We start from the raw sequence: 70,034 nt of genomic DNA on the forward strand, positions 1-70,034 counted from the left end.
TTATTCCCTCCCCTTCCTGTGCGGGCTAAACCAGAATAAATCTGCATTTTACCCCTCGGCCCGAGTTCAAAGACGAGAAACAGCTCAGCCCGGGGCTGAACCCGGTCCCCGCTGCGGGAAGAGGGAAGAGCACGGAGCACGGCACTGCCGGCTCTGCCAGCCACTGCTTCATCCCTCGCTGCATGCTCTGGGATGCACTTGGGCCCGCAGCACGTCCCCAGCATTTTACTGAGGGGTGGTTCCTTGCCCCTCCCGACAAACGCAGGCGCTTGGCAGCGCAGCCGCTCTTCCCGGCACCGCCGGCGCTAATTGCTCGGGTTCGTTAGCGAGCGACAGCCGCCCTCCCTCGGCCCCGCTCCCCGGGGCCTCCTCTGCTGCCTTTCCTGGAAGTGTTTCCTCCCCGGGCCCCTGCAGTTCCGCACCAATCCATAATTGATGCCAGGGTGGGATTTCTCGCCGCGCTGGTGGGACCGGCGCTGGGTTTGGGGCGGAACGCTGCACCACATCCTGTGTGATGCCACCCACGAGCTTCCCGCCGTGCTGGTTTTCGGGACGTGAGTGACACGGATGAGGCTCGTTCGGATGGAAACCTGCCCTCTGGGAGCTCGTTTTCAGGGATGAGCTTCCTCCCGAGGTGTGCGAGCGCCGTCCCAGCGCTGGAGCCTCCCTCCCCTTCCCAAATCCATCGGGACACGCGGCTGGCAGCCCCCGCTGTCCCCGGAAGGTGGCTTGGGACGGATTTTCAGCACTGCCAATCCCCTGGCTTGCTGGGAAGCCTAAAATCCCCGACCCAAACTCTATATTTAATGGCCCCAGCCCATCCAGTGGTTACATAATTCCCAGCTCCGGGCTCGGTGCAGCAACGGGCACTCGGAGTTTTTAAGCCCTCGGTTAATTGTCTCCCTCCTCCCCGGCAGTGCAGGAGAACAGACAGAGCCGGCACGAAATGAATCCCACAAAACCACAGCTGACAGGTTTAAAAATCTATTTTCCTGCAAGGAGCTACGGGAAGGACGGGTGATTAATGAAGACTATGAAGAAAAGGTTTTATCCAGCAGATTAATTTCAACGGGTGTTTAAATCCTTAGCGGGGTTGGACAAGATGCTCAGAGGAGAAGCTGGGGGGGCTCCCTGGGGCTGGCTGGGCACTCGCCCTTCCCAGCTCCATCGCCTTGCCTGGCTCCATCCCCGTGCCCGTCTCCCTGATCCTGCCTGGATCCATCGCCTTGCCCGGCTCAACCTCCCTGCCCGGCTCCGCTGCCCTTCCCAGCAGGGCACGGCAGTCCAAACCAGCCGTGCTCTGTATCCCAAGGCTCCAGGACTCCAGCATTCTATAACCTCCCCCCACAGCCAGTGCTCCAGGAGCAGGTGGATGGCTCTGGAAAACTGAAAACTACAGAAAATTGACATTGAAAGGAGCAATCACAGTGGCGGCGGCTGCAGCTCTTCCCATTTCCCATGGCAAACCTTCCCCCGGGACTGTGTACGCCTGACCCTAAACCTTCCCCATTTTCCAAGCCAATGCACTTGATGGGAACTCATCTCTGCACTCCCCACGGCTTCCCTGTGGATCCCCGGGGTGGGACACGGCCGCTTTCGGCTTGGCTGAATCCCTGAATCCATTTCACAGATTGGATTTGGGCTCTGCTTTCATTTGCTCCCATTCCTTCCAGCTCAGCAGACACCCTCACCTATGGAATACACACTGTTCTGTTATCCTCAGGAAGACAGGGATGTGTACACTGTGTTTCGTGTAAAACAAACCCATTTTGGGGAATGGCTCAGGAATCAATGCCTGAACTCGGCTTTTTAGGGGCGTTTGCTCCTCCTTTTCCATGATCAGTAAAAATCCCTCAGCCCGTGTTCCCACCCGATGTCCCACCAGGCTGGTGGGACTGTGGGAAGGGCTGGTGCTGGGCCAGGGCTGGTGTGGGAGGCACTGGGGGGAAGTGGGAGCATCCATGGAGGAATGATAAGGCTGTTCGGATGGAAGAGCTGGGAGAGACCCTGCTGCTGCTGCTCTGCCACAGGTGGATCCCACCTCAGGGAAGGGGTGGGGGATTTTCCACTCCCCCAAAGGAATTTCCCTCAGTCTCCCTGTGGAAAACAGACCTGTGCTGGACAAAGACCCCAGGAGGGGCAAGGAAACCCCTCTGGCACCCCGGGATCACCCCGGTCCCCATCCTGCTCCCTCCTGCCTCTGTCTCCTCCCATGGGGCTACCAGCAGCACCTTTGCTGTGTTTGCTCCTGGAATAAAGTGGAGTTTAACCCATTTTCTGCCTGAATCCATTGTTTTATAAAAAGCTAAATAAAGCCTTGCAAGTTGTGCAGATTCCAGCATCACTTCCGTGCTGGAAGCACTGGTTTCCTTTCACTGTGTTGAAAACTGTGAGTAGCTCTGCAGGAGTGAGTAAATGCCTGTTTAAGGTTATTTACATCAATAAATAAATATTTACCCCTTTTCAAGCGACTCGAGTCCTTTGCAAACAGGTTTCCAATTTACAAAAATCAATTAAAATCTGATATTAGAATGCACCAGCCCACAGTGATGTTCCTGGAGATGTCACTCAGCCTCCATTCCAAGCCCCACATCAGCATTCCAAAAGCTCTGCTGCTGAAAGAGCAGAAAGTTTCACCTTTTAATTTTTCATAGCGGATTAATTTTTAATTTTCAGACATCAGAGAGAGGGGGAAGTTCCCCAGGAGCCTCTCCTGCTTCAAAGCGCGCTCCAAGCAACCGCTGGATCGAGTGTCAATTTATCACACTGGAGGCTCTGATCCAGATTTTTCCTCTTTTTTTTTTGTTCAGACAAAAGTATTAACGCTGGTGAAGTTTTATAAAAGCTGGGAACAGCCTGGACAGAAGCAAAGCCTCTTTTCCTGCCTCCCCAGCTCCCTGGAAACCACGGTGAGCTCCCAGGTGGAGAAGCCAGAGAAGGGCCGTGGGCTGTTCCGTGTGGGACCCAACTCTGCAGCCGGATATTCCATTATCCTGAACTGAGGCTGCAGCACTGGAACCAAACAATTGCTCTGTGCGTGGAAACACACTCAGGGCAAATCCAGTGGGATTAATGGCCCTGAGCACACGTGGAAAATGGGAGGTGAATGGCTCCAGGTGTAACCTGGGCTTCCATGGGCTGTAATTCCTGTTACAGGAGATGGCAGAGAGCACCGAGTTCCCCCTTTGTGTCTCCCCCACCCCTGATGTTGTGGGACAGCAGCAGCACATCCCGGGTTGGGAATTCTCTGGGCTCTGCTCCGTGACCTTTGGTGCTTGGCTGTACCAAGGCTCCTTTGCCCAGACCCACCTTGAGGTGTCAGCTGTTAAAAATGACTCTGCCTCCCTCCCTCTCCTGCGCCGCCAGAGCATCCCGGCCTTGTCACAACACATCCTCCACTTAGAGCTTGGAAATATTTCCCTCCTGGCTCCTGAGTATTGATTTTCCAAGGCTCAGCTCTGCCCAGCAGCTAAAGGAGAGGAGAGGCTGCTCTGGGTGCTGCCTCTGCCCCATCCCTCTCTGGATCCCACCTGGCATCGCCTACCCAGCCTCCAGGGAATCGAGGCCGAACACATCCACACACTCCAAAAGGGAGAAAGTCCCACGGTTCCTGTGGGCTTTGTGTTTGGAGACTGACCAGGTCATTCCTGACCTGCTCCAGAGCATCCCATGGCCCAGGGGCTTCCTCTGCAGGCAAATGGCTGCCAGTCCCTAAAAACAGGAGATATCAGAGATTCCAGTCCCTAAAAACAGGGGATATCAGAGATTCTAGCCCACAGACAGCGCAATACGGTCAGTTTATTTACTGCAACTAATTCCTTTGGGGAATTCACCTCTGCTCTGGAGCCAGGCTGGGAGAGCTGGTGGTCTTCACTTGGAGAAGAGAATGCTCCAGGGAGACCTCAGAAACCCTTCCAGTGCCCAAAGGGGCTCCAGGAGAGCTGGAGATGGACTTGAGACAAGGCAGGGAACAAGATAATCCTTGATATCTTCCCAACCCAAACCATTCGAGGATTCTGCTCTCATTCCAAAGGAAAAGGGAGAAATTCATTAAAGAGTGACAGATTCCTGATGACTGGGCAAAGAATCAGCAGCAGGAAATCACTGACACCCATGAAAACCAACACATTTCAGTCCAGTTTTATTCCACAAGCATATTTACACCAGGAATTTTAATCCATAGAGGGCAGGGAGCAGATTTGTGGAGAAGCAGACACCCCGAACCATCACACGGTGACTTTGTGTCCCCCCCCTCTCATCCAGGTGTCCCATCGTGTCACTCGGGAGCTGCCATGGAAGCCACGGACACCTCTACACTTACAGGGACGAGGCCACACAGCGCCAAGGATACGCACGGAAAGCTCACACTGAACAGCGGGATCGGGAATAGCCACTGGGAAAGACCAACTTCCCAGCTGCTTGTGTTCAACATTCCTAATGGTCTGAGTCTCCTGCTTTTGAACTGAATTGTAACAGCACATAGATATGGAGCTTCTGGGCCGCAAATCCCACCTGGGCACTACACAAATAACCCAAATTGGAATAAAATACATTTATTGTCTCTCTAGGAGCCAGGTGAAAAATTAATTCCTTCATTTTTGGTCTCCAAGTACCATTTCTAGCTTAACAGGTAGTGCCAGCCTCAGGTCTGAGCTCTGCAGCCAAGGAAAAGCTGTACGAACAAGAGATATTGAAATCAAAGAGGATTTTAGAGATTTTTTTCTCTTTCCCATGAGCAGAAACCAGCAAGTTTCACACAAAATATTCCACAAAATCAGATATGTAAGAAGGAAACACAATCACAGAGAAGTGTCACACAGGAATATTCCTACTGAAGGAAATATTTCAGTACATCCAGCCAAAAATTCCTTTTTTCCATACTTTTGATCCTTTTTCCATTCAAAATGGCCCCCTTTGTCCTTTATTTAAATAAATACCTGCACTGGTGGCAAAAACCACCTTTCTATATAAATACTTCTTTTTTCCCAAATTTGCCATTTAATGGGATTTTTAAATTATTTATTTACACGTGGACTATCATTTTTCCTTCCGGCCTGGGCACAGCAGCGCTTCCAATCCCCTCAGAAACGGAGACTTCACCTCCCCTTGGGATCAGCACCCAGGCCATGCCCCCAGATTCCAGCCCCCCGCTCCCAGGCAGGTACCTGGCTCCAGGGGCGTCACCTGCCAGCATTCCATGGTCACCAGGAGAACGTCCATGTAAACACGAGCCTTTTTGGTAAACACTGAGATTCTGGGAGGCTCCAAAGGGAAAAGGGGTTGGATGACATCCAGCGTGGAGGGGCCGGGCTCAGCCGGGCTCCTGCCACTGCGGATCAGGACGAGGTGCTCCTGATCCCGCTCTGCCGGGCCACGCACGGAGCGGCTCCCTGGGCCTTCTTCCTCCTGGATGCAAGGAAAAGCTGTCAGTGCCACCAGCCGGCCAGTAAAGATGGGATAAGCCCCTCAGATCCCAGCTGAGCCCCTCAGAGCCTGGCAGGATCTCTCAGATCCCAGCTGAGCCCTCAGATCCTGGCAGGATCTCTCAGATCCCAGCTGAGCCCTCAGATCCTGGCAGGACTCCCTCAGATCCCGGCTGAGCCCCTCAGAGCCTGGCAGGACTCCCTCAGATCCCGGCTGAGCCCCTCAGAGCCTGGCAGGATCTCTCAGATCCCAGCTGAGCCCTCAGATCCTGGCAGGACTCCCTCAGATCCCGGCTGAGCCCCTCAGAGCCTGGCAGGATCTCTCAGATCCCAGCTGAGCCCTCAGATCCTGGCAGGACTCCCTCAGATCCCGGCTGAGCCCCTCAGAGCCTGGCAGGATCTCTCAGATCCCAGCTGAGCCCTCAGATCCTGGCAGGACTCCCTCAGATCCCGGCTGAGCCCCTCAGAGCCTGGCAGGACTGCCTCAGATTCCAGCTGAGCCCCTCAGAGCCTGGCAGGATCTCTCAGATCTCAGCAGGATTCCCTCAGAGCCTGGCAGGATCTCTCAGATCCTGGCTCAGCCCTCAGATCCTGGCAGGATTCCCTCAGAGTCTGGCTGAGCCCTCAGATCCCAGCAGGATTCCCTCGGAGCATGGCTGAGCCCTCAGATCCCAGCAGGATTCCCTCAGATCCTGGCTGAGCCCTCAGATCCCAGCAGGATTCCCTCAGAGCCCCTGGAAGCCAGGAGGAGCGCCCTAGCACCGCTCTGTGGGCTGCTCCCCCGCGTTGCCCACGGGGGAGGGGCAGAATTCCCGGGAATCCCTCAGGCCCTACCTAGACCATGAAGCGGTGCTCCTTGCCGTCGTGGGCCATGAGGATGACGTTGCGGTTGGAGGTCCAGATGAGCCGGGCCAGCCGGAGCGCGTTGTGGGAGCCGGGGGACGCCGGCTGCACCGGCGGCACCTGGTAGGTCTTGACGCAGCGCAGCTGAGGCGCGGAGTTGAGCATTCCAATGCTTCCCAGGAGAGAGGTGTTCATCTGCGGAGACACCCTGGCTGATCCCGGGGCTCCCGGAGGGTCAGCGCCGCGGCGCGCGCCCGGAGCTCCTCCCACATTCCCACATCCCAGAGACCACCGGGAGCGGGGGTCTTAAACTGCGAGCGGGGCCGGGCAGGAGCCCGCGCTGAAGGAGCAGGGGATGGTTTGGCGGGAAGGGACCGCAGAGCTCATCCAGTCCCGCCCATCCATCCCCACTTTCCACCAGGTTCTCCAAACTCTGTCTAACCTGGCCTTGGACACTTCCAGGGATCTGCTGGGTTCCACTGTTTGGAAAACAGGCCAAGCACTGCTGGTGCCAGCTCCAAATTCTGGAAACTGAGATTGCCCAACCCAACTCAGCGGGATACCACTCTCCATTTTCCCCCCCCACACGGCAATCCAGGATTTGTCCCCAGGAAACCTTGGCAAACCCCGGGATATTTTATTGCTGTTGCCATGTCCTGAATCCTGAGCAGTCCGACATCCCAGCCATCCCTTCTCCCGGCTCTCCTCGGCAGCGGAGCGGTGTCAGGGGTGTAAATCACGGCATCCGGAGCCAGGAGCATGCGAGCCCCGCTGACATTTTCACAATTTAAATCATCTTGAGTAATAACCCTTTTAGGATGACTAATGTCCCTGATTTTCCTGCATTAATAATTGTGCCAAACGGGACACGGAAGGGAAAAATCACCAGCGCACGAGGTCACATTTGAGAGCTACATGGAGGATTTTAACTCCTTATGTTTGGGTTGCAAAGGATTTTAAGGATCATCTCATTGCACACCACTGCCATGGGCAGGATCACCTTCCACTAGTCCAGGTAGCTCCAAGCCCAGTCCACCTGTGACCTTCTCTCCCTTGGGATTCTTTCCCCGCTGAAGCAATTTAATGCATGAAATGAAGGCATAAAATCCCAGCCCTGAGTTTGCTGATGACGTGGCGCAGAGGGAGGGCTGGGAACGCGGCCTCACCTGCCAGAAGCACAGGTGGCTGTCGGAGTTGGAATACGTGGCGAGGTACCGGCCGTCGGGGGCAAAAGCCACGGCAGTGATCGGTCCTTTATGGCCATGGATAGTCTGAGGAGAGGGGAGAGAACAGGAATGTGGGAGATCCATGACCTGGCAGCACGAAAAACCAGAGCACTCCACGGAAATGTCTCGCCAGGTGGGATTTAAGGACACGCCGTCACAGCTCCTCTGAAGTGTCCATAGCAGCTCAGCCAATGAAACTGAATTAAATCATCCCAGGAACACATTCCCTGCCAAATCCAGTTTTTAAACCAAAGGAACTTCTCAAGTCTACGAACAAAAATGAGTCTTTAATGGGAATTTTTAAAACATGGAAGGCTTGCACTCCCCACAGAGGTCCTCTCCCACAGCAGTACCCCAAAAAGGATCAAAAAGCCCAAGTCCATGTTAAATCCAAGACACTGCATGAGTTTCTCCTGGAAAATCTATTTCCTACTGGATCAGCATTAGCAAAACCCCATTATCAGTGCTCCTGTGCCCATCCCTGGGTTATTAAAAGCCCTGCTCAGTGTGGTGCACCTGGAATGAGCCTGATATATTAAGAACCATTAATATATTCATTTATTCCTTGTGGAAAAGGTGAGCGAACCCCAAACCTCCCTCTTTAATGGGATCCCCACAGTTAATTAGCTGATCCCACATTTAGCCCCATCCCACTCTTTAGCACTTAACAAGCATGGAATACTTGTCAATAAAATATGTTTTGATGAGACAAAGGTAGAAAATCAATAGGAGCAGTACACTTGTTGCTCTTTTTACTCCTGGAATATGTTCCAAGAAGCACAAATCCTTCAGGGAATCCAGCAGCTTTGTTATTTAAAGGAAGTGCTTCTCTAATTGATGCTAATCCCTTCCCGCCAGGATTTTTGTGGTGTTCAGCTTGTGTTTTCCACGAGGAAGTGAAGCAAACCCAGATCACTGCTGTTCATTCCAAATATTCCAAGTTACCCTGTGGAGCTGTTCAGCTCCGGAGCAGCTGTATGAACACATGGGGGACATTCTGGGAAAATTGGTGTGATACCAGTTTGGAAATGTCTTAATTCTGCCCGACGAGGATGGTGGGACCAAATGCAGCTGCTTCCAGCTTCCCTCTGCCCAGGTTTTTAATGCGAAGGGGATGCTCCTGGGAGCCTCCTGGACTTCTGCACCTGCCCCCCTGCACCACAGGATACACTCAAACTATTCCAACAACCTCAGTCCAAGTCCAGTATTTGGGAAAGTCTCCACTGAACTGCAATATTCCACTAAAGGTGACATAAAAAATGCCCACTGGATCAATTTTGTATTAATGAATACAGTGAAATGCATATTTTAAATTGATAATGCCCTCCTGGAGACACCCACTAATACTTGATCCCCTTTATTATCTGTTATTTATCATTCCAAATTCCAGGGGTTCCTTAAATAAAGGAGGCAAAAATCCTTGCACTGGGAAAGCAGCACTGCCATTCCAGTGCCCAGCCTGGCAACCCTTAAAATCGTGACAGGCAACTATCAGCTCCAAGCTCTGCACAGGATACAAAGCATCCAGGGATTGGGATCTAAAGGAGGAGGTGACTCTGTAACCCCTTCCTGGATGAGTGCAGAGCCACGGATGAAAAGTCATGGATAATAGAAAGTAAAAATGTTCTTACCAGGCTTTTAAAAAGAAATCCCTATTTTTGAAGCAATTTAATGGAAATCTCTATTAACTCACACCAGTTTCATCACCTTTAATAATTTAATTTAATAAATAAATTAATGAAAATCCCTTAATCTGTTATTTGGCATGTTCAGAAAAGACCTTTGGCCTATCCAATTAAGGTTATACTCAGTAGTTACCTTTCCTCTGAAATTTAGGGATGTGCTTTCCAGTGACCAGGACATGGAAATGCAGGTGTGGATTGCAGGATGAACACCTTTAAAACACTGTTTTAAAGAACAGCATCTTTTACTCTGTAATTAATTAAGCCAAGCCACAATTCATTCCAAATGGAATATGAAATCCTTTTCTGCCTTCCATATAAATCAAACTTTGCCAACGCATCCAGCACTGAAATAAAATCAGCCCTGCACAATCCAATTAATGCTTGGATTGCTGGGATTTTAATTCTGGAAGGACCCAGGACCAAACATTATTGATTCCAGGCTTAAAAGCAGTGTTTGCTTTGAAATAAACCCAAAATAACTTGTGTTTCTCTTTAATCTTCCGGTGCAAATGACCCAGGTTTTAGGTACAAAAATTACAAGTATTTCTGAAATGCAGCTCTAAATATTTATGATGAATCCCAAGATTTAATCAATAAAAATGGAATATTTCAGAGTCTCTCCTTATAGACCCAAATATGTTCCTAAAGGAAAAGAAGATAATTAAATAACCTGTACTGAGGAATTAATTTTGGGCCAGACTCTGGTACCCAGCAAGAATTTACCTGGGAAAATATTAATATTTTCCCATCATCCCAAAGTCAAAAATCAGGTATTCTACAATTCAGTTACCTGCAATCTCCCTCTCCAGTCTGATTTTAGTGTTTAATTTGATTTAAAATAGCATTTTATATTGTCAGTATTTTCCTTTGTGTTACTGCACCTCTCAGTGCAGGATTTTTAATTCTGTGTTAATAATTAGGAATCTAATGCAAAATATTAATAATTCGGTTGTAATTTAATATTATTTCAGTGTTTAATTGGGCAAACAGAGCTTGTGCTGAGTGATACCTTAATCCTGTTGCCTAATCCTTTTAATATTGTTATAAATGAATTATAGTTGTAATTATTAATCCAAGCGGTTTATTTTGGGATAAAAATTGCCATTTGTGCTTAATGCCATGTGTTTGGCTCAGGGCCCGTGGCCGTGGGGTTTAAAGCTGGGAAAACAAAAGGCACATTTCCAGGTGGAGCTGCTGCTCTTGGAACTGTTTTCCAATTCCCTGTGAACCATCAATTATCTTTATCAAATCCCAGGATCTCATCTCAGCCCCTGATCAAGATGGAGCCTTATTTGAGCAGGACTGCAGCGCTATCCGTACATCAAGGCCAGAGCCAGGGAAAAGCTGGGAAGGAAGGAATCAATAGTCATCATCGGATTGTGCTGGGCGGCTTGGGAGGGTGGAAGGTGCTGATGGAAGCTCCACCTTTTTTTTTTTTGGGAAGCTGCTGAAGTTTAACCTTTGCCATACCTGAGATCCAGCACAAGACAGCTCTGCATACAAGAGTGCTCCAAACCCTGCTGGAATGGCTGGGAGAGCCCTTCATCCCACCAAACATCCCTCTGGGATTAAGCACAGAACCACCACAAACCTGTTCCCACCACATCTCCTCGGATTCCCAACAGGGAGAATCACACTCAGCCTAGAAGTGACAACCTGTGTGAGGGAAAAACCACCCACGAGGATCTGGCTGTTTAAAGGCAAGCAGCCTCCTGTGATCCAGGATAAAAGTGGGATGAGATCCCACACATAAAGGAAAAAACAGGATAAAACCATACATGAATCTTGTGGGGCACTTGGGTCCTCCCCAGGTGTGCAGGGGGCTCAGCATCTCCTGGGGGGCTGCTCCACACACCATCCACCTGGGAAATCCTCATACAGAGCCCTCACCTCCCATCTGTCCATCTAGGAATACCATGATTTTAAGGATTTCAAATAATCTGCTCACAAACCCACTGCTTCTCCAGCTACGGAAAGCACTGCATGGATTCAACAGCAAACATTACAGCTATTTATTTCCAAAACTATGACGAAGCTTAGCTACTTTTTTAAGGAATTCTGAGCTTCAGAATGGAGCTCCTAGAATATGTGAGGGGGAATGTGTGAGGGTGAATATGTAGGAGGAATGAGTGAGGGGGAATATGGAGGAGGAATGAGTGAGGGGGAAAATGTGAGGGGGAATATGGAGGGGGAATGTGTGAAGGGGAATATGTGAGGGGGAATATGGAGGGGGAACGAGTGAGGGGGAATATGTTAAGGGGAATGTGTGAGGGGCAATATGGAGGGGGAATACGTGAGGGGTAATACAGAGGAGGAGTATGTGAGGGGGAATATGTGAGGGGTAATATGGATGGGGAATGTGTGAGGGGGAATATGGAGGAGGAATGAGTGAGGGGGAATATGTGAGGGGGAATATGGAGGAGGAATGAGTGAGGGGGAATATGGAGGGGGAATATGTGAGGGGGAATATGTGAGGGGGAATATGTGAGGGGGAATATGTGAGGGGGAATATGGAGGGGGAATATGGAGGGGGAATATGGAGGGGGAATATGGAGGGGGAATATGGGAGGGGAAATATGGAGGAGGAATGAGTGAGGGGGAATATGTGAGGAGGAATATGGAGGGGGAATGTGTGAAGGGGAATATGTGAGGGGGAATATAGAGGGGGAATGAGTGAGGGGGAATATGTTAAGGGAAATGTGTGAGGGGGAATATGGAGGGGGAATACGTGAGGGGTAATACAGAGGAGGAGTATGTGAGGGGGAATATGTGAGGGGTAATATGGATGGGGAATGTGTGAGGGGGAATATGGAGGAGGAATGAGTGAGGGGGAATATGTGAGGGGGAATATGGAGGAGGAATGAGTGAGGGGGAATATGGAGGGGGAATATGTGAGGGGGAATATGTGAGGGGGAATATGTGAGGGGGAATATGTGAGGGGGAATATGTGAGGGGGAATATGGAGGGGGAATATGGAGGGGGAATATGGAGGGGGAATATGGAGGGGGAATATGGGAGGGGAAATATGGAGGAGGAATGAGTGAGGGGGAATATGTGAGGAGGAATATGGAGGGGGAATGTGTGAAGGGGAATATGTGAGGGGGAATATAGAGGGGGAATGAGTGAGGGGGAATATGTTAAGGGAAATGTGTGAGGGGGAATATGGAGGGGGAATACATGAGGGGTAATATGGAGGAGGAGTATGTGAGGGGGAATATGTGAGGGGTAATATGGATGGGGAATGTGTGAGGGGGAATATGGAGGAGGAATGAGTGAGGGGGAATATGTGAGGGGGAATGAGTGAGGGGGAATATGGAGGAGGAATGAGTGAGGGGGAATATGTGAGGGGGAATACGGAGAATATGAAGGTTGTTGCTGCCGTGTGGGACAGAACCTGAGTGCAAGGCATGGATCCTCCTTGGAATGGGGGACAAACCCATCTCCGAACTGGCTCTTGGAGGGAAAAGCTCTCAGTGAGGAAAAGTTGGCTTCCAGAACCACGGAGCACTCAGCCAGTTTATTATGAGTGTCATGGAGACGGGGTGAGAAATCTGGAGCCATCGGCAGCGAGCGGCTGCGGGTCAATACCTCTCCCGAGACGTTGTGGGAATAATCAACACCCAGGCCCTGGGATCTCTGGGAGCTGCCAACAGCTGAAGGACAAATCAATACCAGCATGGGAAGGGCGCTGCCCAGCTCCCAGTGCTGCCAAAAACCCCACAGAGCCCAACCGTGCCCATGTCTCACACTGGGAACAGCAGCAATACTTGGAGAGGGTTTAATAAAGTCATTTTATAGGAGGAGAAGGAGAGGGAACCTGGTTTTGATATTGAATTATGGAGAAATAGATAAAAAATGCTTGCATTCGGAATAGTCATAATACAATCTACTAATATAGTAAATTTTACTGGGAAAAAACCCCATCCTAGATAAACACTGATTTATTTTTTGTTAAAAAGGGGGATTTTTGATATCCATCATCCTATTAATCATTCCAAGTAATTTCTCAGTCAGTTCCTACAACCACCTTTTTAAAAAAAATAAAAATTACCTGCAAGGGAAAAAAAACCCAAACCCAAAATGCTTTTCAGAATCCCAAAACCCCTCACAGGAAAGACAATAAAAAACCTGAGCTTTTCTCCAATGACACAACTTTTTCAGCTGCACCATCCCCAAGTTATTCCATGTTTTTGAGCAGCCAGAAAAATCTGCAGTTGTGAGAAATTAAGCATAAAATCGGATTTGGAAGCAGGAATCTGTATCCAATAGATGGCGTTGCCCCACAATAATTTATCTGGAAAATTTTTGTATCTCATGAATAATAATTAAACCTGAAAAGGACCTGTCCTAATTATCCTGGGAGTCCCTTTGGTCATCCCCAGCTCTATTTTCCATGGTTTATGTAGAAGATTATGAAGAAAAGTAAGGAACCAAATGCTGTGAATACTCCCCAGCACTGAGTAAATAATTCCGAATTTTTAGGAAAATAACTCCCAAACTTTCAGGTCAGGAAATAAAGCTTGAGGTTTTCCTTATTAACCCAGTGGCACCCGGTCAGTCCCAGGGAATGGAGCCAGCAGGACTCGATATCCTTAAGTCCTTCATTAAGCTATTGATCCCCTCGGCGTTATCCACAGTGTTCCAGCAGCTCAGCGCACAACAGATGCCAAGCTCGCTGCTCCTCGCTCCCAACAGCTCCCAGGTTTGAGGGCAGGAATCCCCAGGGAGTTCCTTACCTGGCACTTGCCGGTGCGGATGTCGTAGAGTGCCACGGAGCCGTGGCGAGCTCCCACCGCGATCCGGTGACTGCGCTCGTAGTAACTCACCATGTAGAACCTGAGGGGAAAACGAGGGGACACCGCGAGATTAAACTCACTTGGGATTACACTGGCTAATTAATTAAGGGCTGGAACAGAGATTTGATTTAAAAACCCACTCTCTGCTGGTTCAACACTTGGCATTCCACAAAAACAATTTATGGGCGACATGGTACCATGGAATGTGATCAGATTTATCTAGCAGGTTTGTTTATTTGGGAGTGATCTATGGGATAATCACCAAACCCCTGGACGGGAAGTCAAATGGTTAAGTGATCATCCAACACCCTGCGTGAATTCAGGGCATTTCCCGTGAAAGTCAAATGGAAAGGAAGGAAACTGGAAGGAAAAATAAGCAAACTCATCACTTTTTGATGGGCATAAAGAAAAGGGAAGAGGGAAGTTCACCATCAAACACTCTCCACTCCAGTAACACCCTTGGGGTGAAGCGTGCAATAGTCCTTAATACCCAGTGTGACCACATGGCATGTATTGGAATTCCAAGAGCTGCAAAATCCAAGGAATTTCAACACCTTGAAACCCAAGAGACTCCAAATCCTTACTGCAAACTCAAATCCTTGGGGATATCACTGCGCCTTATCGCAGGGAGAGCAGACCCGTGAAAGTGCCAATTGAATTTGGAATTTTGCAGTTAAATGTTCCTCTGCCAAGGCCTGCCAGAAATATCTGGAACCAGTCTCCAAAATCATGTTGCTTGAGCATATTTAGGGCTTCGAACAACCCATGTTCCAGACTTCTCTCCTGGTTCCTTGGGATTCCCAGTGCCATAGCAACTGCTTGCACACAGGTGCGAGACACGTTCTGCACTGCAGGATGGCAGCTGGGAAGAAAAGCAAGACGAAACACGGGAAAAAAACAATAAAGAATAAAGGAGAAGGAATAAAATCCCTAGTTTTTGTGCAGGGAAAAGGGAAAATGCAGCTCAGATGCAGCTCTGCATCCCTGTTTATCCCTCCCTGAGGATGCTGGATGTGTCAACCACCCTTCCCCTCGGACTGCTCTTCCTATTCCTTTGATCCAAGGAAGAGGAGCTGCGCATCGGGATGATTTTGGCACACCACGTGTGCACACGTTACCATACAGCATAAGGAATGCTGGGATATTGTAAAGGGATTAACAATGGGATGCTGTACAAGTGCTCCCACTTGGAATCTCTCCAGAGGTTCCCCCATTTGCTACAACCTGCTGGCAATTTCCCTTGGGCTCCACGAGGCCGTCGCTGGGTGCTGGATCATTTTTACACTGGCTATAACCAGGAAATATTACCAGTAATTGCAAAGAATTTTAAAATACTGGATTGCTATAAATATACACAGGAATAGGGAGATTGGGCAGTAATTCCCATTTATCCTTCCCTTTATGTTTTAAGGAAAGCCACTTAAAGCATCAGGAAGGAGGAAGATCATCTCCATCAGTATCCAACCTGGCAACAGGATAATTGTTCTTTCCTTGAAACTATTCAATATTTTAATAGGTTATTAAATTAAAAGGTAATGGCCGACAGGTGATTATTAGAATTTATTGGTTGGACCAGTTTAAGAGGATAACTGGGATATTTATCCACGTTTAAAGATACTGGAAATGCTCCCATTTTATAAATCACCTTTTACTCTTTGTTGTGTCACCTAACAGACTGCTTCACTCTTAATTAGGAAATATATCCTGCTGCTGATCCTGCCATTTACTTCCCAGTATTCCCGGAGGAAGAGCTCACCTGCAGATGGCTGGAAAGCATTCCTGAAGACCCTTTTTCTTAACTAAAGATCCTTCCAGGCAGTACATGATGATGTCCATCACCTTGGAAACAAAAATCACCATCAGCTGACAATCTGTGTTCTATGTTCCATAACTAAAGTTCTGAAGGTCATTCCATTCCAAGCCCTGCCATGGGCAGGGACACCTTCTGATAGATCAGGTTGTTCCAAGCCGTGTCCAACTTGGCTTTGACCTTCTTTTGCTTAGGATTTTTTCCCCAACAATGTAATTTAATGCATTTAAAGTTTAAGAAATTAACTTGGTGTAAAGCAAATCCTCTCCACACCCAAAGTCCTCATGGAAAGAAACTCCACGAGTCGAGTCAGACCTGTCACTGGCCTCGAGCCCAGGTCAGAGGTGGCCTCACCTCCACCAGCAGGTCCACGACGTCCGTTGGCATCTTCTCGATGAGGATCTCGATGACCCTGAGGATCTCGCCCTTGGCGCGGGCCAGCGTGGTGGTGTGGATGTTCTGCTGCGACTGTGTGTTGGCCGCCAGCGCCGTGTGCCTGTGCACCTGTGGGGAGCAGCCATACGGGGCAGGAATTGTTACCACCGGGAAAGGCCTCCAAGATCAGCAAGCCTGACCTTGCATCCAGCACCACCATCCCTCAGCTCCAGCTGGGGCTGGCATCGCTCAGACGATCCTTGGACAGACCATGCCTGGCGCACACCACGCTCCCAGCACCGCCCCGTCCCGCTCACCCTCCAAACCCCGCGGGAAAGTCTCCTTTAATCCCCCAAGCCCCTGGCTGTCCGGGAGCAGGCCCCGCTCACCTCCTTGGCGATGGTGGTGATGAAGGCGGGCGGGCGGGCAGTGGCGATGAGGGACAGCGCGTGGCGAGCCGAGCGCGCCGAGTCGGCCGCCGGGCTCAGGGGCAGCCCCATTGTGATGCTAAACGGGAGCCACACAAAGGCAGGGACAAAGGAAAGCAGCATTAGAAATATAGAGTGAAAAGATTAGAAGCAGCTTATAATGTCAGTTCAAGGTCACCGGGAGCACTCCGGCAGTTCCAATATAATGGACTCCCAACAAAGAGCAGTGATTAGGAGTCAGGGTGTTCCAGCATCAACCCCAAATCGAATAATTAACCATGAAGATTGAAAACAGTAAGTGCATCTGTCCAAAGTGGGCAAAAGGCCTTGTTAACAAATTATCTGTATGTGCTGAATACATATCACCCCATGGAGGGCCAGGCGAGCCCAGAGCGTCTTCCCAAGGATTTATGGTTTGGTCTTTTACAGTATTTTAAACACAGCCTGAAAAATCCTCTGGCCAGAGTAATTCTCTTTAATTCAAGGCTTTTACTAGCTGTGACAAGATAAAAGCAAGAAGCAATAAGGTGGTAAATACCCAGTAACTGCATTTAGCAAAAAAAAAATTTCTGCGTGCCCTGCACATTATCCAAAAATTCCTCAAAATGTAGAAACATGGAACCACAGGCTGGTTTGCATTGGAAGGGGTTTTAAGGATCACCTATTCTTCTCCCTGCCATGGGAAGGCACATCTTCCACTATCCCAGGCTGCTCTAAGCCCCGTCCAACCCAGCCTGGGACACTTCCAGGGATGGGGCAGCCACAGCTGCTCTGGGCACCCTGTGGAAGGGATTCCTCCTTCTTCCCTGTGCTCTTTGATTGAATTTTTTGGGAAGAGAACAGCAGGAGTTTATAACCCCAACAGGTTTATTTTCCTTTCCCATCCCTCACCGTCACTGTATGAATTAGAACTCCCAAATGTGAAACTGAATGAAGTCTCTGCCACAAGGTGATGTATGTCCCCATTGGCCTTTCCTTGGAAAGCCACATCTAAATGTAACTTCAAAACTCCCATCCAGGTGTTCCATGAAAAAGGGATAAGCCAGGGGAAGGAGTTATCCCTGCTAAATTTTGGAGGGGCTTCCCAAAGCCAGCAAACCCCAAGTGCCTCTGGGACACTTTCTGAAGGCTCCGTGTCACGCCAGCAGTGTTTTTCCTTCCAGGATGTTTGGCAGAGTGTGTGTTTTCCTGGAAAGCAACAGGCTTTGCCTGGGAGGATGTGGGGAGAGCTCGGGGCCTGTGAGAGGATGGGAATGGCACATTCCAACCAGGACAAAAGCATCCAGACCCTCCTATTCCACCTTCCACTAGGTCAGATTGCTCCAAGGCACAGATAAAAAATGTATGGATTGATGATAAGGTGATTTGCTAATTTTGGTGTATCAGATCATAACGGTGCCCAGAGAAGCTGTGGCTGCCCTATCCCTGCAATTGTTCCAGGCCAGGCTGGATGGGACTCGGAGCAACCTGGGCTAGTGGAAGGTGTTCCTGCCCATGCCAGGGAGTGGAATGGGATGATCCTGAAAATATCCCCCAACCCAAACCATTCTGTGGAAATCTGTATGAAACGTAGCTTAATTCAAAAAGCAAAAATACAGCCAAAAATGATTCCTGTCATCACCCAAGCCAAGCCACCAAAACCTAAAACTGCTGGGAAAACTCTTTATCCTCTCAACTGAGCAGTTCCTCTTGGCACACTCTAACCTTTGGGAACCAGGATGAGCTGGGCAAGCGAAGGAGTTCCAAACACCTGAGTTTTGCCTAACAGCTCGGATATTCCCTTGATTCAGCAGGGAAAAAAGAAACCCACTCGTTTTCCTGGTCAATAAATGTGATTTCTTCTTTTCTATCTAAAAGCAGAAGCTTGACATAAAAGCTCTTTGATAAAACCTCCGGGAGAGGCGCCGGCAGCTGTGTGCCGTTATTGTGTCCACGGCAAATCCGGCACAAAGCGGGAGCTCAGCGGGGCTCCGGGAGGGTGAGATCCACACTTAACCCCTGCACACATTGTTGCTCCGTTTCTTTCCATCTCCCTCCATCCTGGATCTGTCAGGAATGTAACAGGCCATTTTCAATCTAAATCTTGTTATGGATTAATAAGCAAACGCTTTCGCGCTTATTATGCAATTTATCATGAGGAAAATTGCGGCGGGCTCCTCAAGGCTCCACGCTGATCCCTTCATTTATTCCCTGCTCTGGGGAGGGAGAGCCAGACTAATCTTCCTGACAGCTAAGGGTGGAATCACACGAGCACAAGGACTTGCTGAAGAACTGTGGTCACTTGGAACCTGGAAGTCAGGGTTTACATAAAACAGGGCTTAGGAGAGGCTTTGGGAAGGGAAAGTGTGGTGGTGTCTCCTGTCACACTGCAAGGAATAACTGGAACTCAGACAAAAAACAATGGTAATCCAATTTGTCCATATTCCTCCGGCCAACACATGGCAAGGATTCATTCTTTATATGTTGAGGAAATTAAAACTTACATAAAATGGGCAATATCTACCTTAGAATAACGTCAGAACCCTCAACACGGATGTGGAAACACATTCCTGGGATTAAAACAGCCCTGGGCAGCTCCTTATTGCAGGTGCCATTTAAATTCTGTTCTGTCAACAAACATTTCATGGAATCATGGAATGGTCTGGGTTGAAAGGAACCTTAAGGATGTCATGGGCAGGGACACCTTCCACCGTCCCAGGTTGCTCCAAGCTCTGTCCAACCTGGCCTTGGACATTTCCAGGCACAGGGCAGCCACAGTTTCTCTGGGAATTCCATTCCAGGGCCACCCCACCCTCACAGCCAAGAATTCCTTTCCAATATCCCCCTAACCCCGCCGTCCATCTTAAGGCCACTCCCTGCTCCTCATTCCTCGTCCCAGGTTCCTGCCAAGCTCCCCAGCCCCAGGACTTGAACCAATGCTTGCCCACGGGTGGGATGCCCCAGCTGGGAGTCTGGCAGGGATGGCTGCAGGTACCCACTTGGCCAGCTGCTTCTCGGCGTCGGCGCAGAGCTCCAGCAGCCCCATGAGCACGGCCGACACGTCCATGTAGGGCTCCCAGACGGTGAAGCCGCGGCCGATGAGGTCGATGGCGGTCCTGCGGATGGTGCTGTGCGCCGGGAGCCGCGCGCTGGGCGGCTGCAGCAGCAGGAACGTCAGCGCCTTGCCTGAGCGGAGGGAGAGCAGGGCAGCGTCAGAGCAGCTGCGGGAGCCCACGATGGCTGCGCCTGGAGGGACCTTAGAGACACCCGTGCCACCCCCTGCCGTGGGCAGGGACACCTTCCACTAGCCCAGGCTGCTCCAAGCCCCGTCCAACCTGGCCTCGGACACTGCCAGAGATGGAATCCACGACCTCTCTGTGCCACTGCTGCCTCTCAAACACAGTATTTTCACTCCGTAAGACATAGCAGTAAATGGATTTTGGGGGGAAAAACAGAGGCTGACATGCTGAAATGTTTCTTAGAAATGAAGCTCAAGAGGGAAGGGGAGAGAAACATCCCAAACAACTTCACCAATCCTGACCCAGGTTCTGTCCCTTTTGGAAATACTTATTAATATTTCATTAAACAGCCCACTTTGAGATAAAACAAATTATGTACACATAGATGGAGGAGGGCTAAACCAAGCAACGCTTCCTGATAATTTATCGTTATCTCTCCATCATTATTCATTACCCCTCAATAATGGTCCTTGTGGTAAAGATAATTACTGATTTTATCAGGTTTTTCTTGAACTGTCCTCAACAAGTTGCTTGTTTTGTTTACTAAACAAGCCTCCTGCTGTTTTTAGGACTGAGAAAAGCCAACAGACAGTTTTTTCCAGTAGATTCACACCAACCAATCCTGATCCGTGCGAAACAACCCCCAAAGTTCCTTCTTGTCATGCCACGGAAGGTCGATTTTATGCCTCAAATACAAAACCTTATTAAAAACGTGCCTCCTCAAGCATTACTCCGATGAAATATTCCTACCTTTCCCCTCAGCATCCTGCTGCTGACACCAGCAACAGCTGGACTGACCCAAAGTCCCGGCGCCGGTGGGTCCCCGGCCGGGACATCTTTGTTTAAAGCTCTGCCTCGGCTTAAACGAAGGAATTAATATTGACAAAAACATCCCGGCGCTAATGAGTTGTTCGTTAGGGCAATAAACATGTCACATTAGAGTCAGCGCAGCAACAAGGTAATTAGCCCTGGAAAAGCTCGGCACAGCGGGGCTGGAATATCCTGGGATGATGCGCATCCCTGGGCCCGCGGATTTGCTGCTTCCCATTAATATTCAGCCAGAAAAAGTCATTAAGCACCAAATCTAAAGATCCTTGGGACGGGAATTCAGGTGTGTCTCACTGGACACAATTCCTCAGGCAGCCCCAGAGCTCAGGGAATGCCATTCCTACATAAAATTTATGTATTAAAATGTAATTTTATTCCAGGTGTTTCATTCTGCAGTGGCACATTTGCTCCTTAGATCACTTTATTAACCCAGATGTGCCCAAATACGAAAATTTATCACTTATTTTCACTGCACAGAAGCCCCTGGATTCCCAAAATGTCTTTCCTTGCAGAATCTCTCCGAGCACACGGCTCCGGGCAGCCTTGTTATCCCCAGTTTGCCAATGGATTTTAAAAAATGAAATTATTTGCTCAGGAAAATCAATAGCCCAGGCAGGAATGAGACACTGAGAACTCCGATCAAGATCCAACTAAATCCAAATGATGGACTCCAAGAATCAGATTTAACTTGATTGTGACCCTTTCTGGATGATTTTTTTCCCTGACTGTCCACAGGGAGACAGAAATTTGGAGAGCTGGGTTAAAATTCCATATCCCTTCATCCCTTTCTGCTCCTGGCCCAGTGAATTTTTAGTCTTTTCTTTTTATTTCAGGTATAAAATCAAGATATTTTCAGGGCTAAATTAAAAATCATCATTATTGGGTTTTTGCATAAGTATGATCAGATTTTTTTTTCCAATCATCTCCCATCTGGAATTGCTCCAGGCCAGGTTGGACGAGGCTTGGAGCAACCTGGGTGAGTGGGAGCTATCCCTGCCCATGGGATGGGGCAGCCACAGCTTCTCTGGGGAACCTGTGCCGGGGCCTCAGCACCCCCACAGCCAAGGATTCCTTCCCAATATCCCATCCAACCAACCTGCCCAATTATCCAGGCAGGGAAATTTCTATTTCTGGTCAGAAATGCCACTTGCTTCCCCTCCTGGCCACCAGCTGCCAGGAATTTGGGACACTGTAATGGCAGAGGGGTCTGAGTTAGGAACTGAACTGCTGGCTGGCTTACTGAATCCAGACTCCAGCAAAATTGGAGTGACTGCATGGATCTGGGAGCATGGAAAGCCTGCCACTCCCCCTGGAAGGAGGCCCAAATCAGTGTCAGGGAGATCTCAATAACTCCATGGACACGGTGTCACCTGCGGCACCGCCAGAGCTAAAGGGCAAAGAGCTGCTCATTAGTAACTCCATGGATGGCAGCTGCCTGGAAAACCCCCTGGATTATCCATGGAATCCGGCATTTCCATACCCCGGACACAGGAGCCAGATTTCTCAGCCCATTAACTCTGTAAACACAGCATTAGCTGCACTTTTGGGGGGATGTGGGGCATCTGCAGCCAGCAATTCCTGGGGTGGCATTTTATCACGGAATAGCCCTGGGAACGAGTTGTGAAGGTTCCAGGGATTAATGCAGGTGCCAGGCAAGGGCACAGCAGAAATTTCTAGAGAATTCCACCCTCTCCAAAAGGCACAACCACAATTCCATGTCACTGGAAGGCAGAGAAATACCCCGGGTTTGATGGACTTACAGCTTTCCCAGAGAAGCTGTGGATTCCCCATCCCTGGAAGTGTTCAGGGCTGGGCTGGAAGGGGCTTGGAGCAGCCTGGGCTAGTGGAAGGTGTCCCTGCCCATGGCAGGGGCTGGAACAGGACAAGTAACCAAGAACACATCAAATAAATGCAGTGGAAATGCTCTGCTTGACCTGGGAGGAGAATAAAGGATGTCCAAATTCCAGCAGCTCGCTCCATCAGCACCAATTTCCTTGGCAGCCTCTTAAGGTACATTCCCAATCCCTAATCTTGCTCTTTTCCATGAAAATCTGAACGAACCAGTTTGCATCCCTATCACCAACCGAGGCAGAAGAGGCCCGGGGGTACTCACACGTGTGCCTGGCCAGGGAATAATTGGATCCACCGCTGGTCAGGCCGAATCCCTCGGGAATCTGGCTGGAGCTCCGGGGCCGCGTGAGCAGCTTGGGCGGCTCGATCTCAGCCCCGAACTCGGCGCCGATGACTCCCAGCAGCACGATGGCCGTGGCCTGCTTGCGCCTCTCCTCGTAGGACGTGGACACCTTCTTGGGCTGCGGGAGGCCGGAGGGGCAGCCTGCACAGGGAGAAAAGTCCCAAGGAGGGGGGGCTTTTAATATTCCAAACGGCGTTTTCCAGAGACAGTTAAAAAATAAAGAACGTGAACCGTGTCTTTGGGACCACCAGGATTTTCAGGCATGGAGAAGATTCCTCTAAAAAGCTCCGAACAAATCAAAATATCCCTTCAAAACCTGCCAAGAACTCACGGGGAAAAAAGTCACCAGAAAACTCCCTAATTCCCAGGTTTTTTTGCTCAATGAGAAAAGATCCATGGAATTCTATGTTTATCTAGCAATTTCTGGGTTGCTTCTTGTTCATTGTAAATTAACAAGTTGCAACTTTTATTGTTTTTAAAAGATGGATTATTTTCAGGGTAAGTTCTTTGTATTACGTATGATACAAAAGCACTTCTTGATATAGGATCCATCACCACGTCCAGCTTCCTATCAAATTTTGGGATAACGGTACACACCATTAAACCAAACGGATATTTTCATATAGTAAAATGTCACATATGGAATTGTAACAATGGGACAAAACCATAATTATTAATTTTACATAGGAGTGAAATACGTGTTATCAGTTCATCACAGTCCAGGCATTCTGAATTCCACTAAGCAGAGGAGGTTTTTCCATTTGGAGTAGAATCCCAAAATCTCAGAAGAAATTACTGGAATGAAACTGCAGTCACTTATTCTGACAAATAAGGTCCACTCTTACCTAGATATTAATTCCCAGCACCCTGGGAAATTCCCTACCATTTGTTCTAATGAAATAAGGAAGTTTTTAATCCTTCCCAAGCGCTGCTTCCTGAGGAGTTGGGAAGCATCACCTGACATGGGATGAGGCTTGTGGATTAACAAAGGGTGGGATGTCTCTGCTAATGACATCCACGGCGCTCCAGAGGAAAATGAGGAAGTTAACCAAATTTTAGGAGCTGTGGTCAGACAACTCCTCCAGCCAAAAGGGAGAGAAAAACAAGGGAAAGCTTAACAATGGGAAGGGAGGGGAAAAAAGGGAAAAATCAATAGCAACTGCCTTCGGAGGAAGAAGGATGAAAACGGGCTGGAACAAAGCAGAGAAGGGAACAGTTGGAATTGTCCAACAGTTGTTTCTCCCAGGCTCCCATTAACATTTTCCATGTGTCCCACTGGCCATCGCAGCCCACGGTGGCCTCTGTTCCCTGGGATGGCCAGAGCCGCAGCCCCCAGCCCATCCCAGGTGCTCGCCCGGAGACACCTGAGGCCGGGATGAACTGGCCCCGGGTCCCGCTCCGGGGTGGATTTACCCCCTTCCATCGGGGCCCGCCCTGCCCGGCGGAGCTCGGCCGGGCTGTGGGTGTGAGCTGCGCGGCGCGCGGCGGCAGCGGGAGCGCAGCAGATGCTGGAGCAGGGCAGCGGGATGCGGATCAATAGCCCAGCGCTGACCCCGGCCCGCGCCCGCCGCGCTCCGGCCGGGAAGAAAGGAAAAGCCAACACATGTGCTGCTTCCAGTAGGAAATTAAACACGGCGGGGGCCCCCCCATCGGTGGATTACAGCAACGCCGAGTTAACCCTTCGCTACGTCCCTGAGGGAGGATTGGGGAGCATCCCTGGGATTACAGGCTCAGAGAGCTCTAGAATCACGGAATGGTTTGGGTCTGAAGGGATTTTAAGGATCATCCCATTCTGCCCCCTGCCATGGGCAGGGACACCTTCCATTAGCCCAGGTTGCTCCAGCCTGGCTTTGCACACTTCCAGAGATGGGGAATCCACAAGCTCTCTGAGCAACAGATTCTGTATCAAGAGAATTTTCATGTATCAACCTGGAATGGCAAAAGAAATCCTACTGGGAATCCACAAGCTCCATCTTGATCTGACCTTCATCCAGTATTTTCCACCAGGAAAGCTCCCAGGACTGGGCTGGGAAGCACGAGCTGAGCTCCTTCCTGCTGCTCCCCCTGTGCCTCCAGCCCCCAGGTGTCCAGGACATCACTCTCTGTTAACCCCACAAGAAATTCCAACCCGGACAGGGTGGGAAAGATCCATAGTGTTCATTAGCAATCTGGAATGTGACGGTTTGATTGCCACAGCTGCAGCGGAGGGTTTTCTGCCTCAAGAAGAAAACAACCCCCAAAATCTGCCATAACTCCAAGGAATTGAAAGCTAACCAACCAAATTCCTCAAATACAGCAAAACCCTGACCATCCCCCTGCAAACCTCCGGATGGGGGAAAAACCTGCTTAAATAGAGGGGGGGGAAATACTCCTTAATACTTGCATCTTTTTTTTTTTAATTATTAGGGGAAGCCCCCAGTTAATGGGAACAGTTTCCCCCAGCTGAACTGGCAGGCAGAACTGCTGCTGGAATAACACCTGGATGAGGAGCCCTTTCATTTGGCCATGAAAATTTGGTATTTTCTCCCCGCTCGGCCTCTCCCTTTAATCACGGCAAGGGCTGACACACAGATCCATTTTCCTGACAGGACGCTTGATCACCCTATCACAGGGAGAAAATTAATAACCTCCAATAGGTCTGTGTGGAAAACAGAAGCTGCCGTGCCAGAAGGACAAAAACCAGTGGGATTTTAGTCGGAAAAAACCCCAGCTTCAGATTAAGACAAACCGATGGCACCCAAGACAAAACAATCCTAAATATCCCCAAACATCTCCGTTTCTAAGCATGAAAGCCCCATGAGTGCTGGAAGCAGGCCGGTGCAGGTTGGAAATGTGGGTGAAACGCTCCCAAATTTCCATGGTTTCAGAGGCTGCTGTGGGGTATCGATCGCTCCGCCGGGAGCGCGGCGCAGAGCGCGGCCACGGGGTCAGGCTGCATTTAACACTTTGGAGCACTCCGCTCCCCAACTCCCGAGCTGCCGTTAATTGGCTTTGCACACTTCTTGGGCAAAATTAATTTCAGCCGAGCTTACAATAAAAGGATTAAAGCCCGAGTAAGTTCCCCAGGTTTAACTGGCACAGGAATCAATGGATTTGAGTTAAGGCGGTTTTAGGAGAGGTGCACTCTGTATTTGCCAGCAGGTGCAAGCTGCGGGTACTCCCCTGCTGCAGGACCTGGGGACAGAGCCAAGAACCAAACCTAAAATCCATCCCACAGCCGTCCTGATCCACCAAATCCGTGCCCAGCCCTGCTGTGAACAGCCAGAGAGCCCCGAGAATCCCCTGGGGCCACCCCACCCCAGCTCAGGGGTGCAGCTACACAACACTTCCATCAGGCTCAGCACAGGGATTTACTCACGGCACTGCATAAAGTAATACCTGGAAATACAGTGATACTGGAAATAGAGATTTCAGATGGATAAAATTATTTGCTCAACACACAGAGCACTCTTGAGGACTCTTTCCAAATAAATCAGAAGTGAAAATATTGTCAAGGAATCCCAGTGACAGGGAACACAAGGAAAATGCAGGAAAACAGGAAAACATTTTATAAAACCTGGGGTTACTCATCACCAACCTCCTGTTACTAAAAGTCTCTGGATAGCTTGGAAGTGGGGCCATTCCCACATCCACAGCTCCCTCAGCTGGCCCAGCAGAGAAGGGATCTTGGGAGCCTCGAAAGGGAGCTGGAATTCCTGCCTGGAAGGGCTCACACCAAGCGGAATTTTGGGAATTCCTCCGTGGCAGCCCATCCTGGAGACACACGGAAATGTGGGAAGTTAAGGAGCCCTCCCCAGTACCTCCCACCAGCCGTGCCTGGGAATTCTGACATCCAGGAGTTCCCAGGGCGCTCAGACCAACCTGGAGGAAGCTCTGAGTGCCGCGTGCTCCCAGCCCAGAGATGTGGCACCAATAATTCCTAACAAAGCTCCACACCTGGACTTGGAGATGTTTGTAGAGCCCCACGTGCCCCAGCACTCCGGGGTCACGGAACCATGGAATGGGCTGGAAGGGATTTTTAATGACCCCAATTTAAATTGCTTTTACTCTTCAGTTCCTTGGAATAAAAACATCAGCATAATTCCAAATGGGAAATGCAGATTTGGACTGGTTTTACCAGAGTCTTCCCTTCATCTAGAGAGAGCTGGAATTTGGCAAGGAATTTCTTATTAATTAATTATTAATCCTTATTAACAGCTTACTAAACCCTGTTAAAAATATTATGTTTGCCATAATAATTCAGTCCCAATTACTAATTTCTAATACAAATGGTGTCAATACAATCAGTGCTCTGGAATATCTGGAATTCTTAATTGGCAATAATTTAATGGCAGAGCTCTTTAACTACTGGGAGTTGTCATGCATTAGAAATTACAACTTAATTTCTTTAATTGCAGGTAGAACAACGTGCTTTTCCACACATAAAGTGAGTATTCTTGCAGCCATTCCCATCTCTTGCAGTTCACTGGAGTTTTCTGCTCCCTTTTATGAGGGAATATTTCACTGTGCTGCAGCATCTGGGAACACAAAATGGGTGAGGATGCTGCAGCCTTTTCCAGGGAAATAGGCAGAGACAAAATGGATTCTGTGCTGCTCGGATGGGGAATATCAGACACCTTTTATCCAGCTTTTAAAGCACTGGGTTCACCCATCAAAATTTCCCTCAGAGGGGACATTTAGGGGATGATAATCTCAAATTTTTAAAGATCTGTTTATTCTGAACAGGATCTCAATATGCAGAGCCTTTTGATCAATGATCTTTAACATTTAAATAAACTGGGTTTAAACTTTAGTGACAACTTCCCAGCAGGACCACTTGGCACAAACAGTGATGAGCAAGATTTAATTTGGAGTAGCTACAGCCCAACTCACAGCCAAAATGCCAAAAAAAGAGGGCAATTTCCAGTACATTACGGCTTCTTTTTTTTTTTTTTAAACTTCCACCAGATTTTTCACGTGCAGGAATGGGATTCTGGAGCTTCAGAGTAATTGGCATCAATTTACCTACAAAAATTTACCCACAAAAAATGGACCCACAAATCAAGAAACACCATTTTAAAAGTGTTTTAACAGAACTAATTCATCAATTTCTCTTTTAGTAAAGAACCACGAGATGTTTTCAAACCTGCACAGTCCAATTAGGAGCTCTCCTTCCCTTCCCATCCCACTCCTGGAGCGGGCCAGCCTGAAGGAACCCACGGCACCTGCTTTAGGGACCTGAAGGACAAGCCAGGAGCACACTCCTGCCACACACTTTAACACCACGACTCTACTGTGAGATCCCAAAAGGAGAATGCAGGAAGCCTGGGAAGCTTTCAATGCCTACACTCTTGGAGTTCAGGAAACCATCCCACCGGAGTGTTCCCGCCTCACATCCCTGAGTCAGCAGAGTAAAATTACAGGAAAAATGGTTTCAAGACAAAGAAACACAACTTTTCCCAAGTAAATACGGATTTTTCGCAGTTCCACAGCCTTGCACGGGCAGGGAGCCTTCCCCTGGGCCAGGCTGCTCCAGCCTGGAACACTCCCAGGGATGGGGCAGCTGCTGGGCTGAGCACGGAGCCCGGGCAGCCCACAGCTCCCAGCTCTGCTCCAACGCTTCTCCCTTAATTGGAAACCAGCCACAAACTGGTTTTGTGGGGTTGGGAAGTTCCCTAACGAATATCCTGAGCGGCAGATGCTGATCCTGCAGATGTCCAGCCCCAAACCCCTCATGGAGCTGAATGGGGCTTGCTGGGAGACATCTGCTTCCCTGGCAGATGCCCACAGCTTCCAAACGCAGGCTGTGCTGGAAAACCCCCTTTTCCTGAGCCATATTCCTCTAAAAAGGGAAAAGGAACAGAGTATGCCTCATACCTTAGGCTTTCCCACAAGCAGCTGCTTGCAAACAGCAGGAACCCAAATTCCCCGTTAATTTGGGTACAAGTACCTCACAGACACTCCCTCAAATGCAGAATTCCTGTTGGTACAACCCAAAAGCTCCCTCCAAGCCCAGCTCTTCCATGCTAAATACCCGTGCCCCGGCACTCACATTCCATTTGCAATTGTAACAGGACCCAGCAGAGGGATGAGTCGCTCTGCATTTTCTCAATTAGCATCTGAAAGGGACCGAGTTTTGGATGACAAACCCTCACTTTTTTCAGGAATGTCACACAATAGTCCATGATATGGTGGATGGGTTCCAGTGAGTGGCTAAACACAAATTAAAAGCTTTTCCCCCCTCTCCCGGGTGGGTTTGGGGGACACAAAACTGCCTGTGACAGGTTTTGGGAGGTGCTCGGCTCCAGTGGAACCTCCTTAAAGGAAACCCAGCAGGAATTTTGTGTGGAACGGGGGCCAGGGGCTTCTCCGCTGGGGCTGCCAGATGGTGCCATTTGTTGTGCAGCTCCAATCCAGCCCGAATTTTCCGGGGCTGGAAAACAGGAGGGACGCAATGGGAAACAGCACCTGCTGCTCCCCTTCCAATCCCTCCGGCAGCAAGGAAGAGAAACTTCCAAAGGAGCTGCAGAACTCAGTATTATTAAAAATTAATACTACTAAAGGTTAGCATGGAAACTAAAATTAAAAAAGCCCTTGCTGTTTGTTGCAATGTTTTCTTCTGAAATATTTGATTTCTTCGAGTAAAAGAATCGTAGTAACACATAGAACAAATAAGAAATCCTTTTGGAATTAATTTTAAATCACTTTAGTTAGGTGGAACCAAAACCAGAAAGTCTATAAACTACACAATAAAAAGCAATTCAAAATATACTCTGAATAAGCCAATTAACCAAATTCCTAAATTCTGACCACTGGAGCCAGGAGAATTTATGCCCAGCTGGGAAAAAACACTGCTGTCCATGTGCAAATTATTCCAACAAAACATTTGCTCTATTTTTAGTTACCCTAAAAAGCCTTTCAGGCACTAAAAGGAGATCTGAGGTCAGATCAAATTTTCTAAATAACTTTTGAAATGTTTAAAAGCCACTGGAGTGTATTAAGGATTTCCTGCAAGGAGTGTTTCAGCCAGCTCAGCTAAAATGTTTCCATCTCCCGAAGTTCTGAGGTGCATTTTAAGAAATGATCTGGAAAATTGGAAGCTTTTGGGGAGTCCCAAGTTGGAAAAGATCCTGTTGAGCACCACACCCCAGCAATCCCATCAATAAATACTGGTCTTAATGGGACCCTCAGAGAAAGAAGCTGAGGTGAAATTGTCTCAAAATTCTTATTTTTCCCCTCTATTCTCCCAATACAAACCTAACTGTATTCCACTGAAGCCAAAATTCAGGATGCAGCACCCTTAAATCAGATCTTCCACCAGAACAAACTATTTGAAAAACAATTCTAAAGAATTATAAAGAATCATAGAAAGTCTTTGTTTTTGAAGAACTAATGTTGGTTGTGGGCAGATTTAAGAGCTCCAAATGTATTAAAATAGAGACATATTAATTATCTTGATAAAATGAACGATCTGAATGCTCACCTGCTGCGATGTCATCATCAACCAGGTCGTGCTCCTCCTCCTGGACTTTGGCTTCTGTTCCTGAGGGATCCGGGGTGGCAGTCCCAGTCTGAAGGGCTTCTGTGGTCACTCCAGCTGGAAGGAACAACCCAACGCCCCAAAATCAGGCATTTGGGGAAATAATTCCCTGTTTCCTGCAGCAGCTAAACTTCATTTCATTCCTTCAGGTCCTGCCTTGCTTTGGGCTCCTTCAACTCCAACCTCGCCAAAGATGCTCAACCTCATCTATAAATAGCAAAATTTTGTATTTATTTGGCTTTCCAGGGCTAACATGGATTATTCCCTGTTCCTGGAAGTGTCCCAGGCCAGTCTGGATGGGGCTTGGAACAACCCAGTCTGGTGCAAGGTGTCCCTGCCCGTTCCAGCCCAGAGCATCCCGGATAACCGTTAAACACCTTCAATTTTGTGCTGCCACATTGCGGCTTTCCCCTTCAAAACAAACCACGATTCACCTGAATTAACAGAATTTTAGGAATATAGGAAGCAGAAGTCCCCCCAGTTAATTTTTGGGCAGAAAGGAGCTTTGTGCAGAGGCTGCCCTGCCTGCCATCGACCGGCTCCCCACGGCTCGATCGATGCCGGCCGCTCCCTGGCTGCCGCAGCCGCGCGCACACAAAGGTCGCAGCCGGGTAACCTCTGGCTTCCCATTAAACAGGAGCCACGTTCCAGCTGCAGGAACAGCCTCGAATTCCGGAATATACCGGATATACCTGTCCCCACACCCAAGGGTCGGGGCCCCCACAGCACGTTACGGCAATTTTTACACTAACGATGATAGATCTATAAACAAGCAAACTAAACCAGGAATTTCGTATTCAAAGGAACGCCTTCCAAAGGAGAACTGCATCTGCAGAATCTGACACCGATTTGAGTCTGCTGGACCCAAAAATTGGCTGGTTTTTGCCCTCTCTTTCAATATGTATCAATTTATTATTTGTAATTCATGCCCCAATATTCAGTGGCAAAACTGGGAGGAGTGGGGGATGTAGGAAAAAAGGAGTATTTCTGTATCTTTCCTATTCTCCTCCCTCTCCTTCTAGCAGAAAATGAGACTTTCCACAAGTCTGTTATATCCCAAATAATTCTTATTCCCTTCAATTCCTCCAAAGCTGTAGCTTTGATTCCAAGCATTTCAACACTCACCATAAAAACTTAATCCCAATTTGCTAGTTTAGACCCACTGGAAAGGTTTCCAGTCTAACTGAGCTCAGAGAAATTCAGAACACATCCTAACATCCATGGAATCCCTGCATTCCATTTAGATGCAATACCATGATTAGACACCCTAAAATCAGCTGGTGTTTAACAGAGATCTTTGAATAGAAACCACATTTTCAGGGGGAAAAAGCTCATTTCAAGGAAGATGAGAACGCTGAGATGTTCTCATTGAGGGGAATGAAATCTGTGAATTCCCTGGAGGCCTGGGACACCCCTTGCAGGAGCCGTGGAGCGGTGAAGCAGCCAGGACTGGACGGATTACTCGGAACGTGGGGCTCCCAAGGCCCCTTCCCCGGTCTCCCCGGCGAGTGGGCTGTGCCCAGGGCGCTCCTTACGGGAGATGACGCTGTCCATGTACTGGGGCAGGTAGGGAGCCCAGGCGTCGATGGTCTCCTTGCGCCCCGCCTGCTCGATGCGGCGCAGCTCCGCCAGCAGCAGCGCCTGCGCCGCCTCCCGCACCTGCAGGGCAACACAGCATCAACCAGCTGGGCAAAAACACACCCCAGAGGGCCACAACCCACAGAAATACAGATATTTAAATGTAATTCTTGACAGGGTTAAACTAGGGTTTAACTAGAAAATATTCCTGAATCGCGAATAAAGACCGCGGGACCTGTGCTGGAAAAGAATTGTGTGGGGTTTTTCATACGGAGGGAAAATTTAATCACTGAAAGACAACATCCATCCCAGAATGTCCGGGCTGAACTCACCTCCAGGCACCGATCCTGCCAGCGCCGTGCCAGCATCTCCAGGAGAGGAGGCCGGAATTTCTCCAGCCCCAGCAGGTCCGGGAGCATCACGCAGTGCATGGCAGCCAGCTGGCTCCAGCCTGGGGAAACACAGCGGGAGCACAAGGAATAAACACATCTCAAGTTCAGGTAAGTTTATTTATGGTGACACTTCATACATAAATCACAGAAACTCCCAGGTATTACCCCTTCGAGGATCACACGGGGTTTTCTGTCCTGATTTAAAGCCATGCAAATGTACCCAAGCACAGTTTGCCTGCTGTCCTTATTTTTCCACCTGAGTCTTTATTTTAACTCATTTATCCAGGTGAATTTCTACTACAGGTCTGCAGTACTGTGCAGGTAAAACCAGGAGAGAAATACAGAGTTCAAGTGACACAGTGTGTAAAAATGCTTGTGAAATACCCCATATTGTATTTAATATATGTCCAACATTATATCCAATATTATGTTCAAATCTTCATCAACACCAAAACTCAAGATTTAAGTGGTGTGAAACTGCTTTTTTTTTGTTAAAAGCCAACAGGGAACCCAACCCCAGGTACCCAACTGGCAAAGAAGAATTCCTTTTAGAAATCAAATGAAAATAACAATGAGAAAGGATTTTAGCTGGAAATAAAGGATAAGTAGAAAAGTGAGGAAGGAATACCTTCGTTGACTAAGAAACAGGAATGGAAAGCAGAAGTGTCAGAGTGCCCAGATTCCGTGCTGGAAGCAGCAGCAGGAGCAACTTGCAGAGGAAAGAAGAAGAAATAAAAGAGAGAAAAAAAAGAGGGAAGTGAGGAGAGCGGCAGCAGAAAAACGGATTAGTATCACTGGAGAATGGAAAACAAAGAGGAGACTGTGATGATCTTCAACTTAAATATTCAACTTAGGAAGAATACTCAGCTTCAAAATAATATTCAGCTTCAAAATAATATTCAACATAATGAGAATTACAGGTTTTCCAAGAAGGAAGAGGCAGACATGCAGCTGCAGAGGAACATGGAGACAGTAAGAGAAACTGGGATGTTTTGAAAAGATCAAAGAACATCTAAATCGAGTGTTAAATATGTTTTTAGGCAGGTGGGTTTGGTCTGACTTCATGGTTGACTGTAAATTAGAAACCCAGGAATTCTGCTGTTTCTTCTCTTGCTTTTGCCATATTTCCATGGATTTGGAATTTGTACTATGCATTAAAAGCCAAAAAAATAACCCTTTATCAGTCTGAGCTGCCCCATCTGTCACTCCAAGATGTCCAGAATAAATTTCTGAGGGTTGGTTGGAATTGAAGTTCATTTTACATGGGTCTCTAGGCAAAAAAAAAAGAAGCAACTTTTTACCACAGAAATGCCAAAAAGCCTAAAGGAGAAGGACACAAACTCAGGCCTGGGACCCAAACAGTACCTGGGGACATCTGTTTTGGAAACTCCCACGTCACCAAGTTGTTAAGGCCAGAAAAGACCTGGGAGACCATCAAATCCAACCAGGAACCGGCCCCACAGTGCCCACCCCTCCCCGTGCTCGCAGGGGCCACATCCAGCCCTGCAGAGCCCTTGAGGATCACCACTTCTCGAGGTAAGGGCGATCTCCAGGCAGTTCCAAGCGTTACCCAGCCACGCACGCTCCATGACGGCGCTATTATCCCACGGAAAGCTCTGCAGACCTTCTGGCCTGCACATGCCAGGTCGCCGTGGGATTGGGAGGTCCCTGGCTGCCACTTCCGCCCTCACCCCGTGCCCAGATGTCCTGCACAAGCATCCTCCAATTAATCCCTCCCTGTTATTCCGCTGCAGAACAACAGTGGGATGGAGCTCCCAAAAGATGGAGCACTGTCTTTGGAATGGTCTGTTCGCTTTGCAGGCACAGGACTGTTTTTGTCACCGGGGGACAGCTGCATCCAACCTCCTTTTCCAGGCCTTCCACGCCAACGGTGTGTGGGAGGCACAGGGTGGCTGCAGTAAATCCCTTCCCACCCCACTTGGAAAAGGAGCTGCTTAATTCAGGAAAAGCATAAATTATAGATGCACAAACCCACCCCAGACTGGAACTAAAGCTTCACTCCAGAGTTTTTGCCTGGTTTTGCTGGAGTTGCTCGTGCTCCTCCAACGTAAGAGTAAGGAGTTCCAACCAGCCAAGGAGTGATCCTGGCACCAAGCTGGGATCGCTCCCACAGAAACACTCTGGGATGAGTCTGTAGAGCCTTTAGCTACAGGCTTTAAGCCTCCTCAACACCAGAATGTTTGGGAACACTTGAAACAGGCAAAAACTCCTTGTCAGGGAATGGTGTCATGGCAGAATCAGCATCTTGTACTGATTCTCAAACAGGTCCTAATCCTCAACAATTTAATCTAGATTATCATTACAACACTGCACTAGTTTTTCCTCCCATGCAGTAATTTTCTCTCTTGATAATAAGGCATTAAATTCAGTGTAAAGAGCTGGAAGAACAGACCCAAGGGCTGCAAAGAAAGTGGTTTGTACCTTGTTTGATTTGCCCTTGTGCTGCGTGGCTGGACATCGGAGGGGGTGGCTTCACCTTGCCCATCTCAGGGGTGCCCGGCCTGGGCGGCCTAAATATGAAATATCCATGGAAAGACACATCAGCTCCAGCCCCAAAGGCTTTGGGAACCATTCAATCCATCACAAGGTAAAACCACACCAAATCCAAGGCTAAATTCAGATGGAGACTGCCAAGTTATGGCAGTGCTTGTCGTACCTGGTGGGGCCCTTCTTCATGTGGTCCCCGATGAAGGTGGCGTTGGTCATGCTCATCAGCGTGTTGGCCAGGGAGATGACGGACAGCAGGTGCTGCGTGGTGACGGCCCGGGACACTCCGTACGTGCCCTTTCCCAGGCCTTCCGTCACGGACATTTTCCTGCCTAACTCCTCGAAGGCTGCCTTGCCCACAGGCTGGTTGTAGCCAGGGAGCATCAGAGACATGTGGCCACCTCGGGACAGGAGGCCGAAGGACACGGTGCAGTGCGGCTTCAGCATCCCGAGGCGATCCAGGCAGAGCTCGTCCAGCACAGAGTTCAGGCCCCAGGCGTGCAGGCAGGACATGAAGAGCTTGGCTGTATCCATGGTTAGATTATATTCCAACAAAGTCAGTGGTTTGGATTTGCTGGAGCGATACTCCGGGTCGCCATCTTCTCTCCTCTGCCTCATGGCCTCTTCATCCTCATCTTCATCATCGAGAAGGTGCTCCTTGATGTTCTCCTTGATGGTTTCCTTGACTTGCTGGAAGAGCACGGCCGCTCGTTTGCCAGTGAGGAAGGAGCCTCCCTTGTCAGAGCCACCGGAGGCTTTCTGTAAATTCTCTGGCGAGACAAGGGCGGTGTTGGGCCGGGAGGCCTCCTCCGTCAGCAGCTGGATAATCAGGGCCTCCACGTCGAAGAACAGCACGTGGATGTCTGGGTCTGTTAGGTTGGTCTTGATGGCCTGAACCATCAGGGAGTTATGGGAGTATTTTGGTAAATTCCCCTGGAAAAACAAGAGAGCAAATTGAAATTTACATTAGGGAAGCTGTGGATGAGCCAAGTTTGAAACACACCCACAAACCGCAGAATTTCAATTTACAGATCTTTGTAGGTAAACTGAGCTCTCCAGGTGAGACACAAGTTCACACTTCCTTCTCCTGAATCCTGTGAGATCACAGTTATATTCCAAGGAACAGCAAACTTCCAATCTTTTGTTATCAAGCTTAAAACACATTAAATACTTCATATTTGGTGGGTGAACTATGGAATCACTATATGCCATTGGCAAAGAAGCTGCTCAGATTCACCCAGACCTGCAATTACTGCACCACTTGGTCATTCCAATTAAGTCCATCTTCTTCCTCCTTCCCTCCCTCCCAAGGGGGAAAAGAGGGAGGAGGGAGAGAATTAAGGTGCTATGGGATAAAAGCCGAACAATGTCAGAAAGCAGACTGGAAACCAGAACACGAATCAAAGTTTTTAAGCATTACTCTCCCTAACACCTTCATTTCCAGCACCTTCACTGGATGAGGAGCCCACACATAAAATACTGCAGGTACAAATGCGGCATTCCCAATCCTGCCTGGACGCAGCAGGAACAGCAGCACAAGTCCTGAGCACATGTTTTTTATGGAACCGTGCTGGTGGTGCTCTAAGGAACATTCTCACCACGGGAGATTTCTCTCCCAACAGAAGGTGCCAGCAGAAGGCGAGGGATAAATAAGAGAAGCTGGGAACGGAGCGCTGCTGCGCTCTGCTGGCCACAAGCTGTGCCGGGGAGGTTCAGGCTGGATATTGGGAACAATTCCTCATGGAAAGGGCTGTCCAAACCCAGGGCAGGGGTGGAGGGATTTCAAGCCGCGTGGATGTAGCACTTGGGGACATAGGATAGTGGTGGCCTTGGCAGTGCCAGGGAACACTTGGACTTGATCTTAGAGGGCTTTTCCAGCATAAACCATTCCATGATCCCAGATTCTGTAACTCAAACCGGAATAAAACCAAAGAGTAGGATACACACTGAAGTGGGATCATGGACAGCAACATAAACTGGGGAACAACCACGTTTAGGTTTTGGAGAGCTCTGGCTGAGAACCTTCTGGTTACAATGATGGAACCTTCCCGTGCTTCATTCCTCTCTGGAAGCACAGGCTCCAGCCAGAGCACACCCACCTTATCCGAGGCCTCGGAGGCCAGCAGGTTGGTGGCCAGGGTCTGGAGCTTCTGGTGGGCCACATTCTTGAGGGCAGCCAGGCTGCGGCGGGTCATGGCCTGCTTCAGGTTCACGGCGGGGTGGCTCAGCGAGTCCACGGCCGCCGGGACGGCCTCGTCGCAGGCATTCAGGATCTCCACCGCCGTGATCCCCATCACGCACCTGTCCAGCGCCCCTGGAACGGTGGGAGGGATGGAGAAACGGCTCAGCACCCCAAACAGCACGGGGAACAAAGGCCTGGACGTGCCGCATTACTTTCTGTGTTTTAACAGCTGGGCTCGGAACTAACATTCCCAAAAGGATGGAACTTTCCCTAAATTTCCATGAGGTTCACAAACCCCCCAGCCTGATTCTGTACTGATCACTGGTTTGGGGAACACCTGGAGAGATAAGTTCCAAATATAGATGAGCAAAAGTGTTTTAGTTCTCCCCTCAGACACAGCCTCGACAGCACTAAAAGCAAATCTGTATTTATATGCATTAAAAATGGATTAATCAACATCTCTGAGCTCACCAGTGTCCATCTGCCAGACGTACACGGAGCCATCCGAGCATCCCACCACCAGGTAGTCATCGGACGGCCTCCACTTGATCACTTGGATTGGGAAGAGGTGGCGGGATGCCAGCATGATGCATTTCTTCTCCCTCAGACTCAGCAGACCCACAGAGTGATCACTGGCAACGGAGCAAATACAGTGCTGGACTCTTGCCTGATAAAGGAAAAAAGAGAAAAAGCTTAATCATAATGCAGGGAGTTGGTATTAAAAACCTTTCCCCCACTGGGCAGAGCAGGGTGACCAAAAGCCTCTTCTATAAACAAAACTCAGGCACCTCCACCTATGCTCAAAATCACTGTGGTCACTGGGAACAGAACTCCCTGAGCAGAAATTCCCTTTAATCCATCCTTTGCACATCATAAAGAGCAAATGGGTTAAGCAAACCCCAGTGTTTTCGCTCACTATCACTCCATTTATTAAATTCTATTTATTCAGCTAAGTTACAAGAGGCAAAATTGTCTCTAGACCCTATTTTTAACAGGTTTGATAAAGCCCCTACTTTCAATCCTTTATATAATTAAAACAAACCATAAATAACAGAATAATCAAGCTCTTTTTAGTGGAGCTCTTGCAAGAGTTGGGTCGGTGCTACATCTCCAGCATTCCACATTGCATTCCCATTCTCAAGGAGGACTGAGGTGCTGGAAGGGTTATCCTAGAGAACTTACACTGCAGTTTTCTGGTGGAACAAGCAGCTGGGTGATTTCTCCCCCGTGGACACAGAAGATATGTTTCATCTCTCCCGAGAAGATGTCCCAGATGATGACGGAGAAATCTACCCCGCCTGAGATCAGGTACCTCTGGTCGTAGCGGGAGGAGACCTGGTGAGGGTACAGCAAACACGTGACCTTGTTCCGGTGGCCTCGGAGCGTCCGGTGAGGGGGCCAGCCTGCGAGGTGGGAGGACGGGGCAACAGCACAGAAAAAGAGGGGAGAAACAGAAATTCAACAGAACAATCAACTCCCAAGTGTTTGTTCTGCAACTCAGATCTCAAAACTACAAAGATAATGTTATATGGAACCCAGATATCCAACACCAGCCCAAGCACAACACGTGGATCCCACCAAGAATCCTTCCCACGGAGATTCCTACTGGCACATCGATACCCAGCCTTGCAGTGCCAGGAACAATTCTGGAGAAGGCAGGAGATGCTCCCCTGTCTTATCTTTGCTCCTACATCTCAAAGGCCCTGGAGAAATACCCAAGCTGCTCTTGCGTGTGTCAGAGCTTAAGGGATTCCCAGCACAGAACGGAACAGCAGATTTACAGGATTTCTGCCTGCGGACGGCCTGCTGCTCCCCGTGCCCGTACCTCTGCGCAGCATGTGCTCTCCCTGCAGCAGCTGCACGATGGCGGTCTGCGTGGCCGGCACGATGACGATGCTGCCGTCCTCGCGGCCGCACACCAGCCGCCCGTGCGCCGGGATGTACACGCTGGCCGTCACCCGCAGCGGCTCGCTCACGTTGGGAACGATGCTCAGCTGGTCGATGATCCCCGCGGGACGAGGGCTCAGCTGGTCAAAAGCTTCCTGGAGGGATATGGAGGTGGTTGTTTGCAGGCCTGGGAAAAGGAGGGAAAGTATCAGCAAGGGCTGAGGTGGGAGGACTTGAGCAACCGCGCCTAGTGGGAGGTGTTGGGAGTTGGAATTGGATGTTTCAGGTCTCTCCCAACCACTCTGGGATTCTCTACTGGAAATGGACTCACTACAAGAATAAAGCTAATTAAGATTTTGAGCATATCTGAAAAAATGAAGTTACTACAACTCCTACAATTAAACCCCAGCTTCATGATCTGTGGGAGAACCAGCAGGGCTTTATCCAGCAAAAACACACAGAAACCACAAAGATCTGGCTATTAATTAGGTACCTTTTGCACCCTCCTGCTGGTCAAGGGTGTCAGGCACGCTCCAAATGCACAGTCTCCCTGAGGAGTCTCCTTGGATTAAGAGCCTGTAGGAAAACTCTCTCTGGCCACAGAAGAACCGAGTCACTGGAGGACATATTAGGAGCTGTTCAAAAAATAAGGAACAGCCTCAGACCACGCACCAACCACGTGCTCAGCTCCAAGCTTCCTCCCTTTTAAAAGCAGGACAAAACCTCACACAGCCCATTAAAAAGCTCCAAAGAAACAGATGTACCTGTTTATCTGCTCTGTCCAACACGCTGTACAATAAAGGTGGAATCAAGTTTTCCACTGCTTTCCCCACATCCCTGCGGAATGAATCACTGGCTGGCAGGCAGCTGGGTGTAAGAATGAAGAAAGGAGTAAAACTCCTTGCACTTAGAGAGTGATTCCTACAGTAGGACATGGATGTTGCTCCCACCCTCATGCTCTGATCACATGAGGGCGAGGAAGGAGTTCCCACATGATTGAGGCGGGGATATTCAAGATAAAACATCATCTCTACCCAAAACAAACACGTCTGCACACCACGAAGGTGTCAGAAGAAAAGTCTTTGATTTTACTCTTGTAAGTTTTAATTCCTTCAATGTCCAATTCTGAATTAATTTTACAGTTTTGTATTTACACGCCTTCCCTTACCGAACCAATATTTCAGTAGTTCTTCAATTAATTCCGTTAAATTCAAATTAACCTGAAATTAAACAAATAGGGTATTTCTTTGTTGAGTACCTGGCTGGTAATTTATAGATGAAACTTTGTCCATCCTCTGTCCATACAATCACTTTATCAGCTGCCACAAAGTCCCCACCAGTCCAGGTCTGCTCATTTTCACTGGGGACTGAACATAAGAGGGAATAATCTCCAGCATCAAAAACCTGAGAGGAAACAGCAAAGTCTGTTGTTATTAACCAATTAATTACACATTAAAATGGCCAGGCAGCAACTGATTTTGGGTTCAATATCACAGAATCATGGAATGGTTTGGGTTGGAAAAGACCTTAAGGATCATCTCGTTCCAAACCTGCACCACAGGCAGAGATTTGGATTAAGTATCTAGAAATACATTAAATATATAATAGAGGTACATTAAAGAGACTTGGAGCATCTTCATCTAAATGTTTTCATGTAGTTTAATTGAGATTCCTGAGGGAGAAGATCTGGGGATTCTGCCTTACCCTCCAGTACTTGGAGCACACGACCAGGAGCGAGCGCTGGGTGAAGGAGCAGAAGGAAATGCTCTGGCAGTTCTCGCAGTAGATGGGCTTGGATTCCTCCTCAAACACTGGGGTGGTGTCCTAAACCAAAGAGAACCAACACTAAACCAACTCTTTCCTGCTCAAACTGAACTCAGGACCATGCCAGAACCCACAGAAAAAGGACCGGGGCACTTCTCAAGGTGCCAGATGGCTGATTCCTACGGAAAACCCAAACACTCGGAGCAGCTTTTATTCCATTACTCCTTCCTAAGAAGATCTGCAGGAGCACGTGGTGTCCTCTTTGGGCACTTAAGTCTCCCAAATTCCCCAGCAGGACAGATTAGTGGTGCTGACCTTGCAGCCACGTAGGAAGCTGGAAGGAGGCAGATTCCACTCCCATGTCATTCCTAAACAGAAGGTGATTTTTCCTTACAAGACGTTTCTGTGAAGAGTTGATTTACCAGAGGTTTGAGACCTGGGGCAAGTCTCCTTTAAGACTTTTATTCATTAGTATCCAGGAAATGCCAAATAACAGGGAGCTAGAGATAATCCTGAATAATGAGTATTTCTAAAAAATGGTATGGCCTGCTCAGCAAAATATTAACCCAAATCCTTGCATGGTACAAATAAAAAACACATTTGGAAAAATTGGAGATAATCCCACACTTAATTTGGAAATCAGTTCTCTGAGCAGGATGAGGAATTCTGATGGCAAATCAGTACAGGAAAATTCAGGAAGTTGATTTTCAACTGGTAAAGAGGAAAAGGAATATCAGCAGCAGAGTATCAGGAACAGAACCCTCCATCCCACCAGGAAGTGTCACTAATCCAGCAGCCTTTGCCTACCTGCAGCCGGCCGACCTCTGAGGTGATGATCCAGACTTTGAGGATGCCAGTCACAGACACAGCCACGACAGTGTCCTCTGGGAAATACAAAAATGAGGCTGAGGCACAAGGATTTCCTCACTTGTGCATATCTGAGCATGAATTAAAACCTGATCCAAGCATTCCTGGAGCGTTTGCTTCCGAATTGAATGTTTATTTGCGAGGATGGGCGCGGAATAAGGAATAAATGAAAGGCGTTAGCAGGAAATGCTTCACAGCAGAGCTCATTTCCAGTTGTTCAGCCATTTATTTATTTATTATTCCAGCTTTCCCACCCCAGGATTTTGGGAATGCCCGGTTTACAACTGTTGCTGAGCCTTAACTCAAGAGAGAAGTCCTTCAGTCAGGATCTTCTCCTCAGTGTTCCCCAAACCTCTCAGGAATTCCAGTCTCCACAACAGGAACGCCCGAACAAGACATTCATCTGCCAGAAATTAAAGCCCACCAAATGACACCAATTAGCAGAACCAACCAGGTCTGAGCTCAGGCGACACTTCAGCCTGTGCCAGCTGATCCAGCCAGAGCAGGATTCCCGGGGAAGCTGTGGCTGCCCCATCCCTGGACGTGTCCGAGGCTGGGCTAGACAGGGCTTGGAGCAACCTGGGCTAGTGGAAAGTGTCCCTGCCACAAGAAACAATCACCTTGTGTCCTGTTGGACCGGATGATGGTCATGGAGCTGATCCAGTCGGGAGAGATCTTGGATATCAAAGAATAAAGCACTTCAAGGCTGGTTGCATCCACGACCAGAATTTCAGGGTAATGTCCATGGCATAGGAGCCTCCCTTCCCGCTGCGTGCCGACTGTGAACTGATAGAACTACACAGATGGGAACAAACACAAATTAGAATCCACGTGGGACAGGGATTCCTTCGTTTTGCACCTGCAGTGTGTTTCCCAAATCCCAGGAGGGCACTTCCCGCTCTGCCATCCCTCCCAGGACTCACCTGGATGCCGGTGTGTGCACAGGCCAGCTTGGTGAACTCGATGCACCTGCCATCGTTCACATCCCACAGGCACATCTCCCTGAAACACAGGCAAACTACATGGAAAATAGGCCAGGCTTCCAAGCACTTACCAGCCCTCTACGTTGGGAGGAACTTCATCTGAACCATTTATTAGGGATTAGATCAATTCTATTTAGAGAAACTCAAAATCAACTGGACTTTCCAGCCCTCCTGAATCCACACAACCTGCTGCTCCCTCTGAGCATAAATTACAGAACCTGCAGGAGTTCAAATGAGCAGCTATTCCCCATACTTACAGTACTTTTTAATTTCAAACTTTATATTCAAATTTAATGAGAACAGAATCTGTGAGGTACTTTCTCCTTTCCACCAGATAGATAAATTCCCAGAGAAAACACATTTTGGTTCCAAATCCAATGGGAAGAGATTACTTAGCCCTGAAATTGGTCCAAGGTGGAAATTCTAAATTCTCCCCTCAAATTCCTTGCTAAAAGGTTATTCAGGCAAATCATTCCGTACCATCCCTGGATAAAAAAATCTCTTATCGATTTGGATATCAATTGCACAAGAAATCCTTCCTGCTTCTCCCTCTAAACTACTGCTCTGATTAATAAACAAAAGCAGTCAAAACTAAAATGTATTTGCCGAGGAATTTTTTCTTGAGGATAAAATTCATCACAGTGTTGAAATATGGATAAATTGGGGACAAATTCCCATTATTTCAGTTCTGCACATCAATAAACAGAAACTCACCCACTCTCTGATGCACTCACTATATATTGCTTTTCACTGGAAGCTGAGGCCTTGGATAAACAAGTAACTGAGGCTGTATGACCAAAGAGCAGAGCTCTGGGATTGATCTGGGACCAGGGAAAGAAAACGGGAAGTCAAAATCACACAACTGACCAAAATATCCATATCCCAGCTTTCTACTTCATGCGTTATACATCTGTTAACACGTGTACACACATTTAATTAGCACAGCAGTGGATGGATCATCTTGGAAGACTTTCTACTTCAAACAGGAATGAGAATTTGGGGGGAAAATGCATTTTCCAAACTCCTCTCAATATTTACAGATCAGGAGCTGAATGTGGCTCAATTCAATTTGAACTGAGTTTGGCTGAATGAAAAAAATTGTGTTGCACATTAAGAGTTTTCCCCAATTGAGTTCCTGTATATCCATAAGCAAGGGGAGACCTTAGAGCCCCTTCCAGTGCCAAAAGGGACACCAAGAGAGCTGGAGAGGGACTTGGGACAGGGACTGGAATGCCAGGAAAAGGGGGAATGGCTTCCCACTGCCAGATGGGACACTGGGAAGGAATTCCTTTTTACAACATTGCTTTCTTTCAGCAGCTCAGCTAGAAAGCAACTAATTTAGAGCAGCTCCAGGAAATTGGAATGAGTTAAAAAAACTTTCCTACAGGAGCAGCAACAAAGTCAGAGCCAGAACACCTCTTGGCAACCTGGAACAGCGCTGTGGGAAGGGCGGAGCAGCCACCCAAGGCTCGGGAGAGGGAGGACAGGCTGAGGGTGCACTTCCCGCCAGTGGGAACGGGAATTCTGGATCCACTACCTGCAGGTCAGCACCCAGGTCCCAGAGGCAGATCTGCCCGTCGTGGCAGCCGGTGACGATGACAGAGTCATCCACGAGCAGCAGGGAGGACACGCAGTGGGTGGGGGCACGCCGGCCCCACAGCACGATGGGCAGCACCAGGCTGTTCCCTGCCATGGCCACGGAGTGCCTGCAATTCCAACAGAACAACACCATTAGCGACATCCTGGGCCGTTCCAGGCCATGGCCATGGAGTGCCTGGAATTCCAACAAAACAACTAACAGCAGCAACATCCTGGGCTGTTCCCTTTTCTCACGTTTCTGCCATCTTTTCCCCTCATGTTTCCCGCTATTTTGTCCCCTCATGTTTCCCACCATTTTCCCCCCCTCACGTTTCCCGCCATTTTCCCCCCCTCACGTTTCCCGCCATTTTCCCCCCTCACGTTTCCCGCCATTTTCCCCCCCTCACGTTTCCCGCCATTTTCCCCCCCTCACGTTTCCCACCATTTTCCCCCCCTCACGTTTCCCGCCATTTTCCCCCCCTCACGTTTCCCGCCATTTTCCCCCCTCACGTTTCCCGCCATTTTCCCCCCCTCACGTTTCCCGCCATTTTCCCCCCCTCACGTTTCCCGCCATTTTCCCCCCCTCACGTTTCCCGCCATTTTCCCCCCCCTCACGTTTCCCGCCATTTTCCCCCCCTCACGTTTCCCGCCATTTTGTCCCCTCATGTTTGTGTGTGTCACTCTTCAGGGATCCCCTCATTTCTCCTCAGGGAATGCCCTCATCTCCCCATAGGAATTCAGTAACATTCCTCAACCAGTCCCTTAAAAACACACACCTTCACAAGTTCGATTTCTTACACATCTTGCAAAATTTTATAGGCTTTTCCTTACCCATACAGGGACAAACAGCACACCCCTGGGCACACAGGGATTTTTGCCCCCATCCCTCTTTTAGAGTAATTTTGAAGTAAAAAATGTTTTAAGTCCTGAGGCTGAAGCTGTTTTTATACCCCGATGTTGTTATGTCCCTGCTACACAGATATTCATGTTGGAATATGGGATATCCTGCCTCAGGTGAAATCAGCCTTGTATAATCCACTGATAAACTGGATCCTGGCCACTCTCCAGCAGGAAATAGATCCAGCACTATCTTTACTGCAACATTTCAGATCTTCCGAATGTATTGACACAAAAAACACGGTGGAATTTCAATTGTCCCCAGGCCAAAACGGTCTCAGTGACTGGGAATAGAAACTCAAGTTGTGGCAATAAAACCCACTTGGATTTGCACAAGATTTAAACCCCACAACAACCCTCTGTTTGTGGTAGCAACACTCCCAGCTTGCCGAGCACTTCCATGTTTTTAGAACTGAGGTTTTCTTATCAGCGAAAAGGTCGTGTTAAATAAATAACCAAACACTCTTTATGGATTATCCTGTGGAGGTTTATGCTCTGGACTTACCCCAGCTCAAACCAGAGCCAGAGCTCTGATTTCAAGGAGCATGAACACATCAAAATAGGCAGGATTCATGGAAGAAATATTTTTAAATGTGTGTGCTTTCTTTTTTTTTTTTTTTTATAGCTACATACAGATTCTTCTAGTTAGAGGTACCCACCAATGTCTGCATTTTTCACAGGTCTGTAAACCTGTTTCACAGCACTTCAGAGGGAACAAATCTGAATTATGACAGAAAAATAAAGGTCAGCCTGAATATGACTGAGGTTCCCAACTCCACTTCCCATTGGGATAACTGCAGGTATCCTGGGGATGGTTACAAGGAACCAACAGGCAAACCAGCAGTGTCCTCCTGCCACACAACAGGGAGGTCTTCCAGCCCCATCCATCCCACTCCATCCTGGCAGTGTCCAAGGCGAGGCTGGACAGGGCTTGGAGCAACCTGGGATAGCAGAAGGTGCCCCAGGCCACTCCAACTTGGACACTTCCAGGGATGGGGCATCCACAGCTTCCCTGGACAACCTGTGCCAGGGCGTCGATGGATTCCAAGGCATTCTTGTCACCCCTCATCCATGTAAAAACCACAGGAACTGTTATTCCATTTGATGGATGCTGCCACCCTCTGCAGCCAGAGACCTGGAACACGACTGCATCCGTGGAAAAAAGGGGGAAGGGAGGGAGCAAGGGCAGGATAATGAATGGCTAAGGATTACACACGGCTCCCGGGAGGCTCCTGACGAGTCAGGGATCAGTTGTGGGTTTTCCACAAAATCCCCATCACAAAATCAGTAATATCACATCAAATTACCCTTCCCAGTAAAGCAGCTCATTTCTGGCAGCCCACTGGACCACCTTCATTAAAAGCTATTTAATTAAGAGCTCTAATTTAATGATCATGATCAATAGAGACCAAAAATCCAGTCTTTCTCCGCACTGAAACCACACCTGGCCCTGCAGTGTTAATTGTTATGCAATGCTGGATCAATTGCTCTGTCTGGACCATCACAACACAGAAAAAGAAATTAATTCAGCATTTTAAACAACACGGTGACAAACAAAGAGCTACAATTAAACCAGGCTTGGTTTGCAGGGAAATCATCAAAAAGATGGAATAAAAGCAGGAATAAAGCATCCAGATGCAACAGAACAAAATGCAAATATCAACAACAAGAACAAACACACCCACAGCAAACAGAAATACCCACCCTACTTTTGTGAGGAAACAAACCAAGAATGACTAAACCAGAGCTGAAAAATGCCAATAAGCAACACAAAAATCCCTTCCCACTCCTCTGCTGTCCTATTGCTCCCAGTTCAGGGACCAAGCCACAGTGATCCTGAGTCACCTGGCTGTCAAAAACAGCTGCATTTTTAGATAAACACAGAAACTCCCCTACCGGGGCACAGAATTACTGCTTGAGATCCTGCATTTAATGTTGCTGCATTTAAAGCTGCTTCTGAACACTTTCAAACCCACACCACTCTGAATAAAGGGAATTTTCAAAAGGAACATACAGGAGGACATTACAACATACAAGAGCATTAGCACATAACTACCCTAAGACATCTCAGATTTTCCATGCAGAAAACACATTATCAACCCCCTGACCGTCCCATTTCAAACCCAGTTCTCAGAATATTTCATAGCAAGGCTCTGGGAGAGAGAGGAAAAAGAAAAACTACCTCTTTCCTTCTAGTTTTTGACTATGGCAGCGCAAGGCCTTCATAAAAAACTTCCTTTTCAGGAAAAGCCACATTTTAATTCCCCAGGAATTTGGATTCCAGAGCTCAGCCCCAGCAAACGCCAACTGCAGCCCCTGCTAGCACCAAAATCCCTTTTTGCCTGAAAACAATCAATAATTCCATTTTTTGACATCAGTGATGACAAACTACAGGGGCAGATCAACACTGTCCCAGTGCCAAACGAGCCCAAAAGCAGGCAGGGAATCATTCCACACCAATTCACACATTCCAGTGCTTTGGAACTCCCCAAAACCCACTATTTCCTGTGGAAAAGGGAACTTGGAAATGGAAAATGGAGATGCCACGGGTAAAGTTCTTCCTGCTAATACTTCCCAGTCTCCATGGGGTAAATCTGTCTCTATCCCTTCCACAAGTGCCAAAATCCTGGTTTTCTTCCCAAAACACAATAAATTCCATGTACATAGGGATATACACACCTATCTATCTATCTATCTATCTATCTATCTATCTATCTATCTAATCGTCCCTGTATTCATTTTGCTCCACTTTAAATTCTCTCTACAACATAAAGCATTGTAAATAATAATAAAAAAAAAGAAATAATATCAATAATTCTAATCTTGAAAATACCACAAATGCAGGGATGTGGGAATACATGTATCAGGATTGTACAATAAATACCACAAATTCAGGGATGTGGGAAAACACCCTCCTGAAAACAGGATTTAAAAAATTTTTAAACAGAAAGCAATTATTTAAATGAGGAAATGAACCAAAAAAATGTTAAATAATGTGTTAATCTGACAGAGTAATCCAGTGACTCTTTGAACTGCTCTGCTTAAAGGTGGGATTTAGGCACATTTAATAATCCCGGATGAATTCTTATTTGAGTAAAGCCAGTAAACTGATTTTTCAAGTACAAGGTATTAAATACTGAATCCAAGACTCAACTAAACACCTTTTCAAGTTGTTTACCCAGAAATCCACAATGTGGATTTTTACAGCCACAAAAGCCTCCAAATGCAATAAATCCACGGGAGGAAGAGGTAAAACAAAAGTAAATCCACCTTTGTTACACCAGAGCATGGCAAAAGCCAGGAGCTGCTCTTCCCAAACACTCCTATTTCCATTAAGTAAGGAATTAATCTCAGGATATGTGGGAACACTCCAATAATTTGCCCCCAAAATACTATTAAATAGCAGAAAATAGTGTGAAATAGTATAAAATAGCTATGAATGGGCTGTTTATGCATTTGAGAAAAATCTAATTATTTTTAATTTAATTACAGATTATACTTTCTATTCATTTTTTAGGGATGGAGAAAATGGACAACTGAGGCAGAGACAAGACAATGAAAACACCTTCCCTGGATACTCAGGAGATTCTAAATCAAGACAGAGGAGGAAATACTAATGTGGGACACGAGATTGGAGTTAATTGACACCTCTGGAAGCCACTTGCAGGTTTTCCTGGTGCTTAATTTGATGACACACTAAACCCATAGTAATTCCTCCTGTTTCAAACTGTCACAAAGGACAGTTATCCAGAGCAGCTGGAGAACACCAAATCCCATCCCTGGGTGCCAGGAGCACCGCGTCTGGCACAGGAAAGGGAAATAAAACTGGGGAAGGCTGCGAGGTAGCAAAAAATTGGCATTAAAAGGCATTTAAGCCCCCCAAGAGGATCAATTACGCGTGAGGAGCCTCTCCTCAGGTAAGGCTCCGTCGGCACAGATGGAAACCTCCATCCATTAATAACCTGGTGCACGTTCTGAAAAGGTGGAACTTGAAATTCCAACCTCAATCCTGCCCCGTTAACAGTGCGGGGCCGGTCCCGGTGGCCCGGGATACCTGGGCTCCTGGGTCCTACAGCAGTCGAACCCTTGGGCTCCTGGCCACGCGAGTCTCTGGATGCCCCTGAATGCCCGTGTCCCTGCGCCTCCCGCTGCCGCAGCCCCCTCAGCACTCCCGGTGCGGATGCTGCGGGGGCCTGCGGAGGGCCGGGGGCTCACCCCAGCCCTCCCGCTGTGAGCGAGCCGTTCTCCCGCCCCCGTCCCGGGCCGCACCTGTTCGGTCCCGCTCCCGGCCCGCTGCCGGTGCCTCTCCCGGCCCTCACGCGTCCCGGGCGCCGCGGCCCCGCCGCGCTCGGTGCGGCAGCGGCCGGATGACACCTCCTCCCGCGACACTGGCGCAAAGCCCCGGCCGGCGCACTTGACGGCAGGCGCCGCCGCCACGGAAACTGCCGGGTTCCGCTCAGGGCGCGCAGGGAACTGGTGACTACTTGCTTGATTAATTCATTAGGGATTACTGTAAGGCTTTAACATTACAACAGGCGGGAGCAGAATGTTGAGGATATTCCTGGTTTTGAGCAGGAAAAGAGCAAATGTGAGACATCTCGAAGTGACATGTATTATGTTGTGTTATAGAGTACCTTGGGACGTTGTCAGGAATGACGCTGCAAATGGGGTCAATGAAAGTCCTGGGTTTAATTTCGGTTTTATTTTGTGGTTAATACAAGCGTTTATTCGACTCTTATTTCCCCCCTTTTTTCTTCAGCGTTTATTTCAGAATTCTTTTCAGTATCGCGACACATTGGGTTTACTAAAAACCATAATTTAAGGAAGCTGGCAAAAATTGACATCAGTTCTGCCTGCAAGAGAAAAGCGTAATCCCCATAACGTCACCAAAAAACGAGTTAGTGACGAAAGCAGGAGTAAATTTTTAATGTTAAAATTCAAAGGCGCGTCTCCCCTCACGGAGTTCCCGCGCTTGCCCGTTCCCAAGATGGCCGCCGCCGGCGTCAGCCCGTTCCCGCCCTTCCCCTACCCAAGATGGCCGCCGCCGGCGTCACCGCGTCCCGCGCTGCCCTGTCCCAAGATGGCGGCGCCCCCGCCCCGGCCCGCCCCAAGATGGCGGGCGGCGGCCGGGCGGGAGCGGAGCGGGGCGGCCGCGCCTGCGCCCGTCCCAGCGGTGCATGCCGGGCGTCCTGCCCGCCGTGACGCTGCACATCGCACCCGGCACCGCCACCGGGGCCCGCGGCCATGGCGGGCGTGAAGGTGATCGCCAACGACACCGAGTTCCAGCCCGAGCTGAGCGCCGCCGGCTCCCGCCTGGCCGTGGTGAAGTTCACCATGAGGGGGTGAGTGAGGGCGGGACGCGGCTCCGGGAAGGGCTCCGGCGTTCCCGTGTTTTTATTCTGGGTTCCTGCGAACGCGCCGGGCGCGGTTCCCCGGCGCGGTTCGCAGCCTTAGGGACATTCCGTAACGAGGCAGTGAAGTCGCAGCATCAGCACCGTGTTCCCAATTCCTGGGATGAATTCCCATTTTTCCCGCCGAACCCGCTGCCCTGCGGACCCGCCAGCCCTCAGGTGCTCTGAGGGAGCGGGGGCTGCGCTGGTTTAAAGCCCCATTAAAGAGCAGGAAACGGATGGAAACAAGGTTCTTAGTGTTTTAGACAGCACTAAAAACACCTAAAAACTTGGAAAAACATATTTTGGCCCCATAAAACTTCGCTGGATCCTCACCCCGTTTGCCCAGGACAAGTGGATAATCCCTGTTCCCCTCCTCATCAGGGAGTTACCACTGTGGTGAAATCGGGATAAATTTGTCACCAAAGAAACCTCAACAACTGAATTATTCCCCTTAATCTGTGAAATTAGGGAGAATAGTGATAATCTCGGGTCTTCATAGGGCACCCCATTATTGTCTGGCTGCTGCCTCTTAGTTCTGGGGATTTTTTTGCCACTTTTCTGCGTCGGGGTTTTTTGATTTCGCTTTTCATTTCTATTTCCCAGTAGAAAATCCCTTTACAGGAATTGGTGCAGCTGAGCACTTCCTACACTTTTGCTGGCACAGAATAAGTAAAAAAGACTTTTTTTTCTTACTTCAGCCAAGGCAATGCAGTTCAATCAAAAGAAACCAGCTCTGTCCTCCCAAGGCCAAATAAATGTGGGAATAACTGGTTACAGGTGTAAATGAGATTTATTGTGGGAAGAATTTTATGATCCCGGAAGCTTTGGTACATTTTGACCATTAAATATTTAAGTTACCTGTAAATACAATCTTTTCCCAGGTGGTAACACGGACTAACTATACGATTTTTTTGTTAATAGTATTTTTTTGCTGATTTTGCCCTCCTTTGTAACACTTTATTGAGTGGGACTGTGGTAAAAATGCTGCAAGTAAAGACAGTACATTGCAGATTCCTAAATGTCATCCTTCATTGTATCACCAGCTGGCGGCCAGGTAGGGAGGGTATTTTTACACCCGGATATCGGGAAGAGCAGGAATGTTCTGGTTCTCCTTGGGGCAGGCATTGAAAAATAAAAGAGAAGTGGAATGAAGCGGAAGTGTCACTTTTTCCGCAGGTGTGGCCCTTGCTTGAGGATCGCGCCCGCCTTCAACGCCCTGAGTAACAAATACCCGCAGGCAACGTTCCTGGAGGTGGATGTGCACCAGTGCCAGGTGGGTGCTCCAAAAGCCTCCCTCTGTCCGGGGGAAGGGGCTGGCCATGGGAAGTGGAGGGAAAAGAGCGGGGAATGGGGGAGCTGGAGGGCAAACCCTTCGGGCAGGATGCTGGGAGCGGTGTCTGTGGCTCTGGCTGCGCTTGGTGCATCACAAAGAGCCGGAATACCGAACTCTCCCAAACTGGGAGAACAAAATCCCTCCTCGAAGAAAATACTCCTGCAGTGCCCGCTGTGCTGCCCTGCCTTTGGGCAGTGTAAAAGCACATCCATTAATTAAATAATTATCAGCCCCCACTGCCTGTGTTGCTAAAATAATACTGTTGGATATCGAACACAGCACTAGTGGGAATTCAAAAGAGCCTTTCCAGCCAAACATTGGTGCAATTCTTGAAGAAAAAAGGCAAACATTCAGTGAGTGGGTTTATGAGTGGCACTAGATAGCTCCCAGTGGTGCGGGTGAGACTGACCTAAAGCAGTGAGTGGGGCCTCCCTTCTGCTCCCAGGGCACGGCTGCCACCAACAACATCTCGGCAACCCCCACCTTCCTGTTCTTCCGGAACAAAGTGCGGATCGACCAGTACCAGGGAGCAGATGCCGTGGGCTTGGAGGACAAAATCAAACAGCACCTGGAGAACGATCCCGGCAACAGCGAAGACACAGACATCCCGAAAGGATACGTGTGTATCTCCCCAGGGTTTTACTGGAACACTCGTGTAGCTCAGATGTTAAAAACCCCCTGGTTTTCAAACATACTTGCAGTCAAATAATTGGATTTTAGGCAAAGCTGTCCAAGAAAATCACTTGTCTGGGCTTCCTTTTCCAGAAAAAATTAAAATACTGACATGTATACATTTATTAAGAATGAAAAATCTCCCTAGTCATTAAAATGAATTTAGTGTCCTGTGATAAACCTTTTCCTTCTCAGCCATCCCAACATTTCATAAAGTGAAAAAAGTCTCATTCTTTCTTTTCCTAATGTTTTTTGAAGTGGATGGTCCTAAAGGTGCTCCCTTTGTGTGTTTTTGTGCCTATGAAAGAATGAAAACTAAAAAGGCTGGCACAGGAATACTTGGGAAAGGTGATGTGCGTGCCCTGAGTGGCACACAGGAATGACTTCCTGCTGACTGTGACTTGATTCATTGACAACTGATCAATAATTCCCTCTTTTAAATGCCTTGGAGAGCTGGCAAAGTACGTCTGATGCTCCTGTTTAGCGTTGGTACCACCTGAGGGGGTGTGTGGGTGTGTGGGTGTGTGCATCCCTGCCCCTGTGGGATGTGCAGGGCGAGAGCCACTCCCATGGCAGCTCCGCGCGGTTCCCGCTGTGAGCAGCTGTGCCTCTGTTCCCAGATGGATCTGCTGCCGTTCATCAACAAGGCCGGCTGCGAGTGCCTCAACGAGAGCGACGAGCACGGCTTCGAGAACTGTTTACGCAAAGATTCCTCCTACCTGGAGTCCGACTGCGACGAGCAGGTGCGGCCCACACGGCCCAGGGGATTGCTTGGATTCACGTGCAGATTTGACTGCAGGAGCTCTGGGACAGGCTGGGAGGGTGTAAGAAAAACCGGGGTGCAAAGCTTGTTGTAGTTACCGCTTTCCACACTGAGAATTCCTGATTTGCTGGGATGTAAAGGGCCAGAATGTGTGGAATAGAGAGAAATGACCACATGATTTTATTCCAGAGCTCCCTTATCCCTATTTCTTGTGCTGAGTTGGTTTTAAATGAAGAAACCAGTGTTTAATTGTGGCATTTTTTCCTCCACAGCTGCTTATCACTGTAGCTTTTAGTCAGCCTGTCAAGCTTTACTCTATGAAACTTCAGGGGCCAGACAATGGTGAGTGAAGTGTCTGCTGCAAACAGAATAATTTGTTATAGATTGATATGCAAATATTATGGTTTGATACACAAATAGAAGTATTTATTGTAGTTTGATACACAAATATAACTACTTATACTTTGATACCCTGCAAAGAGGCACTCGGATTTAATTCCAGGCTCAAGGTGAGAGCCACTGAAAGATGCATCTTATTTTTTATAGTAACTCAGCTCACTGTTCACATGCAATTTCATAATGGGATGGAATTCTGAAATTCCCTGTGGAATGTAATGCACATAGGGAATCACACCCCTCTCTTTTACCCCAGGGCAAGGGCCAAAGTACATCAAAATCTTCATCAACCTCCCGCGCTCGATGGATTTTGAGGAAGCGGAACGAAGCGAACCCACGCAGGCCCTGGAGCTGGGCCCGGATGACATTAAGGAAGATGGGATCATCCAGCTCCGCTACGTAAAATTCCAGAATGTCAACAGTGTCACTGTAAGTCCCTTTTCCCTGCGGGCCCCCAGGGAGCTGCACAGCCAGCCACAGCATTCTGCAGCCCGTGGGAGGGACCTGCCCAGGAGTTGTCTCAGGGGCTTCAGCGAATGTTGATAAATTGATCTGAATTTAATTTCAGTCAGATCCCAGGGAAGCGGTGCCTTCTTAAGTCCTGGGTTTGCCGGCTGAATGTGGGAAGTGGGAGCTGGGAACATCCCAGCTGGGGGGGCGGGTTTAACAAACTGCCAGGAGAACAGCAGTGTTCTCCGTGTCATTATTTCAATGAAGAGGACAGGGACCTCTGTAATTGGAAAAAAGCTTTACTTTGGTCAAGTCAAACATCTCAGCAGCCGATGCTGTAGGTATTAATCTGGGGAGGAAAGCTTCACTCCTTTTTTGGCTTTCTTGCCTCTTCAGTTGTTTGTCCAGTCCAATCATGGTGATGAAGAGACGACAAGGATCACGTATTTCACGTTTATTGGCACTCCAGTGCAGGCCACCAACATGAACGACTTCAAACGAGTGAGTCCCTTCCTGAGTCCCTTCCTGAGTCCCTTCCTCCCCCCCCCGGGGAGCAGCTTGAGCCTGCTCCGGAACGGGCTGGGGGAACAGACCCTTGGTGGTGCCACAATTCCAGGCTCAGGGTACTTTGGGAATCCAAGGGAAAATGTGTAGCTTTGTCCTGGATTTTTTCGAGCTTTCTACAAGGTTTTGATCATCAGCTTTGTAAAAATAAGTGGTAAGAACTGAAAATGTGAGGGGCTGGCAAGTTACAAACACCAAAGGCAACATTTTTTTAATAGCTGTGAGGTTTATATCTTGATTTTGGGACTCCCTTTTTTGGAAGCTTTACTGTAAAAAGGCTTATTTTAAAATAAACTGCTTCAATAATGAATTTATGGTACAAATACCCTCTAATTTCAGAAGGTTAAAAGCACTAACACCAACATGGCACCTACTTAAATTTAGCAGCAAAACTTGATCTTAACTAAACTTAAAACTTAATTTCTCTGCTGGTAATAAGTTAATAAATGAGTTTAACAGCTTTTGCTGCCTTTCACTGCCACTCAAAGTCATTAAAAAATTGTTCCACTGTTCTAAAATTAATACAGATTTTAGACCTTCCTCGTTCTCCCCAGACTAGAAATATGGGAATTGCTTTTCGATCTGCTTTCTTTGGGTTTCTGTGGCTTTTTAAATTGCATGGAGAAGGTGTCTGTGGACACAGCACCCCTGGAATGGTGCTGGCAAGGGCAGGGTGAGAAGGAGCTGCTCAGAAATGCAGGAGCAGGGGTGGATTGGGAGCTGGTGATCCTGCCTCAGGCACACCCTCGAGGACACGCTGTGTAATTATAATACTCCTATTTTCCTTCCTGAACATGGTGTTGGAGGAGAAGGGAAGTCTTTGGGTGGATGGAGGGGGGACACCAGGGAAAACACTGCTGCTTCTGTCCTCAGAGAGCAGTGGGGAGAGCCACAAGCACTGACTGGCTGGGGGATACCCGTGTCCCCTCTGGAATAAAGCCCTGCTTCCTCCTCTGACCTGCTCGTTTGCAGTACAGTCTGCACACGTTTTGCTGCTGCTTTGGTTCTTGTAACACTCCTTTTGTTTGTTTTCCAGCTTAACTCCCCATTCCTAAAGAACTAAAAAGGCAGAAGAAATTAAAAGTAATAACGGGATTGGTGTGGCCTCGCTCTCCTCCCTCCCTCTGCTCAGCTCCCACCCTTCCCAAATCCTGGAGCATCTTCGCTTCCTGACTCACCAGCTCAGCTTTCCCCTCCTCTCTCTGCCCCAGATCTTGCCTTAGACACTTCTCTTTCCCAAATTCTGTTCCTTTTTTAACCTGAACTTGCCGTTTTAAGGCCACACCAAGCGGTCCTTGAACAATCCAGCCTGGATTGAATCCTGTGGAGCTCTGGAGCAGCTCCACCAAGGCTTTTTGTTAATATCCCAATGGAAGGGGAGGAACGTGGATCACCTTGGGGGGTAATAAAGAGTTTCCTGGGGGAAGGTGGGACGGGATGGGCAGAAAATGGGCGGGGTTGAGCTGAGATGCTGAAATATCCATATCCATATCCATGTGCTGGGTTTTCCAGATAATACACATGGGCCACTTGTCCCTCTCTGCCTCCGACTGGTATAGAATATTTTTGTTGATATTCCATACTTGCTAACACCTAATCCTTAATCCTTTAACTCTGGTTTTCCTTTTTTCCCTCACTTCTTTGCCTAATCTGTGTGTGAACACAGTTTGGAACCACGCCAGGAATAAACCAATTTACAGGAATGCCAACTTTAACTCTGGCCGTGGGCTTCAAAAATGGTTTTCCTAGCAGCTCTTAATCACTGTGGGACAGAGAGCTCAGCTGGACAGTGAGAATTCCTGCCTCCCGCAGCCTGACAGGGAGTGAACACGGGGAGGGAGCAGGAAAAATGCTTCCAGCAGGTCCATGAGGTTCAGGCCTGGGAGGGCTTGGGGGTTTGTTTTTAATAACTGGAAATCCCTGGATTTCTGGATGGTTTCCTCGGTTTGAGCTGCATGATGAGGTCAATATGCCAAGGTGCCAAGGGGAAGGAACAGCCTCACATGGAGCATCCGGGCGGTTCTTCCCGCTTGAGTTTCTCCTGGAGTGTTAACGCTTGATGTTTAACCTGGGTTTGGGGTGTTCTCCTGCAGTTCCAGCTCTTAACTCCTGCCCCCGAGCCGAGGCCTTGCTGTGTGCCTGCACTAAACTCGGGATTTGTGTGTGGTTTTCCAGCCCTTAACCCCACAGGGATCCCCAGATTCCCGGCCCTCCGGAGCTCCCGGAACGCACGGTCTGGACTCGATCCCTGGGAATTGCACTTAAATCTGCTGAACCAAGAACGTCCTGCCCAGGTTTTCAACTTTATTCCCCTTTGTTTTCTTCTTCCAGGTAGTTGGCAAAAAAGGAGAGAGCCACTAGGAAGCAAAGCCACTGGAAGGCCTTATCCCAGTCCAAGATTCCCACTTTTCTCTCCAACTCCTGGATAATTGCTTGACCATAACCAGAGACTGTCAGGTTGATCTACTGCCATTTCCAATAAATCATTGCTTTCAGCTGGAGTGTGTTCCTGGTGTAATCCTCCTCCTCCTCCATGGATTTGTAAATAAAATTCCTGACTTTTGCCAAGTTGAATTTTGTTACTCCAAGAATTGTGGCTCTTCTGTTCCACTGAAACTTCCCAGCTCCGCTGAGAGTTTCAGATGTTAAATACAAGTAAAATTGGAGTTTCTTTGGATTGTTATTCCCACAAAATACAGATAATTCTTGGATAGGAGTAAGTTCACATGTTTAATTCTCATTTCCCTTTAAAATCAGAGCAGAGGACCCAGATTTTAAATCATCATTCCATGAACTTCCACCAAATTCCTGACTGTTCCAAAAGTTTTTAGTATTAGAAATTCCTGACCTTGTTTCCCAGGAGAGCTGGGATTTAGATGTTTTTCCTTCCTTCCTTTATTCGATGTTTTTCCTCTCTCTGATTTCAATAAGGGAATATTTATTGCAAATGTTCGTTTTCCAATCTTAATTGGAACTTTTGTACTGCTTAGGGCACATTTCCAAGAAAATTTACCAAATTAATGTTGGTAAATCAGGCATTGATCAGCACCATATCCACAGAATTCTGTAAATTCCCAGGAAAACTGGCTAAGTGTCTAATTGCCATAATTAATCTCTTTGTAAAGTTAAATTTACTGCATTTTTAATTACATAAATCCCATTAAAACTTAAATCCTGGCCTAATTGCTGTTCCTTGGACACAGTGGGGTGGTTCTTTTCTGCCTTGGCACATTTGGATGTTCATCCCAAGTGAATTTCCTGCTAAAATAGGAATTTTTTTTCCAAGCAGAAGTGGGAATTGTCTGGAAAGCCGTGTTTTCTGGGAGGCAGCGGGTTTGTTTTCACCCTCCCTGCACAATCCAGGATGCTCCCGGAGCTGTGTTAGTTGATGGCATGTGGTGACAGTTTCGTTCCGCCCCCAATTCCTCACTCCTTTGTTCGGAGGGATGTAAGACATGGAATTCTATAGAGAAATAAATAATTTTTAATACGAAAACTTCCTGATTCTGGTTTTGTACACTCGTCCCCTCTAGGAATTGCGGCGAAGGGCCTTGTGAAAGGATTTCCCTTATTCCTACCTGAGTTATGTGGTGAGTTTGATTCTCCTGTTACAAAAGACAAATTAAATGTGGAATATTTTTATTTTGGGTTGCCCGGCTGGCCCTGGGCACGTGGATTTCATCACTGGTTGTCTCTGGCTGGTGGCCGCTGTCCTCCTGCCTCTGGGTCACCTGCTGATCGTCAAACGGGGATTTTTGGGGTCGATTTTTGTTTTGTTTTTTTTTTTTTTAAGTTAATTTTTGTTTATTTGGGGGTGTTTTCGCTTCAGGGCCGCTGGAGGGAGGCGCTGGCGCTGAGGCTCTCCGGGGTTCCCCTCGCGGCCGCGCCGTGGCGGCCCCGGGGCGGTGCGGGGGCGATGCCGGGGCCGGGCGGGATGCGGGCCCGTGCCGGCCCCACGAGGTGGCGCTGCGGGCCCGGCGGAGCGGCGCGGGGCGGGAGGCGCGAGTGGGCCCGCGGGGCGCACGGAGCCCCCGCGCCACCGCAAAGGCCGGCTCGGCGGCGCTGCGGGCTGTGCCTCGCCACGCCCTGCAGGAGAGCGGGACAACACACCTCGGCCGCGCAGAAACTGAGTTACAACCGGGAGAACCCGGCCGGGGGCTCCCGATTTGTTTTCCCCGTATATAATGTAGCTGAAACCTGAGTTTGATGTAATTAAAAGTGAATCCTTGCCGTGGTAGCCGCTTGTACACCCTAGGGAATTTATCCCGAAATTCATCCCGACATTCTTCAGGTGCCTCCTGCACGTGTTGGCAGCCTGGATGGGAATGCAGGTGGGAATCAGGAGCTCTGTTATCCCCCTTTAATAAGACCTGATCACTGATTAATTAGGGCATGATTAACTTAAGGCTATTATTGGGAGCTCTGTGTGAGTGCTTACCTATTTAGGGAAGAAATTTAGGGAATATATTTCGGGAAAGGTGAGCCACGAGTGGCTCCACCAAAATTCCCTGAAGCAAGAAAAGAGGTTATTGGAGTGAAATGAACGCAAGTCAGCCCCCAACGACCGAGGGTTTCAAATGTCACATCCCCGGGTCGGACGCCGGTGGTGCTGGGAATCTGCAGCTGGATGGGAGCACAACCGGCCCTTGGAGAGCGGGGAATGGCAGGAACTGCCTCCAGTCTCCAGGATTATCCCATCAATCACATTTGTCTCTGGGACTGCCTCAGTTCTAACTCCAAGTGTTGTTTTCCCCTTGGAATGTCCCACGTGGAAAAGCTCCGAATTGGAAAACCGACTGAAAATGAAAGAGCAGGAGGTTGTGGAGCTTCCCAGACACCAAAAATCACCTTCCATGCATCTCCTGAGCACCCGACCAGGCCAGACTTGAGTTCCTGCCATGTGTTCCCCTTAATTTGAGTTATTCCCCGAATTCCAAAGGCTTGACAGCACACACAGAGCTTCCGGAGCATTTAATACACTTTTCCCTAAAATTTCCAGTGAGAGAATTCTGAAAGGATTCTCAAGCGAAAGGGAAAAACACCTTTCCACTTAATTCCAGGATTGCATTTCCTCCTATGTAGAATAACATTTAATGGCCAAAACGCTTCATTTCCTTGCTGATGTTTTTAAACCGAAATCCCCAGGAGTTCCCGTGACATTAATATTTTTAGTATTTGGATTTTTCGGAAGGCTTTTGTTTTCCCAAATGTTCCCCCGATGGCCTGAATTTCCCGAATTCCCGAGCAAGCAGGAGCCGTGGTGGCTGAGCTCTGGAAGGCAGTGGTGTGTCACTAACACCGTGTCATTAACACTGGGGGAAATCTCCAATTGCGGCTTCCTGCAGGAAAAGCTGCCAGCAGAATTCGCTCCATGACTTTCCCTCCTTTGCCAACGTGTATTTTGCTCCCCAGGCCCTCTCTGCTGCTCGGAACACACCATTCCCTGGGAAAATGCCTTTTTTCCCCTTAAATGAACCATCAGGAAAGACTCATTTCTTTTTCTCACTTTTCAAATGTTGCCCTTTCATTTTTTGTGGTTTGTACCTCTGTAAGTCCCAAGTCCTGCACTGGGATGCGGGAACCGAGGGAAGCACAAGCATGGGATTGTCATGGGATCATGGATCAGGCACCAAAAGCCTTGTTTCCTGCAAAAATGACATTTAAATCACCCACCATGTGCTGAATTAACCCCACTCTGACCAGTGATCCCAGCCCAGCCCTGGGACTGGTGGTCCAGCCCGGCTTTCCACACTTCCCATGCCGGGCTCCGATTCCTTCTGTGCACAGCTGATGATGGGAAGAGCCTGAGGAAGTCCTGGAGCTGCTCCTTGGGCCAGGAAAGGTCAGGGAACCAAAGTGTCAGAGTGCCAGGATGGATAAAATGCCCCAAAGTCTCCATCCCAGGGCTGAAATCGTTGGCAGTTTCTAATTTTTTTTTTTTTTAAATTTTATTTTTATTAAGGAAAAGGGAAAGGAAGTTGGAGGTGTTTTCCCTGATTACCACATTATAATGTCTACGGGAAAAAGGCAGAAAAACGATGGCATGTTGGTGAATTTCCCCCATTTCTGACCATCAGAATTTAACGCTTTTACACTTCTCAAGCAGCTCCAAGGGGGGGAAAGATGTTTTTCCTCCTCAGCTCTGCTCAGAGCATGGAATGACTCCACTTGCACAGCTCCCCATTTCATGGAAAACAATGGGCTCTCCCTGGGCAATTTTCCTGGGCAAAATGGCTTTTTAGAGGAATTCATGTGGCATTATTTCCCGATTCCAGGGAAATCTGAGTTATCCAGATATAAATGCTCTAGATTGTATTTCTTACACACCCCCAGGTAAATGTGAGCTGATACCTCAGCTTCCAGATCAATTATCCCTCAATATTTTCTTTCAGATGAAATCTGCCTGTCAGAGGATGATTTGTAGCTACTGAGGCATGAATTTAATCCCATTTTTCGATGGGAATTAATATTATTTCTGGGAAGCAGAGAGAAGGGATGGCAGCTTTTAACTACAGGGCTGGCAGGTTTTAATTTGGAGTATTTTAGGCTCGGCTTAGGTGCTGCTGGCTGGTGTTCCTGAGGGCTCCTCCCACTGGGATCCCGGGGATCAGAGCCGGAGCAGGACGGGGTGACAGCCCCTCCCGGGAGAGCTGCCCGCAGCAGCCGGGGCCGGGGCCGGGCTGTCAGCTGCAGCTCCGCGAACTGGGGCTGGGGCTGGAATTTTCCTGCAGTAATTAGTCTCTCTGTGAGTTTTTAGGCTCCGTGTCATGTTGTGAAGGCAACATGTTCGACAGCGGTACCTGCCGGGGGAGGATCCGCGGCAGCCGCATTTCTCATGCCAGACAGCGGAAAAATGGGATGTGAGACTTGGGAACGGCGGGGGGCACGGTGACTTTCAGCGACAAGGAGGATCCCAGCCAGTTGGCAAATGTCAGGCCGGGCCTCCTGCCTCTCCCTCGGCTCCTTGGGCCTCGGAAGTGCGGGCAGGTGGCGTTTCCCTGCCGGAATCACCTGTGGCACCTGAAAACCGGGCACTGGAAAACCGGACAGGTGAAAGTGCTGCACAGCCTCCGAGGGAAGGGATCTCACCCCGTGCTCAGGGATGGGAATGGATCCTCGACTTCAATGGATTAAATGTCAGCTGGAGTATTTCATCGCTCTTAATGCTCTAAGTGGAGTCCTTCCATATGTTTGGGAATTGTTCTAATTTTGAGGGAATACCGTCAGAACTGGTGATTTCCAGCTGGCTGTGGAGCTGGGGAGGGACAGGGAAGCCCCTCTGGAGCTGTTGGTGCTGCAGATCCCTGGGATCTGGCGCTGGATGGCTCAGTGAGGGACACCAGCCCTGGGCTGCAGAGGGAGCAGGTGGAGAGTACGCTCCGGAGCGATTCCCATTGGCTGGAAGGATGGGGGTCTCTTTCCCATGGTACGCTCAGAAATCATCTTGGAGCATCTCATCCATCACCCCCAAATTGCTCAGCAACCTCCAGGCCAGCGGGAGCAGGAGAGCATCTGTTCGTGCCGCCGGAGCCGCGCTGCCGGAGTGCCAGGGGCGGCGCTCCCGGCCCGCTCCCCGCTGTCGGGAGCCACGGTGGGCCTTGGAGGTGGATGGAGCCCCAGGGATGCAGCGCCCCAAAGAGCTGCCCCCGGTCAGTGACTGTTTGGTGGGGTCTGGGACAAGGGCAGCGCTCTGCCAGGTGCGATTCCAGAGTGAAATGGGGAAAATGGGAATTCCCACGCAGGACAGGACCCCCTCCCTTGGCACCCCTGCCCAAGGTGACAAGAGAGGGGACGAGGGCACTGCTTCCCAGTGGGAAGCATCCTGAAATACGCTGTAATACTGCTTTTGTGAAGGATGTGGGATTCCATAATTGGGGATGCTTCATGGAAGTGAAACTCCCAAATGTGTTTGGGCTTGCAGGACACCATTATTTTTAAATCCCCACATTTGTAGGATTTGTAACCAAACACCTTTTCCAACAGGAATAAAAGCACAGGCTGAGGTATTTGGTGGGTGGCAGCTGTGGCCAGAGCCATGCCATAAAAATCCATGCGTGGGGCTATTAATCCAGGCAGGAATTCTGCTGGCTCTGTGCAGGGTGTCTGGAGCAGAGCCTTCCCCACAGCTCATGCTGGGATATTCAGGGAGATGTTTTCCCAGTGTGGCAATGCAGGAACCAGCGGAGCTCCTTGGAGCCCTGGGGGTACCAGGCATCCCTGAGGAGAGGCGGGATCTGTGCCCTCCCAGCGCTGGCCGTGCCTCAGTTTACCTCTGGGGTGACCTCCGCGTGCCCTCTCCCCTCGGAGCCCCCTGTGCCGGTGCCAGGTGGGGGCTGGCGTTCCCGCCGCGGGAAATGCCAGCCTGCCCGCGCTTCCCATCACTAGGCAACGGCTCCATCCCGGTTTCTGTGCTCCCAGTTGGCACCTCCCACCATGTTCTTGCTGTGCAGGGGATGCAGAAGCCCAATTTCTATCTTTGGGTGCCAGTGCACGTCGGAGGCACCGGCGCGAGCACGGGGAAATCGCTGGCACGCAGCGGGCGGGTGACACGGGGACCCCGCGCGCCTGGAGCTCCTCGGCGCGGGGCCGGGGGCTGCCGAACCCAGGCCAAAAAAGTTGGGAGGGTTTTTTTTTGTCACATCCCAACTCGGAGCAGCTCAAAGAAACAAACACTTTTAATGGAGCATATGCAGGCGCCGGAGAAGAAGAAGCTTCACAATGCATCTGCTGCGGGACCAGAAGGCTCCGCCGAGGTGTGAAGTGGGAGGAGAAAAATTCCGAGTGGATGATGCCAGAGAAGATTGCAGAAATATTAAGCAGAAGGAATGTAAACACGTGGAGCTGGGGAGGGCTGGCACAAAGAGCCATCGGGTTCAGGGCCGTGGGGATGGCCCCAGGCCCCACCCAGGAGTGGCCGTGGACACCTTTGCTGGGTGCTCCCCAGCCCGGGAGCCTTTCCCCGCCGCTTGGCTCCGACTGGGTGTTCAGGCTGTGTCCCAGGCCAGGCTGGATGGGGCTTGGGGCAACCTGGGCTAATGGAAGGTGTCCCTGCCCATGGCAGGGGTGGAATGGGATGATCCTTCAAATCCCTTCCAAGACAACCCATTCCATGATTCTCCAAGGCACCATCAGAGCTCCTCCACTCAGCTCCACTATCCCCAGGGCCCGGGAGCCTCACAGATTGATTTCCATTTTCCATAGGGAACAACAGCTTCACCGTAATATCGATTTCCACGCAACGTGTTCCGCTGCAAACATAAACACTGCGAACACCTGCCTTCGCTGCTGATAACGGGGAGGGCTCCTTATCAGCGGGAATATCACCTCATTACCCCTGTTCCGCATTCAGGAGCGTGCAGGGCTTATCTCCTCCAGCCAGTGGCCAAACTCTGCTCTCCCTCAACCCTCGGCACCGCGGAGAATCCAGCGAGCCTGCGCACGCGGAGCTGGAAGCAGGATCTGGAGCTCTTATTCCTTAATTCTTCTGATTAAAGGAATATTTCCCAGTTTCAGAGCTGCCTCTCTGCCCCCCTCTGGCAGGTGCAAGGGGCTCTTCCCCCAGTACCACCAGCAGCTCCAGCACAAAGCAGGATTGGGATGTCCCGGGAAGGGTCCCTGCCCGTCCTCAGGTGCTTTTTGGGAACTCCAGCACAGGATGTCCCTCTGAGCACAGGCTCCAGTCCATGCTGGGAATGGCCAGCAGGATTTCTGGGGCTGAACCACTGAGGCTCAAACTGACAAGAGTTCCAAAAGAAATCCCAAGGGGGGGATTAAAACTCCCAGAGTGGAGTTTTGCCCTGGATAAACAGCAGTGTCCTGTCTGGGTGGTGTCCCCTAAGTGACCCTTGCTGTCGGCCATGTCTGACTCCCATCTCCTGTCTCCCATCTCTTTTCCCGACACCCTGCAGCCAAATTCCCAGTTTTCCCTGTGCCAGGGAAAGGTGACTCTCTCCCGCTCGGCATCCCCAGGGAGGCCGAGCCGAGGGGCCGTGGCTGCCAGGGCAGCTTTGCCCGAGGTTCCGGCCACGGAAGAGCCAGCGGCATCTGCTGAGGTGGCCAGGAGACAGTTTAATGTATTCCTCTGACCTTTCCAAGCGCTTTTCCAGCTGCAGCTGCCTGGTGGCCCACCAGGGACATGTGTGCTCTGCTTGGGAGATGGAGCTCCCATCTCCCTGACCAGGGAGGGAAAGAAAGGAGCAGCTTCCCAAATGCTCCAAAAACCAGCTGGCAGGTGCTCCCTGGCCTTCAGTGGCCATGGCTGCCAACAGGAATGGCATGGAATGGCATGGAATGGAATGTTTTCAGTGACCACCCAGCCCACTGCCTGTGGATTAAAGGTGGTGACTGGGATACAGCTGGAAAAATATAAATATATAATTCCTGCACTTTCCAAGGTCACATTGTGCCGACTTGAACTGGCTTCCCAGGGCTTTGGGTAAGGAAAGATAAAATAAGCCATGGGCAGGATCCCAGTGGAATCTTATTTCCCATGGAAATTGATCCAACAGCATGTGGCTGTGGCTCCCAGCTCCCTCCCAAGGGCTGGGATGGCTGCTTCAACCAGCTCATGCCGGTATCCCGGCTGTGGATGTCACCCATGTGTGCGCGGCAGCCTCGCTCCCCCTGAAGCCGCAGCACGAACGCAGAATTCCAGAGGAATAATGAGGGAAAGATGTTTGCCCCAGTAAATGAGCCTCATTAGGAATGTGATGGGAGCCATCAGGATCGAGAGGTTCCCAAATTCCTTTAATATCCATCGTGGGTAGCTCCTGAAGAGTCGTTGCAGCACCTGCATGCGGCGCTGGCTGCGCCAGGCCCTGCTCGCACCACGCCCTCCCGGAGCCCCGAGAACCGCGGCCGCTGCTCTGGAGGAGCCAATGGTTTGTGGGAAGCAGGTAATGACTATTCCCATCTCAGCAGCTTCCTAATGCAAGCTCATCCCGAGAAATATGACACATCCGCCTCCTTTGGAGGCAGCTCATTAAAGGCGGAGGGTTTGCACTCCCACTGCTCCAGGAAGATGCTGCATTTTTCAAATTTGATTCCTGAACCAATTAGTTTTCCATCCTCTAAATGCCTCCTTTATCCTCGGCGCATTATCCGGCAGCGCTGTCGCTGCTTTAATGGGAGTCATTATTTGAGCTGGAATGTTGGGGCTGGGGAGTCACGTTGGTTCCGGTGTGTAAAGTACAAATGGAGGTGTCATTTCCAGAGGGAGCCCAGCCCTGGATCCCATGGGATCTGCTCCAGGGTGCCCAGAGCAGCTGTGGCTGCCCCTGGATCCCTGGAAGTGTCCCAGGCCAGGTTGTATGGGGCTTGGAGCAGCCTGGGCTAGTGGAAGGTGTGGCATAGTGGCCCATGGCAGTGGTGCGACTGGATGATCCTTAAAATCCCTTCCCACCCAAACCATTCAGGCATTCCATGATCCCGTGAAAGCAGAGCCTTACCTGATTCCTTATTAGCAGCAGGAATAGCAGGAATTCTGTTCATTTGCAGCCCAGCTTGAGGAGAAGCCGGGCCTGAGCCTCGGAATCACTGCCATGCAGACAGGAGCCAGATTTCCCTTCCCTTGCTGCCCTCGGGAGCGGTGTCCAGAATGTCATTAATGAAGCGAGCAGCAGTAGGTGGCTGAGGAGGGAAGACATTAATTCCTGAAAGCAGGACACACATGGCACCACGTCCATCGGCCAGGAGCTGGGAAATCATTCCCTCGGAATTGTTTCTGCGGCCGTGGCGCTGTTCGGCTTCAGCTGAACTGATCAGATCCCTGCTGAAAACCAAACTGCACTCAGATTGATGCTGCCCTGACCTATATCCACCGCTTCCTGGTGGAAAATAATTATCTAATAGAGTTATAATAAACATAATTTCATAATACATCTAGTTTTATTCTATATAACTTTATAATATTTATAACATTATGTATATCTATAGCGAGACACCTTAGTATCCCTATATATACACCATAACTTGATAAATTCCAAACTATGTGGTTTGAGCTGCTGCTCACCCAGAGTCCTCCACTTGGAACAAGCCCAGGCATGGAAAACCCTTTGGAAAATCTTCCCAGGCACAGGAAGCTGCTGGCTGGGGCAGTGTATCCTGGGGGAGCTTGTGCCATACTGATAAATCTGTATTTTAAAGGGCCACTGATTTTTTTTTTTGGATGGGGGGGTGGGGCTCAAAAGCTCCCAAACGCCTCCTGCACTTTCCAAAATTGACTCCTGGGAGAGTGTTATCCATGGCAGAGCCTTTGGGAAAGGTGGCTGTAGGTGGACACGTACAAATATTTTGCTTTTCTACGGTTTCCCTCATGGCCACAAACAGACAAACCTGGAAGTGGGGAGCCGACACGGGACAGGCGTGCGCTGGGATATCCTGGGAGTCATCCTGATGATTCCCCGGAAGGTGAGGACAAGCGTTCCAGACCTGGGAGTGAGGTGTAAACAAAACACAGGTCATTAAAGCACTGTAATGGGGTGGTAAGGAGCTTAGAGGCTCTGGAATTAAATGTGCTCCGCCGCTGCTGGCAGGGAAACACCCTCCCAGCCACGGAGCAGGGCATTCCTGGGGCAATCCAAGGGCGGAGGCGCTCTGTCCGGGATTGTCCCTCTTATTTAGTAACTCCCAAAGCCCCAAACTCCCCCTCGCATCAAGAGCACCGTAGCTCTGTGTCCCTCCTTGTGCCACCCGGCCCAGGCAGCCAAACCCAGAATGAGTTTGGGAATCGGGGAGAAGTCCTGTCCAAAACCGGCCACGCCGTTACTGTGCTAATGAACGAGCTGGCAGCGGGATTTCTGGGAGAAAGCGCTGTCATTTCGCACGGAGCAGCGCCTAATTCCTCTAACGGGTGCGGAGGGAGCGGCCGGGCGCTGGCAGCGCCGGAGCCCGCGGAACCGGAGCGCGTGCGGTTCGTTCCTTGTTGTCCAAGCAGCTGTTCCCGATCGGCCTCCCTGCAGGTATCGGATTGGGGATTAGTGCTGCTTCGCCTGCTCGTGCAGCACAAGGAGTGGATGTGTAATTACATTAACCACGCTTCAGCTCCCCGCGCTCGCTTAGCCCCGCTCGCTGGCAGCGCCTCCATCCCGCGGATTTGCTCCCTTCCCGCGTTTATTTTCCAGCCCGATGTCCCTGTTCCAGGCAGGAAGCCGCACACCTGGCAGCACCTTCCAGCTTGCTCACCGGGCGCCCCAATTTGCAGCCTGGTGGTTCCTCTTCCAGAGGAAAGATGCTGCTTTTCCAGCCCATCTGGGACCGTTTCCAGGAGACCCTGGGACAGGGAGGGATCTTTGCGTGATGCTCCCTGCACCTCAGGAGCCTCTGGGGGGGTGAAAATTGTGGAATTTCTGGTGGAAATCCTGGGAACAGGCATGAAAACTTTGAATGAGAACCTCATGCCCCCAGGGTGAGTCACATCTCAGTCACTCCCCAAATCCACAAAGTAATTTAGCGTGTTCCCAAACTCGCCCCCACACTTCCCACTCTGCATTCCTGACTGAGTCTCCTTAAGGCAGCTTTATTTCATAGCTCCATCCTAGGAAACCCAGGATTTGCCTCTGTCAGAGGTCTAATGAAAGGAGAAAACAATCTCAGATCTGGGAAGTTGCTACAAGACTGTGTGAAGTTTCTCTAGGGATGATGCTGGATTCTAAGTGCAGTTCTGGTTTGGGAATCCCTGGAGATTGAGAGACCCTTAACCAAAGCAAGTGCAGGGCCTTGCTGCCATCCCACCAACTTGAAACCAGGGAAAAAAAATGGATTTGGGGGTTTATAGCCCCCCCTTGCTGGGATGTGCCCCCTTCCTGGCACAAAGCCCCCGCTGTCCCCCTGGCCTGGCAGCAGGAGGGAGCCGCGGAGCCGGAGGGCAGCTCCCAGCTGAGCCCAAACGAACGCGGCTTAAGAGACTTAAAGGCCTTGGATCTCCCCTTTGGAGCGGGATTAGAGACTGTTTGTCCTCCAGATTCACACCAGAAGGAGCGAACTTTAATCTCCTTCAGGGCCTTGTTATCCTCTTTTCTGAGACTCATCCCATTGGATGCGAGGCATCTCCAGAGGTTCCCAGCATGGAGAGTCAGGCTGCACCCTTCAGGCACCCATGGGCGGAAGGTGGAGCAGGGAATTGCCCTTGCCTGTGGCTGGGTTATGTGGGGAGGCTGGAAAACCTCTCCATGACCTGGATCTGCTTGATGGGAGCTAGTTGGGGCCAATTAACTCCCGATGATCCACATTCCCTGGGGAAGTTTTGGAGCAGTTTCAAACACCAGGACACTTGAGCAGCTGCCTGTGATAAACAGGTGCTCCCTCACCCCTCAGGTATGGGATTTTATTAATTTTTCCAGTGATCTGGTACTTCCTATGGATAATGGACAAGGTAGATGATTAATTCCCATTTTTTTTTGGTGGAGGAAGAACAGAAGAAAGTGAGGAAGGAAGGGAAGCTATAATGAGACACATTCCCATGTAGTTATGTTTGAAGAATCACAGAGTACAGTTCTTCCATCCTCTGCAAAGCCACGGAACATTTCAAAAGGACATTCAGCCGGGAATATCGCAGTTCATCCCCTCATTCCACCATTCCCCAATGAAAAATTCCAACAGCAATAAAGCAGGGAACTCACTGTGCCAGTGGCAGCCTTTGAACGGATGGCTTGGCGAGAGAGAGGAGGGAAGGAAGCACTCAAAGCTCTCATCAGATGCTCCGAAAATTATTTCAGCTGCTAAAAATGCTAAACAAATTTGGATTTCAAAGGACATGTTCCAAACCCTTCCCCTTTGATAATTGCTTTTTTAGGTTTTTTTAAGCCATCTGTCATATATTTCATTCCAGTCTCAGAGGGCCGATGTTCCCCTCCCTGGAGCGCCCGGGATGGGGGATGTGGCAGCTCCCCAGTGAGGTTTTGGGACCCCTTCCAGGGCCTAAAGGGGCTCCAGGGAAGCTGGAGAGGGATTTTGGAAAAGGCGCGGAATGCCAGGACAAGGGGGAATGGCTTCCCACTGACAAAGGGCAGGGCTAGATGGGTTACTGGGAAGCAGTTCCTGGCTGCGAGGGTGGTGAGGCCCTGGCACAGGTTGCCCAGAGCAGCTGTGACTGCCCCATCCCTGGAATTGTTCCAGGGCAAGTTGGAATAACCTGGGCTCGTGGAAGGTGTCCCTGCCATGGCAGGGGTGGGACTGGATGATCCCTGAAGACGCTCTCCATCCCGAGCGGTCCGTGGCTCTGCGCTCGCTCCGCGCTCCCGGCGCTCTCCCGCTTCCCGCCGCTCCGTGAGGGGAAAGCAGGGGGCACAGCGCCACCTTGTGGCGCGCTTCCCGCGGCAGCGCAGTCCGGCTCACGGGCCGGGGAACGGCCGGGGCGGGCGGGAAGGGACCCTCAGCACCTTCCGCTGCCCCGGGCTGCTCCCAGCCCCGTCCAGCCTGGCCTGGGACACTGCCAGGGATCCAGGGGCAGCCTCAGCTGCTCTGGGCACCCTGTGCCAGGGCCT

General features: G+C 49.4%; 2 protein-coding genes across 6 annotated transcripts; one reads left to right on the forward strand and one right to left on the reverse strand.

Moving 5' to 3' along the window:
• Window positions 1–4,124: 4,124 nt before the first annotated feature.
• On the reverse strand, window positions 4,125–49,335 carry WDR7 (WD repeat domain 7). 2 transcript variants are annotated; one of them, XM_069001190.1, is made up of 29 exons: window positions 49,251–49,335; window positions 44,044–44,212; window positions 43,221–43,327; window positions 42,447–42,525; window positions 42,144–42,318; window positions 41,464–41,540; window positions 40,597–40,716; window positions 40,151–40,296; window positions 39,657–39,759; window positions 39,386–39,527; window positions 38,831–39,079; window positions 38,188–38,408; window positions 37,477–37,672; window positions 36,923–37,137; window positions 34,993–35,756; window positions 34,758–34,846; window positions 32,944–33,024; window positions 32,256–32,374; window positions 31,881–32,004; window positions 30,289–30,402; window positions 22,746–22,967; window positions 19,565–19,751; window positions 16,548–16,665; window positions 16,138–16,287; window positions 15,730–15,812; window positions 13,914–14,013; window positions 7,433–7,537; window positions 6,258–6,461; window positions 4,125–5,406 (listed from the first exon to the last, which is right to left on the reverse strand). In XM_069001190.1, exons 2-28 carry the CDS (start codon window positions 44,197–44,199, stop codon window positions 6,258–6,260), a joined length of 4,446 nt encoding a protein of 1,481 aa, XP_068857291.1. In that variant the 5' UTR covers window positions 44,200–44,212; window positions 49,251–49,335; the 3' UTR covers window positions 4,125–5,406. The 2 variants fall into 2 exon arrangements, with proteins under 2 accessions (XP_068857291.1, XP_068857290.1); XM_069001189.1 differs by lacking the exon at window positions 32,944–33,024.
• Window positions 49,336–50,144: 809 nt separating this feature from the next.
• TXNL1 (thioredoxin like 1) lies at window positions 50,145–57,126 on the forward strand. 4 transcript variants are annotated; one of them, XM_069001607.1, is made up of 9 exons: window positions 50,146–50,323; window positions 51,551–51,647; window positions 52,153–52,326; window positions 53,000–53,122; window positions 53,415–53,484; window positions 53,795–53,967; window positions 54,385–54,489; window positions 56,065–56,105; window positions 56,884–57,126. In XM_069001607.1, the coding sequence occupies exons 1-9, from the start codon at window positions 50,226–50,228 to the stop codon at window positions 56,885–56,887; spliced, it is 885 nt and encodes a 294-aa protein (XP_068857708.1). In that variant the 5' UTR covers window positions 50,146–50,225; the 3' UTR covers window positions 56,888–57,126. The 4 variants fall into 4 exon arrangements, with proteins under 4 accessions (XP_068857707.1, XP_068857708.1, XP_068857709.1 ...); XM_069001606.1 differs by lacking the exon at window positions 56,884–57,126 and having other exon boundaries at window positions 50,145–50,323; window positions 56,065–56,877; XM_069001608.1 differs by lacking the exons at window positions 56,065–56,105; window positions 56,884–57,126 and adding an exon at window positions 55,589–55,958.
• The last annotated feature ends 12,908 nt before the right edge of the window (window positions 57,127–70,034 follow it).

Source organism: Aphelocoma coerulescens (genome assembly GCF_041296385.1).
Source record: "Aphelocoma coerulescens isolate FSJ_1873_10779 chromosome Z unlocalized genomic scaffold, UR_Acoe_1.0 ChrZ, whole genome shotgun sequence".
Lineage (NCBI taxonomy): Eukaryota > Metazoa > Chordata > Aves > Passeriformes > Corvidae > Aphelocoma > Aphelocoma coerulescens.

Bases quoted from the DNA above. Each gene is read 5' to 3' on its own strand.
- WDR7 (XM_069001190.1), bottom strand. From the start codon at position 44,199: ATGGCAGGGAACAGCCTGGTGCTGCCCATCGTGCTGTGGGGCCGGCGT. The intron at 22,968-30,288 runs GTGAGCATTCAG...CTCCCTGTGCAG, and splicing joins TGATGATGACATCGCAGCAG to GCTGCCCCTCCGGCCTCCCG. The intron at 16,666-19,564 runs GTGGGTACCTGC...GCTCCCGTTTAG, and splicing joins GCCGAGAAGCAGCTGGCCAA to CATCACAATGGGGCTGCCCC.
- TXNL1 (XM_069001606.1), top strand. From the start codon at position 50,226: ATGGCGGGCGTGAAGGTGATCGCCAACGACACCGAGTTCCAGCCCGAG. The intron at 51,648-52,152 runs GTGGGTGCTCCA...TTCTGCTCCCAG, and splicing joins TGGATGTGCACCAGTGCCAG to GGCACGGCTGCCACCAACAA. The intron at 53,485-53,794 runs GTGAGTGAAGTG...CTTTTACCCCAG, and splicing joins ACTTCAGGGGCCAGACAATG to GGCAAGGGCCAAAGTACATC.